Below are 54,004 nucleotides of genomic sequence, written 5' to 3'. Positions count from 1 at the left end.
CGATGTGGCCTCAAAATACAGAAGAAAAGGAAAGTTGAATTCTCCTTTGATGTTTGCAAGTGTAAACTGCAGACCTGAGCTGAACGCACTGTAAATAAGGATCATTAATCATCAGCTAAGCAGCGTATGGTTGCTGTTATTTGTTATAACAACATAAATCATCAGGAACTGCTATCATGTTAATTTGGGTTTGGTATGGATTAGTATATAAAAAAAGAATATCCTCACCCATTTGAAGAACTATATACCCTTACTTGTAAACACATATGGATGTGCTGGGGCTTTTGTTCCTTAGTTTCCTCCTGCTAGGAAGTGAGTCTGGAAAATGTTTTGGCAGCTCTGCAAGATGTGAGCCCTCTGCTCCTGCCTTTGGAAGGGAGGCTTAGCAGGGAAGGAACATTTTAATTTAAATTAAGGGAGCATTACCCACGCATTTCATATTCTCCAGAAATGCAGCTATACTCCTTGCTGCTGTATATTTTTCCCTTTCCTCCCCCCACTTATTCAAGCTAAAAGGTGTAGCAGAGCTACTCATGCACCAAAGCAAGGCCAGCAAAGACACCAGTATGACTGTACCTATTGTTTCAAGTGTGGAGCTCATGCTGGGACCAGAGAGGTGGCCCCATCCCTCTCTGCAGAGCATTTCTGAAGTTGGTGGGGATGGAGCTTCACCACACAGGGATCTCCATTGTGGTACTTGGACACAGCATCAGTTCCTGTGCTTGAGCACTCAGGCATAGCCAGGTGTTTTACTCAAGCCCCTCAACATAGCTTGAATTCTTCACAGTGAGGCAGGTTTGCTGTTAATAAGTCACAGCAAATTTCTTCCCCAGACAAGCCTAGTGCCTGCAGTTCTGGTAAGTTGTTTTATCCTGATGAAACCAGAGGTGCTGAGCCCTGACCAGTGGCATAGAGATCCCTGACTGACCCCGTGGAGCCCACAGCAACCAAAAGGTAAATTTAAAAGCAATGACTTCAAAGGGACACTCTGCTGTACAGCTTCAAAAGGAGATGCACAAAACAAAGGGAATTAAATCCTTACAGAAAGCAAATGACTGTGCTTTCCTCATTTGAAACAACAACCCACAAAACCCAAAATGCCAATGTTTTCAGTGGACTGTGTGCTGCCTTTGGCACTTTTCTCTATAGGATGGGATGGACATGGAGACTCCAAACAGGTGGAGTGTCCCATCGTGATGCATATGTCATGGCCCCATTATGCTTTTGGAACTGTGATCTGCTGTCCATTGCTCCCTCAGATCAACCAGGAACCCCCAAAGAAGCCTTTAATGTCACCAGTGCTATCCTAGCTGGGGGTTGGTCCTGGTTAAGCAATAGGCCTTGATATCTGGGAAGAAATCAGAAGAATTAAGGTTTAGGTCTTTAAAATGTATCTGAAAGGGAAATAAAAATGCCCAAGATTTCCTACAGGCTTGATGCTGCAATGAGACATGTAAGAACAGGCTCATAAGGCATGAATAAAGAGAAGGAAAGCACAGGTGCACCCGTACCTTGACTCTGCTATATCTGAAGACACAAGCAATTTCCTTTAGTTGTGTCTGCTGCTTTTAACCTGTATTTTGCTGTGTGCCAGATGAACAGCTAGAAAACCAGGGAAAATTTCTTGAAGCACTGAGCCAGAGCTGAGGCTCATGTTAATTAAAATTTGGTTAATAATAATAACTCTAGTACAAAAGGGATGGTATAGTAGGACTAATTAGAGTGAGACTAATAATGAGAGGGTTCAAGCCACAGCAGCCACTGTACAAAACCTGCACCAAAGTTCTTCAAAGGTTTCCTTGGACTTTGTATCTCACTCAACTCAAGGACTATCCAACATCTAAAAGCTGCTGCAAAACTTTGACTGTGTTTTCCCAAGCATTCGGGCTTGCATCTCACCGACCATATGTCTGCCTCTGCCTGCTAGCAGATTGCACCAAATATTTTCCTTTTTTATCGTGGGTGAGCAAACAAACACCATCTGTGGGGCTCGTCGAGGGAAATCCTGGCCCACTCTGTGCCAACAGGAAAGCAGCCACGTGCATCCATGGGGCCTGATGCTTCTGTCATCCATACCTGGAGATCAGGGCACTGGTGGGGAGCCCTGGGAGCAGGAGAGCATCAGCAGCCACTGAAAAAAAGGTGTGCATGTGGTCCCCACATTGCTGGGTGTAGAGCTTCCTCCCACTCTGCTTTTCTATTTTCCATGCCTTTCTGTTGGAAACCCCTCTTCCGGAAAAAAAAATTAACAGTAATCTTAATTTTGTAAAATTCCCCTCAGTTTTGACCGGCCAGGGATCCACAGAGTTCTCCCACTGAGTGATACGCCCAATGGATGCAGATGTAAATTACCTGTCACCTCTGCTGCTTTTCTACTTCTGCTTCTGCAGCGCTGGGTCCAGGGCACGTGCTCTGACCAAATCTTTTGTACAAGTGCCCTTTGGATTTAGCAATTCGCATGGTGAAGGCAGAACCAATGAACCAGAGGCTTCTCTGCTGCTGCCTTTAATTAAAAATGCCATGTCTAACACCAGCAGATGTTCCTGCTATCAAGACTTGACTAATAATTTAATGCCGTGTAATGCAATGCTGACTGTGCTGCTCAGTCTGAAAGTGTAATAGACTTTTAAAAATATTATTATTTCCTTTTGAGGATCAAATCCCTCAATATTGGAACTCTTAAAGCTTGCTAGCCTAATGGCCCTAACCAATTACTGTACTGAATAATTTTAGCAGCCCTGTGTCTTTCAAGTCAATGCTGCAGCTTATGCAGCCTTTGAGACCACGGTGAGCCCACAGGGCTTTGGGTACTTGGCAAAATTGACCCCAGAAGGGTGGCCTGAGGAGCAAACTAAGCCTGTTAAAGGCTTTGATTCAGACATTAGGGAAAGAGGGAATTCAAGGAGCAAGGCTGCTTCTCCTTCCACTTTTTTTTCCCCCAGTTTTCTGCTGAAGCAGATCCACTCTGTTATTTCCTGTGGGTGCTCAGCACACCAGAGCTCAACAACCTTTTCTGGTGGGGCACAGTACTTGTGGGATGCACTCTGTGTTTGGATGGATGAAAGGAGGGGGATCTTCTCTTCACAGGCTCTTGGGCTCTTTTAAACCCCAGGAAAACAACTGACTTGAGAGACTCGAGGGAACTGCCTCCCTCTGCATGCTCCTTCCTGTTAGATGAGGCATCAGGTAATAATTGTATATTTATTGAAAACCAGCTGAGGAACTTCGCTAATGAATAAAATATCAGGTACAGGTGTATTTACATAAAAGGATCTTTACCAGATGGGCAACATTTTGAAAGCAAGCAGGAGGTATCTAGAGGAGGATATTTTTTACCTTCCTCATCCGCCAGGGAGCCAAGTGCCATCCTTCAGCGTGGGTTTTTCTCCGAGCCCCCGCGTTGTTTGAAAACCACGTCATGAGTTTAAGCACAGTGAAGATGATCACTGCCTCAGCGGGATCTGGAGCGGCTGATTCATGCACGTACCCAACGCGACTGTCGCACTATATCACCCCGCTGCTGAAACCGCTTTACTGGCTTTCTGTCATGCAACATATTTATTTTAAAGTCTGTGGGCCCTCATACTGCCTGGAATGGCTTTACTTGTACTTTAAATACTGCATAAACCAAATTTAGAGATATATTTCTTGCTTCCCCCCTGTTCCCTGCATACTTTTTTTTTTTTTTTTTTTTTTTTTTTTGCTTCTGACTGCCCAATTGGTTGCAGTAATTCACTGCAGAGGAAAACGTTTCTTAGCTTTCCAAGAGCACTAACTCCCTAACCTTTATAAAATTAGGGAGAATGAATCACTTGTGACTTTTACATCTTCCTCCAACACGAGTATTTGTTAGATGCTGGCTGCCCTGGGCTGTGCTTTGCCTCAGTTTAACTTAGTTTCAAATGTTTGTAAATTCGCACATAATGTCTCAGCACAAAGCAGTCTATGTGTGCACATGGATTTATCGAGAGGGACACTAAACATATTTCAGCTGGAGGAAAGGAAGACGAGGTGTTTATCTGCTTTATTGTCCTATACAGTATATATTGGCATCTCATATTTCGTGAACATAAATGCCAGGTTGACTCAAGAGATCTATGGATCAATTGTTTGTAACCTGTGCTGAACGCTACAAATTGCGTTAAACTTTCATCTTGGCAGCAAGGTCTTTTAGCATCTTCAGTAACCCTGTTGCACAGAGAGGTGCTGGGTGCTGTTTTTTTGGAGCACAGGGTGAGCACACAACAGACAAGTGAGAGGGAGTGGGATGTTAAGGTTGCATATGGAGACTCTTCATTTTTTAACTATTTGAGCTTATTTTGCGAGTTTACCCTGGTTTTGGCAGCGTGAGGGAGCAGGCCCCTCTTCCAGCTCCATTCCCTGCAGCCTGAAGACATGAGCACGGGTGCCATGTGCAGTTGTGTCCCTTGCTGTCACCTGTCTCCTGCATCCAGATGTTTTCATTTGGGCACCCAGGATGGGAAGAAGCACCATGGGACATGCCAGTCCCCCATCTCACTGAGCTTTGGGATAACCTCCCCTTTGGGCATCTCTCCCTGCCCCTTTCTTTTTCCAAGATAGGCAAGGAAGATGCTGTGCTCTGAAGCAGCTCACCCACAGTCAGCTCCTGCCAGAAGCATGCCCAAGCTTGCCTGCTGCCCAGGAGCACCTGAAACCTACGTAAGTTTCTTAACAAGGTGTAGTTTGCATTTGATTTTGATTCACTTTCACACTTGCCTCCACAGCTGTTGTTTCTTTGCCCAGAGCTGTTTCCCTCCATGGCAGAGGGCCTACCAATCCCCAATGCCAGGGATGACAGACAGGCTGTTAGCACTGGGGACACCACTCTGTGTTATTAACGCAGCAGGGGCGTTTCCTGAGCAGCAGAAAACAACAGGCTATTGCAGAGATACAACTGCACTTATCACAGCTGGATCCAAGTGCACAGATGCAACTACTGCACTGTAGTCTGGATGACAACAGACAGTCTTCTCTCTGTGAAATTGAGATGACATTTGAGTGGGGACAGCTCCATCCATTCCTCTCCTTCAGGGATCTGGCCTTGACTCTGCAAGGACAGAGTCAGAGTCACCTTCAAAGGATGGGATGTTGTTTAGCCCTTTTGACTCTCCACACACGTCCACACCTTTCTCATGGATAAGGGTTAGGAGTTATCATGAATGCAGTGAAAGCCAAGACAGTGTTTTCTAGAGTCAAGCAGGTTGGGAAGTACAATAAGCAGCGGTGTAAGCAGGGGTGAATACATCACAGTTCCAATCAGCATGACAGTGTTTTACCCTATGACACATCTGCTTGTCCCAGATGACAGTAGCACATTTTCTTGGATCAATGGAGATGAAAGATTTCACAGTTCCCCGTCCTGTGTTGTGCTGCCCTCTTTGCACCTCTAGCTAACATTAACAGCCAAGATAAATATTTAAACTTCCATAAATAAATAAAGAAAAATAGATCCCAATTTAAACCATTTTCAGTCTTCAGGAGCTACAGAGGGAACAAACTACTGAAACAGAAGAATGTAAAACTTGAAAACTGAAGAACCTTCTTCTTGGAAGACAAGGATGATTTATTTTAAAATATTTTCAGCTCTGATTTAACAATTATTTGAGAAGAAAACCTTCTCTCTAGATGAGGTTAAAGTTGCAGAAAATGCCGCTGTTGACACCAGTGGTCACACAGTCTGAATCGTCAGGCTGCCGTCACTCAGCTGAGCACTGGTACTCGACATATCATTGTGTGTACTGTGCCTGATGAGTGGGGACGAAGAGAAACCATTCACCTGCAGGAAGCAAAAGGAGGGAAATGCAGGGCAAGAAATGCTACTGAAATTTTGGACAGGCTGCTGGGACACCACTCTGATGGCTGTTTCTTATGATCGTCGCCAACCAAATTTTGTGGCTCCATGCCATCGCATCCTTTTATGATGAAGTTCCCTCAAAGAATAACTTGCTTGCTTTAATCATGTTTGCTCCAAGATTTATGGCTTGATGCCTATTCACTGGTGGAGCTTCTCGATGTGAAATGTCAGTAAGCCTGTTATAAATCGCTCCTGGCATTCCTGCTCTATCTTTTATTTGGCCAGGAGTATTTCTACCTGAAAGTGATAAATTCCTGCTATAACTGCTTTATGTGCTTCAGTAATTACACTGTTCAGGGATGGTGGGGGCTGTGTCTATGGAGGTACCACCTCAAACCCAGAAAACCGTAAAAAGCAGGAGATTGGGCTGAACCCTGAGGTGCTACTGGGTGCACAGGCTATGGAAAAAACTGCTCTCAAACTCCTCTAAGTATCTCTGCCATACTGAATCTGCTGAATGAATAGAAGAGAGGGAAGAAAATTAAATTCTTGAAGTTGAGGTGCAAAGACACTGGCAGGAGGCGGACACATGGCCTGTGCTGGGCATTAGCGTGAGGGTTGGAGTCCCTCAGTACGAGAAGATCATGCCTGCCCACCTGAGGCCTTGTTTGGGTAGGAGGTGTTTGTGCTGCCTTAGACATCTTAGCTACTGGAAGCACAGGTACTGGAAGGATGTATAGAGATGCATAGTTTGGTTGTTTGACCAGTTTGGATGCTGTTGATGTATCTTGATTCCTCATACTCAGAACATGAGATAGCAGTGTGCCCAGATAGACAAGAAGGTCAACAGCATCCTTGTCTGTATCAGGAGTAATGTGGCCAGCAGGAGTAGGGAAGTGATTGTGCCTCTGCACTTGGCTCTGGGGAGGCGGCACCTCAAACACTGCACTCATTATGAGGATACTGGAGTGCAGTGAAGCTGGTGCAGTGAAGGTGGTAAAGGGTCTAGAGAACAGCTCTTCCTATGAGGAGCTAGGAACTGGGATTGTTTAGCCTGCTGAAAAGAAGGCTGATGGGAGACCTCATTGCTCTCCACAACTATGTGAAAGGAGATTGTAGTGAGGTGGGTCTCGTCTCCCAAGTAAGCAAAAGGGAATGCCTTCAAGTTGAACCAGGGGAGCTTTCAGTCGGACATTAGGAAAAATTTCTTTCTCAAAATAGTTGTCAAGCCCCGGAACAGGGATGTGGTGGAGTCACCATCCCTGGAGGTACTTAAAAGATGTGGTGATCAGGGACATGGTTTAGTGGTGGCTTGGCAGTGTTGCGTTAACGGTTGGATTCGATGATATTAAAGGTCTTCCCCAGCTCAAATGATTCCGTCATCCTATCCCAACCCTGAACTCCAGGATGCCAACCCGCCCTCTTGCTCGGCCCTCCTTCTACGAGTGCCCAGCCCCGACCCCGCCTCGCTCCCGAAGCGCGGGAAGCGCCGGCGGCGGCCAGTGCGGCTGTCCGTGTGCGTAGCTTCCGGCTCCTGCGCAGTGGCGGCGGGCGGGCAGTTTGAAGTAGGAGCAGCAGCAGTGGTGGGAAGCTGTGCGGGAGGTGCTGCGCGGCCGCTCCGGCAACCAGGCGGCCGGCCGCTCACCGCCGACCCCATGGCGCTGCCCGACCCCTTCTGGGCTCGCACCCGCGCGGCGTTAGGGCAGCTGGAGAGGGCTCTGAGCTGCTCCCGCTGGTAACGGGCACCCTCACACTCCCTTCCTCTTCCCGCTCGCTGCCGTTACGGCCTGGCTGCTGCTGGCGCTGTGCCCTCGACGCCGCGTGTGTTAAAGCCAGTGTTTCTCTTTCCTCTCTCCGCAGCGCCGGCATGCTGCGGGAGCCCGTGTCCCTGGGGCAGTGCGACCACGTCTTCTGCCTGTAAGTATCGTGGTGCGCCGGGGCATGGCCGCTCCACCTCCCTTCCCGGGCCCCGGCGCTTTGAAGGTGCCCACAGACCCCCACCCTCCTTGCCGTCACGCTTCGGGGAAGGGGCTGGTGCCTGAGGGAGGTGTGCTCCGATGGTGCTTTCTCGCCCCAGCGGCTGGATGGGAGAGGAAAGCGAGAGGTGCCCGTCCGCGGTAGGTTCCGGCTCTCTGCTCTAGGGCGGGGTTTGGCCTTGCCAAAGTGAAAGCTAAGCGTCCTGAGCGCCGCTTTAGGCTCGGCCGGATGTAAAGAGAATCCCCACCCTGACAGAAAAGGGAGCTCACGCATAGAAGCAAAACCAGCTTACAGTTCCTCTTGTCACTTCCAGTACCTCCCTCTTTCTCGCTTCCAAAGAAAGCAGGCAGGGAAGATGTTTCCTGTTTTGAAGGGCGTTTTGCTCAGCTTGAGAGGGTTGGGTGCTGCTTGTCATTGCTTTGGCCTTCTGCTGTGCTAATGGTTCTTCTACTTCAGATCTGTAACTGTTCTCATATTCGTGTCTAGCCAAACTTACTGAGGTAGCATCAATACCTGTGCCTATGGTTTGTCAAATAAACTGCTTAAAAAGGCAGTCAAGATACATCCTGCAGTTCTGAGGAGGTGGTAGTTAGCTGGCCTGTCTTAGGATAGCTCACTCCACCATGAGGACAGACAGAGCCTGAAATGTTCATGCCCCAAGACTTCACGTAAGGAATGTAGTGGAACCTTTTCACTGTCCTGTATGTCACTGCTCTTCATGACTTGCAAATGCAAATGCTGATGTGGGGAGTTAAAAGGTCAGTCATGTATCTGCAACACTTTCTCTAGACAGCACAGATGGGAGCTCTCTATTAAAATCTTGTTATTGTGGAGGATAGAGACTTTCTGACCTCTGCTGTAGGTTAATCTCTATCTGACTGTGACTGTAAGCCAGTTTAGATACTCAGTTTTGCCTCTTAACATTGTAGTTACTATATCAATAAAAGCAGAGGAAATACTCTGCCCCTGCTCCCCAGCTATGTATTCATTAGCTGTAGACAGCTGCATCTTTCTAATAGGAGTATTGAAGGCCTGAAGAGTAAAATCATAGAATCATTAAATGCTTTAGGCTGAAAGGGACTTTTAAAGGCCGTCTAGTCCAAGCTTCCCCTTGCAGTGAGCTGTCTTCAACTAGATCAGATTGTGCAGAGTCCTATCCAGCCTGACCTTGAATGTTTTCAGGGGTGAGGCTTCTCTGGGCAACCTGTTCCAGTGTTTCACTACCTGCATCGTAAAAAATTTCTTCACTGTGTCTAGTCTAAATTTTCCCTCTTTTGTTTTTAAACAATTACTCCTTGTCCTTTTGCAACAGGCCTTACTAAGACGATTATCCTTATCTTTCTTATGGTTCCCCTTTAAATACTGAAAGGCTAGAAATACTAGAAAAAGACTTTCTTGGTTTTTAGTGAATAACTGATTATGGGACAGATGCCCTTAGCATCTTCCCTCCAAATATGGTTACACACAAATGATTTATTTGTTTGCAGACTGGTTCTTCTCCTGCTTTGGCCATTAATTGCTGTAAAAGATTCTGCCTTCTAAAGCAAACTTTTGGTTGTTTATTCCATATGTATTGCCTGTCCCCAGGGAAATAACCCCTAGAAGCTTGAGCAAGTTATTTATAAATATGTTTGTATCTGTCTTCATAAAATGTTGGATTGTTCTTTTTCTCAGGTGTAGTGAGGATATGGAAGGGTAGGATAAGGGTGGCCTAATAAACATAGTTACTTAGTTGTTTGGTATCTAGCATCTAGTGGTTTTATTTTAGATGATCTCAGTGTATTCTAGGTGATAGATTTAAGGCATCTGCTGTTTGCTGAAGTATTTTAAGTTTTCTTTAAGAGCAGTTTTCAAGATGTCAGAAGATGATTCAGTTGGCATTGATCAGGCTGAAAAGGATAGCTAATAGGAGTCTTAAGCATTCATTAGCAGCTATGTCTTACTCCAGAAAAAGAGTTTATTTGCTGTTATCCAAGTTATTTGTATACTTGATCTATTCTCTTGTACGCCTGACCTTTGAGTCATAAATTTAATGTGTCCTTTGATGACTGAATCTTGGATAGGAGCTATTTTTTTAAATAAACCCAAGGAAATTTAGATTAATTTGTTTACCAGTGAATTTGATAGAGGAGGAATTGAATTTGCAGTATTCTGACATGAAATGATTCTGATCCATTGCTAAAGTCAGACATGTATCTGGGAAGGAGTAGGGTGAATGGCCAGAGCTGACTTCTGATATATGAAGTGAAATATGTGGAACTAATGAATTGCAATAGCCGTAGAAGCATAGAATAGTTAGGGTTGGAAACAGCTTTTAAGGTTCTAGTTTTAACCTCTCTGCTACTAGACCAGTGTTTCTCAACACCCCATCCAGCCTGGTCTTGATGCTTCCAGGGGCAAGGCATCAACAACTTCTTGGGGCAAGCTGTACCTGTGTCTGGCCTCTCGCAGAGTTTCTTCCTCATATCCTATCTAAATCTCCCCTCTTTTGAGTTTAAAGCCATTATACTGTGTCTTGTCACTACATGACCTTGTAAAAGGTCCCTCTCCATCTTGTGTGTAGGCCCCCAGGTCACACATAATGTAACTGGTTCTTCCTCAGCATGAGTTTTACTATGGGCAGGGATATTTATTAAGGTCAGTTTCTGCAGTTTTGTCTGAGTAACTATAAGTTAGTTATAGTCATTATCCATTAACTAGAAAAACCCAACAGCTAGAGATAATTAGGAAATGTCGTGGTATAAAAGTCATCCTGCGTTTCCTTTGTCCTGCCTTTTATAGATGTGGGAGACCTGAGGCCAGCTTTCCTTGAGAGGGAGACCTGGTTGGTTCTTATCTTTGCTCCAAGTGATTTGTCAATGTCATCTAGAATACGTCAGAGCCAAGAATTGCATTTCAGTCTCCTGATCATAGCAGTGTCTCAACTGTGCGGTCTTTGCCCGCTCAGATCAGGCTATTTAAAGCATAAAGCACACCCAGCAGCAGTTATTATATACCAAATTTCTCATCTTGGAATTAACTGGAGGTGTGATACTCTTGTGTTGTTTGAGAAAGGGATGCCAGTGCAGAGAACAGATCTGAAAATAACTCTCCTTTTAAGGGAAGTGGTGGTACTCATAATTCTGCTGTTAGTTTGGGGGTGTATGACTGTCAGCTTCCAAACTGACTATGTGCATCTAGCCTCTATAAACATAGACTTAGATCTTCCTCTCCAGGTAGCAGTGGCTTGATGTTACTTGCATTCTGTTCACCTGAGTGTTTTAACATGATCTGCTCACCTTTTATTTTGTACCTTTAGCAAGAACTGTGTGTGTTACGTGGTGGTAAGGTAACAGAGACTTTTGAAATTAATTTAGCCTTGGTTAGGTGAAATTATAATCTGTATTTAATAGGGTAGATTTGAGTTGAGAAGTAACAATGACCCTGAATGTTGCAGTTCAGATGGCAAATCAAAAGTTCCTCTCACTGGACTAATAAAAATGAATAAAAGAGTTTAGGCTTTTCATGGGGAGAGTAGTATTAATAAGAAGCTACAAGTGTTAAATGACCTTTATTGAGTACATCTGTTTCCCTACCCACCCCACTTTGATCATCTGACATAAATGCTCTGAAAGAAAAAAGTGATGGTGTGCTCTGAACATCTGCTGATCCTCTTAGGACTTGCAGAAAAGTGTTTGGACTAGTGAAACTCCACAATATCAAGGAAATTTTAAGGAGGAAAAAGTGGAGATGATAGTTTGCTATGGGTCAGCTCTCTTCTCACTTGTTTATGAATGGAAAGCTGCAGAAGAGTAGCCCTACCTTTAGCTGAGGTGTTAAATAATGTGTAGTTTTAACTGTTCGAGCCTAATTGCTACCTGGAGACAAACAGCAATGGAGCTTTAGCATACCTTGAAAATTTGGATCAGCTTGTGAGTCTGTGGGAGTCACAAGATATCAAGTCTTCTGTGACAGTGTCCTGACAAGGCTCTGGACTTGGCTTACTTAATTATGGCTTGTCACTTGCTGTGATAAAGATGTCCTCTCCTGCGTTTGTGGGCTTTACAGTAGCGGTGTCAATGCCAAAATAAGATATTCTAGCTGAACGTTCAGCTGTGAAAAGGCTGACAGTGACTACAATGGATAACTTACAGTGGATAATGGGTTTTTACGTTTGACATTTCAGATCTTGTGTGGGTGACTGTATTGGCACAGAATGCCCGGTGTGTTGCGTACCAGCCTGGGTGCAAGATGCACAGGTAAACCGGCAGCTGGATACCATGATTCAGCTTTGCAGCAAACTGCGGCATCTGCTGGGGGCAGACACCTTGGGTAAGAGCAAACCTGGGTCTCTGACAGCTGTCGAGTCCACACCACTCTCTTTTGTTTCACAGGCTTTGCAGAGAATGAGCAGTGCAGCCCTGTTTAAGATTCTGAGAGGCTGTTCCAAATCATGTTTGGAAAATTTGATTTGAAGAGAACTGTCTGTATGGATTGCTCGTTCTTTGAATCTGTTTTACTAAGAAATCTGCATGAGCAGGTTAGTCCATAATTCATTAGAATCTGCCTTCCAAAATTAGGTGAAAGTGGGGTAGATTACCAAGTCACGTGGCAGCTAGTTGCACAAACCAGGGGCACAAGTGGTCAAATCTTGTAATGTGTAATGTTCTGCAGTGTGCACTTCTTTAGGGGGTCCCTGTTAGAGGATTAATACATCTATTCTTTTGCCTCTTGTGTGTTTGTGCACCGAGATGTGCATGCTGTCCCAGTAATTTTCAGTTTAGGGTTTTTGCATACAGAAAAAATTGTGTTCCTTGCTTGAAAGGGGAAGAAGGCAAGTCTGAACTCATTTATTGTCTGTTTCCTAGCAGTCAGCTAGTCTGCTAGAATGAAATTTTGTCATTGCTGACTGTGCTGGATGATTACAGAGATCATACTCTGGGAATTCATCTCTATCAAATTTTAGGCTGATTGTCTAAGTAGGGAAAAAATGAAGTGAAATAAGCGTAGGTGAATGTATGTTTCTTCTGCAAGCTCAGAGAGGAGTGTTTTCTGTAATACCAAGTTTTAGAAAAATACTCATTTAGCTGTCAGGTACAGAAGAGGCAATTCCTACTTCATTGTTGCTTCCTAATCTGTTTGTCTACATTAAAGATCCTTTTTTCAAAGTCTAATCCCATCAGCACTTTTGTATTCATTTGTGGGGTAGCTCTTCATGGACATCAAAATGGATTTAAGTGAGGAGGCTGGAAGACCATGTCCAACTGTAAAGGGATACATGTTATACAGACAGAAAATCCTGTGGTGATTAAATTGTCTGGAACATATAAAATACAGGTGATGGCTCAAATAAGATTTTGGGGAAACATATTAAATGATGATAGCTTTTAAAAACAGAATTGGAAGAAAATCTCTGAGAGGAGCTATTTGTAACGAATATGTTATGAATAAAGCATTTAAAATACAAAATGTTAGTATAATTAATACATTTTAGAAATTGTGGACAACACTTAAAGATTAATCCTTAAAAATTGGTCTGATGTTTAACTGTAGTAGAAGTTCAATAATGCCATAGTTCTTCTAAAGTAAAATTTGCATGGTGTGGCTAAACCAATGAACAAAACGAGATTCTTTATATCTGTTGTTTGCTTTTAAGGCAGAACAAGGAAATGGAAGTTTGAGCATTTTATTTGGAGCTGAAGTTATGAACTGGCATGGGAGATTACTTTTGATCACTTGTATTCTTTACAGTGCACTAAGGATTAATGGCCTTTTAAATGTTTCATATTGAGATTAAAGGAAAAAACCTCCCAAGCTGGAGATAATTCCCTGTCAGAAAAAGTTTGGATATGTAAGTAAAAGAGCACACCTCTAAGAACAGCCAGTTATGTGTTGTAGTTTGGAAAAATCACAGAACGCTGCAGCTTTAGAGGTTTTGAGAACGATTCCTTTAGGAAGTTTTGTCGCTTGTCTCTGACAAATCTGTCACCTCCTGTAGACGTGTGTCTTGAACTTAATGTATTCAATGTGGAAGATGTTTGAGTTTGGAGAATCAGGGCCTGTCTTGTCCTTATGGCACTGAACTTCTGCCACATTCCTGTCAACAACATTTTCTTGAAGGTTTTTGTTAGAAGGTCAGAAATTGTATTTTTTGCTCCAGTAAAGGAAACATACTGGAAAAAAAAAATCAATCTTTCTGTGGAGGAAAGGAACAGAAGCAGTTGAAAAAGAAATAAGTAAATATTTGGTTTATATCCTTTTTGCATGTTTCTTTTATATGCCTTATTTTGAGACAAACATGGTTTGTCTCAGGGCTTCTGTTTGAGACCCTTGTTGACTGAATTTTCTAATGCATATGCACCATACTGCCCATCTTTTAGTCTTTCACAGACCTAGTGAGCACAGTAAATTGTGTGTCGTATTTAAAAGACCTGCAGAACTATGGTGACTGAAAAGCATAGGGTTAAACTCGTGTTGAATATTTCAAGTATAAAAATCCCTCTACCCTGAGGTTCCACAGTAGATGAGAAGGATCACACTTTGTACACCATTGGGATAAAAACAGCTTTTTTGCCAAACAGCATGTGCCTCCTAAGAAGCAGCAGCAAATAATTTGGGAAAGAGTGCACAAAAAAGCTTATACTTCCCTTTTAAATTAAAGGGAAGCAGAGCAAAGGACACTACAGAATAGTACTGGAGTGACTGAAGGGGAATTGACAAGCAACAAACTTGAAACTGTCTAGAAAATACAAAATAGGTAGACAAAGAGTTTCACAATTAGTTCATGTTAGAGACATTCTATCCTTAGTCTGTGGCAAGGTGAGTAGAGCTGCCTGATTTCTTTACTGCCTTTATGAGGCTAATGGAGAACTGACTGGCAAGTTTCATAGCTAGGATTCTATGAAAATCTTAAGATTTAATGTTACAGAGTCCAAGACATCTTGAACTTGAGCTGGTGGGTTGATAGGCTTCATAAGTTGGTAATTAGTAAGAACTTGAATCATGGCCATGGTGGATATAGTATACTAGAGCTGAAGAAGGTTGATTTGCAATAGTGAATTTGAAAGTGAATTTCTAAGTACTTCATCAGATTTTTCTGTGTGATGCTCTTTAAGAAAAGAGATTGTTGTAACTTTTCACAACCACCACTTATTTTACCTTATTCTTTGTAAAATCATCTGCTTTCCTCTAACACAGTCAAATAAAAAGCTTTCCCCTCCCTTTGTCATACAGAGCTAGACCCTGCAGGTGTTGGTCAAAGCTTCCAAAGCTCATGTTGATGCTGGTGGACAGTAGGAGAGATTAACGTTTGATTAGCTGTTATAGTATCATAATTTTGTTTCACATTTACTGATGTGGAAGAGAAGACGTTGAACTCCTATTACATTGCATTTCATGTATGCTATGACATTTTTCATAATAGCTAAAGATGAGGTTTTGAATAGCTGGAATTTCTCCCTTTTCCCCCCTGTGCAGAATACTTAACTTGCAAAATAATCATTCTTCAGTGAAGGCACTAATGTTGCACAGATGGTACCAAAGCACTTCCCTTTGATTTTTAATAAGGGACTAGTTTGTCAAAGAGATTTCTCAACTTCTGTTCTGAAACCCATAATAGAGAATAATTTGAAAGGCACACAATGTGCATCATTATATTCCTTTGATGCAGATTAATGATAGCTAAACCACATTTTCTAATTGCTCCTTTTTTGCTGCTCTAGCCTGTTATTGCACTGCAGCAGAACTTGAAGATGTAGCCCTCTAGCTCTCTAGTAGCAAGGCACTGCATATCCCCTAATACTTTTCTGTTCTCAATCCTTTTAAGAAATTCAACTCTATTAAATGTCAGCATTAAGAAGCTTGTGCTTATTATGAGCAAATAAGTCTAATTTAGAAAGGATTCCACTGATATACTGTGTATCTGAATGTTACTTTTAATAGGTAATGGAAACTAAATTTACTGCTTTTATTACAGGCTGATTCTAATACTGTTACTGTGGATAGTCTTTACACTTGTATATTCTTTGAAATCTAGAGCTAGTAAGGCATGCTTTACTGATTCACCTTGTCTTAATGCTTCTCTAAAAATTTTAGAGGGATGCTTCTTATTTATCAAAGACAATTCTTAATCATATATAGTTTTTTTTTTTTTTCATTCCTATTGAGGCATGGGCTCTGGCTTCCAACTTGAACACAACAAAGAATTCCTTTGGATCAATTTCTCTGTGAGCCATTTTCTGTGAAGGTAGTTTAACTGAATGCACTTAGCTACCAGTTAATACCCTCTTTATATAAATGGACATTTACATATTAAACCATAAGAACTTCCTTTCAGCTTCTTAGCACTGTGTCTGTTTGTTTTTTTTTTTTCTCTCTTCCTGTTACCCTTATGGGTCCATGAAAGGATTAGATCTTCAGGGAGGGTAGATTGGCCTCACAGAATTGTCAGGGTTGGAAAGGGCCTGAAGGATCATCTAGTTCCAACCCTGCTGCCATGGGTAGGGACACTTTGCACTAGATCAGGTTGCCCAGAGCCACATTCAGCCTGGCTTTAGAAGCACCCAGGGATGGGGCTTCTACCACCTCCTTGGGCAGCCTGTTCTAGTGTCTCACCACCCTTATGGTGAAGAACTTCTTCCTAACATCTAATCTCAATCTACCCTCCTCTAGCTTGGATCCATTCCCCCTAGTCCTATCACTACCTGGCACCCTAAAAAGTCCTTTACCAGCTTTCTTGTAGGCCCCCTTCAGATATTGGAAGGCCACAGTAAGGTCCTTATTACTTCTACTCCTTTACCTTGTCTGCTTTGGAAGTGGAGGAAAGGTGCAGCAGAGTCTAGGAGTAACATTTTTTTGCATATACTATGGAGAACTGATCAGGTAGAGTTGATGTTAGCTACAGAGCATTCTCAAGTGTGGAACTGTTGAAGAATGGCTGAGACACAGCACCCACCATGGCAGAAATTGCAGTTTCTTCCCCATTAGGCTGTGGAGATGCCCTGGGTGTTTGTGACTGGCCTCTCAATGTGATGGCTCTCTTTCATAGTGTGATAGCCTTTTAGTGGTGCTCCAAGAGTGCCTCCCTGTTCTAAAACATGCAGTGTACTCTTTACACCTCAAGTAGTTGCATGTGAGGAAGAATAATCCTGGCAAAGTATTTTTGTTGTATTTTCAGCAGATTTTAATAACCTGACTGGTTAAGTCCCTGCTGAGCAACCAGTAATGAACAGGTCAGTTGAAGAACCCTTGTGGTTTTCACAAGGTTTCTTGCTCCCAGAAGTGGTATATACATGGCTTCCAGTGTAAATACTTAATTCTGTTATGCTTAGATCATACTTCTGAAGGACAGTGCCTTTGATTGAATTTGTCACTTGGACTTTAAAGTCTTACTGTGCTGTACACATCAAAAAGAGTTCTGCCATCACAAAAGTGTTGCACAAATTACTTTTCCACGCCGATTTCATTCTCGTTCTTTACTTGGAGATGACTGAAAGTTCTAGCAAGGTAAATATTTTAGAAGGAAATCTGCTGGTTTTGTCAGCAGTGAAGGCAAGACAAGTAAATACTAGCTGATTTTATATTTTGCATCTGTTTGCAATCAAGCTCTTCCTGTGTTGTTCTTTTTCCTTTTTTTAGCTATAATTGTCAGAATGAAATTGGATATGGTATCCTTCTGAAGGCTAGAGAGTTATGAGATTTCAGTCTCAATTTCAGTGCTTTTTTTCCCCAATTGCACCAAGCTGAGCCCTACAGGAAGATCAAATAGCTGTGGTTCTGTACTTGATGATTCTCTTTAGATACCTAAATGATTGATTAGGTAGCCTACAGCTGTAATCTTAAAGACCCTTTTGGTGTGATGTCTTACATATTCCTCTAGCTAACTCTCCTAATATCTCCTATATTATAATTCAAAGGATAAGTAAGATAATTTAAAACAACATAGAGGAAAAATTTAACCGTGAAATACTGCTTTAAAAGAAAACTGCAAATATCTGTTTTGGTGTTGAATTACTAGCTACTCAGTGCTGGTTGAAGCAAAATTTCCAACTTTTTTTTTTCCTTTTTTTTTTTGTGGCTAAGGCGGTTTGGGTTAGTTTGTCTGCTACCTGTGAATTTATCACAGCTTGCTATGCAAAACAGGCTATGGTTACTAACACCCAAAATAGAAGAGAAGGTACGGAGAAGACAAATTATCCATAGAAAGTTAATGCACTGAAGTAAAAGTAATGCATTGTTGTCTGTCAGTTTTAAAAATCAAGACTCTGTATAGCTTATTCAAACATGTTAAAAAAAAAAAAAAACTAACAACAAAACAACAACAAAACACTATTATTGCTCTTAGTTCTGTTTAAAAATAATATCACCGAATCAACCAGGTTGGAGAAGACCTTTGAGATCAAGTCCAACCTACCACCCAACACCATCTAAGCAACTAAAGCATGGTACTAAGTGTCTCATCCAGTCTTTATGACTTGCCTCACTAGACAAAATTAATATTAGTTTTCCACTGATAGCTATAAATCACAAATACCTGAGGTTGGAGGCAACAGAAGGAATAAGCTGGATTTAGTTGGAGGACTTGTCCAGGTAACCTAGAATAACTTAGATTTCCATGAAGGGATCTGTGTTAAAAAAAAAAAAAAAATCTGTTCTATTTTTTTTCACTGAAGGAATTGTTGTCAACTTAAATTATTGTCTAACTTAGAGGTCACTTTATGCTCCTTAATTTATTCTTAAGCCATTGAGAAGCACTATTTATAGCCCTGACTCTCAACTGCTATTTCATGCACTGGGGGTACAGGCTATTCCTCCGTCATCTTGGTTATTGATTCGTAATGTGCTGTACGATGTGACTTACAAAACTGCTCCACTGCATAGTTTTAAAGAAACCATTGCAGAATGGTTGGGGTTGGAAGGGACCATTGGAGATCATCTAGTTCAACCCCTGAAATACAGGTACACCTAGATCAGGTGTTTGAGATCATCAAAATGTTTAGCTTCCTTGGAATTTTTTGCTACCAAGAAGTAAAGAATCAAATGACAGGACACAATTACGTGCAGATTTTCTATATATTTCTCTGGTTCATCTCCTTACATCTGTGGAGTTGGCATAATTTCTCAGGAATGTTCAACATTCAAGGATGTTATTTTTGCTTTCTTGCAGCTATTCTTCTCCTTTATCTTCAGGTGGACTGTAATATCTTTTTAGAAAATTGTTTTTGTGCTCTTTTGTGTATTCACAGATGATTTGGTTAAACCTATTTCCAAGGAAACCTCAGTGAGAGAACCAGCTTCTCTCTTCTGTAGTCAGAAATTTTCTGTGCATGTGCTGCGTTGTGACCTCAGACTGCTGAGGAAATGTCCCTACCAGGCTGCTTGCTTGCCTGGCAGATAGCTTTAGCTGCAATGAGATCCCTGAACTCCAGAGTGGTGTGTGGCCTTGCCAGTTGTTTTAAAGCAATTACACCTGTCCATTCAGAAGGAATGAAGGCACTCATAGGTTGTATTTAGACTTCATCAGTTACTACAGTTTTTATTCTGATCTTCTTTCTTTGTGATGTTCAGTTGAAGAGTGCTCTATAAATTATTTTTCCTCTTCCCTGATGCATGTAGATTCGACGGCAGATATGTCCACATCAGCTGACTCAGGCTTTGAAAAAAAGAGTAAGAAGGAACAGATAAAAATGTGGTTCAGCCCAAAGAGTAGGAAGATTCGATGTGTCCTGACCAAGAGACAGCCTGACATCAAAAGTGATGCCCTCTGCCAAGACACATCTTCAGTTTATGATTTCTTTCCTTCTCCTCCTCACAAAAAGCCCTCCAAAACAACAAAGAAGCTCATGCCGACACATAAGAAGAAGAAGAAGAAAATTCTAGCAGACATTAACAAAGTGTGGAGCTTAGAGAAGCCTGAGCAGAAAGGAGGAGTTGAGAAGACTCCCAAGGAAAAGCATGTTACCATCTGCAGTCAACCAGTAGTCCTGGACCCTCCAGAACCAAACAGCCCTGAAGAGACACTTCAGCAGGAGTCTGTAAAGGAAGCTGACTCCATAAAAAGTACAGAAAATGTGGAGATACCACCACAAGTAAAATCCTCAGAGAAGAAGGATGACAGTGAGGTGATGTGCCCTGCACAAAACAGCAAGGAAAAAAGCAATGCTACAGAAACTTCATTGTCAATAGAAAATGAGGCTACACCTTTAAAACGTGGAAGGGAGCAATCCAAACTTCCAGTTACGTCTCAGTCTAAAAGACAAAGACTAAGTGAGAGGAGCAGTATTAGGAAGTCAGTGAGGCAGGCAGATTGTGCAGAGGAGGTACCTCTGGGTTGTCCGAACTCCCCAGCAACAGAGCACAAAACACCAGTTCAGATTTCTTCCTCTACATTGAAACTTGCCAACACTGTAATGAAAACAAGAAGCTCTGCAGCTTCTTCACTTTCAGAATCTCCTTCTACCTCACCTACTTCTAAGACTTTTAATCAAATAGGAATATCACACATTCCTTCTGTGTTGAAGTCCCCTGGCAGTAACACAATTGCCAGAAGAAACTACAAAGGAGAGACTCTGCTCCATGTTGCCTCCATCAAGGTAGGACCATCAGCCTCTATTTCAACTTTAAACAAAGATATGTGAAACACTGTTGTATTGAAAATATCCTGGAAACCAGTTACTTCATCCTCTTTTGGGGGTGGGGGAATCTCATCATCATCTGGGTTTATTGAGGAGTTTCCAACCTGATTCTCTGATTTCATAACAAAATGATGGAATGATGCAAGATGATTATACTTGAAACTTGATGTGCTATGGTGTCAGTTATGAGTTCCAAGAAGTGATCAGCATTGAAACGTCTTTGCCTTATGTGCCAGAAAGCTGTGGTTTTTCATAAAGGGATTAGCTAAATATTTCAGATCTCACCAAGTGATCTTGATCCATTTAGCTTGTCCTGGTAACTCAGCCAGGGCAAGATCTGAATTATCTGCATTAAGGTAACTCTCTGCAACCTTAACTGAGGTTAACTATTTGATAATCTGAGAACCTCCATCTGGTGCAAGTGTTGGTTCGAGAGGAACAAAATGCTGCACCCTGGGATGCCCATGCTGAAACCTCTGCTCTTGAGCATGTTGTTCTCAGATAGTGGAGAAGGGAGAGTTAGAACCCACTTGAGATGTTCTCAGTGTGACTTTACTGTTATTCATGGAATGGCAGTTATCACTCATTTTGCTGTTATTATCTTAGCCAGTTCCTGCTGCGGTAGAACTTCGTGGCTTTGCTTCCCTATTACTGTGTAAGTGCTACCTGCAGGTAGGGTAGGTGGAATGCTTACAGTCAAACTCATTGGGCGCACTAACAGAGCAGTTCTCTTCTGAGAGGTCATTTCAAAGAGTTTGTAGTCTGGCAATTTAAATGTACTTTGTGCTAAATCATAATAAAGAAATACTGTGCAGTTCATAAACTACTGGAGTTGATTCACCTGTAAGCATCCTGACATTTATACAGCTCTTCTATCTGTTGTGACAGAGGCTGTTCTTGATAAGGAACTGTGTCCTCTTTCAAAGGCATTCTAATAAGCCACTCCTGCTGCATGAGGTCTTTTTAAATGGAAGTGGCAGCTCAGCTGAGTTGGGTTCAGATATCGTACTTGATACTATGAATATGGAAGTAGGGTGGAGAAAATGAAACATTGTCCTCATAGGACTCAAGAGCTCTAAGGAGAAATCTCTTCTTACTTCTCATCCTAAGTCTTATATATTCCTCTTTATTGAAGCACTGTTTATAAATTATCCTTCCATGAATTTCAGGGAATTTGTAAGGACTACTACTATGACTGGTCAAAAAAATATTTGTCTACCTTGGCAAATTTTCACCTACATATGGCTTCTGTCAATGTGTCTGATACTTATTGGGAGATTTGGATTAAACAGTGATGTGCCAATACTGTGGGTTTTCACTGTAAAAAAAAAAAAAAATTGGAGATGAATGAGTAAAAACTGATCCTGTAGACCCAAAGAATAAACAAGTTTTGATTATCCAGGTTTTGTGGTGTAGCTGGCCTTGCTTGTTGGCATTGGTACAGCCCCCTCTGAAAAAGGGATAGGGCTGTTGCAGTGGGCTGAAAAGTGTAGGCTGCAAGGTCAACAAGCACAGGAATGCTTTTCTCAGCCTTGTGTGTGAATTCGTTGTGGTGCTCTCTTTTAATGTGTATTGATCTAAAATGGGAAGTTGCTTCTGTTCCTCGTTAGTTCTGCTGTGGATTTAATCTGTCAATTCCATTTGCATTGAGGTGCTCATTAATAAAGGCTTGTTTAACTAGGTAGGGCTTCAGGGTGATCCCAAAATTACCACTAGCTTTTAAAGGTCACTAAAATAAGACAAGGAGAGTGGTCTTTTTGGCTTTGGTCATAGTTGCACCTACCTTTGTTTCCTGCTACTAAATTTCCAGTGCAACTCTAACAAAGTTGTCACGCTGTCTCTGAACCTCAGATCCTCATTTGTAGAATGAGATGATACAGGTTATCTGCTTTCATTTGTAATGTTCTTTGTTCTTGTTACATAATTGTGGGCATTATGATGCCATTCTGAGAAGTTGCTGCATCCCCTGGTAAATAGTGAATGTAGGCATAGTTACTAGTCCATATCAAAGTGAAGACTGAGAGAGAGGAGAGGAGTTGGTCTTTCCAGAAAACTATTGGTCATGGGTTTTGCTAACGTTTTACTTTGTGAAACAGTAAACAAGAAACAGCAGCAATTAATTGCCGTGAATCTGCTGGGGATGTGTGGCAATTGCAAGTATATTTCATACAACCTGTGTGTTTTTAGATCACTCTTCTAGAGTGTAGGAACTCTGCTATGGAACTGTATTTTCTCAGAAAAATACTTCATGCTCTATGTATATTCTCATTGTGGTTTTGTTTGTGTTTTTTTCTTTTTTTCTTTTTTTCTTTTTTTTTTGGGTTTTTTTTTGGTGGTGGTGGTGGGTTTTGATGGTTTCGTTTGTTTGGTGGTCGTTGGTTTTGGTTTTGGTTTTTTTTTTTTTTTTGTCCAAAATAATCTTGTCATTTTTTGTTTCTGGAAGAAGTATTTCACTTCCAGTTTTGTTTTGGAGGTGATTTTTTTTTTTTTCCGCTTGTTCTTTCCACAGCCAATAATGTTTTCCCATGTGTGTAATGGGAAAAACTTGTAGCTGCCACCTTCCTCCCCAAAGTGAAATAAAGTCTGATTTTCCAGGAATTCATTAATTATAAAAAGAAATCTGTATTATTTTCATTAACTGTTAGGGTCTAATACCCCAAATTTAATTAAAGCTAATTGATTTTTCCCTTTTCTTTGTTATTTAAAAGAGATAATAAAAATTATCAGACATTAAAATTAAGTGCATTGTGCTCTTTCAAATAATTTTGAGGGATTCTCCCCATTTGCTACCATTAGTTGATTAACTTACTGAAATCGAAATGATTCCAAGAAAGGTTCTAGCGTGGATGAATTTAATGCTAAGGTACACTAATAAATGGGAATAAATGTGGCTCTTCCCATAGCAAACAACAGTCATGTTTGTCCTTTTCTTATAACTATTAAAGGTAAAACTTCCAATTAGTTAAAATACAAAACGTGAGTTGTTGTGCTCCTGATATTCTAAATGGTGGGAAATTGCCTAATCAACAGCTCTTATGCAAGATTTTTTTACAGCAAAATAATGAGTTGTTCACAGGACAGGCTCTAATGTGACAATTAAAAATGCTTCACTGTATTACTGAACTAGTTAGTACAGAATCTTCAGTCTGTGGAGAGAAAAAAAGCATGGTTTCTTGGTGCAGTGTTTCAGGTCTTGCTTGTGTTTCTTCTGTGTTGATAAGAGAGATGATGGAGCAGTTCACAGTGTGGAATTGCTGCCACTGTGGATTCCAGGAAGAGGAATAGCAAAGCACAGTGCAAACAGAACAACAGAGGACCAGAGCAATAGTCATACTGTTACAAATCAGTAAATGGGATGCAGCTCAGAGAAAGTTTTTCTTTTTATGCTTCAAATTGGAATCAATTGAAGAGTCCTGAGGATTTTTTGTGAGGAGGAGGAGAAGGAAAAAAATCATAAACTGAAGATGTCTTGGCAGAGGACATCACTTTTGATGTCAGGCTGTCTCTTGTTCAGGACACATTGAATGTCCTGTCCTGAGGAAAGAACATCTACTTAGGCTGAGGAGAGAGAGAAGGAGCACTGGGACCAGTTTTGGTTACCTTCTGTTTGGGGAACCCTTTAGTTTTGACAGTTAACCGGGAGTCAAAGCAATCCATCTTCCCCAGTGCTGATGTGAAAGCTTAGAAACAAATTGCTCTTTCTTCTTGGATAGTGCTTAGTCCTTACTCCTCTTGTTTCTGAGGTGGTTTAAACTTAACTTTTGAATGTTTATGTTAAAGGCTAAGCACAGCTAGCTGTGTGCTTGTTGGTTAATAAATGGGCTGCTGGGTAGGGAATTAATTTGGACAAATCTGAGGTGAGAAATTTACTAATTCCTGGTAATAGTTGATTGGAGCACTCAGTTACAGTAATCTCTCTAATTTATATTTAGCCTCTTTATAGGCCTCCTTATTGTGGCCTTTAGTATCTGAAGGGGGCCTACAAGAAAGCTGGGGAGGGACTTTTTAGGATATAGGTGGTGATAGGACTAGGGGGAATGGAATAAAGCGGGAAGTGGAGAGATTCAGACTGGACGTGAGGAAGAAGTTCTTCACCATAAGAGTGATGAGAGCCTGGAATGGGTTGTCCAGGGAGGTGGTTGAGGCCCCATCCCTGGAGGTGTTTAAGGTCAGGCTGGATGAGGCTCTGGCCAGCCTGATGTAGTGTGAGGTGTCCCTGCCCATGGCAGAGGGGTTGGAACTAGATGATCCTTGTGGTCCCTTCCAACCCTGACTGATTCTGTGATGATTTGACCACTTATGAGTTGTAAATAACCTAGTTCTCCTTCCCCAACTCCCTGCTGTCAGTACTGTATTAGGGTTTGAAAGGGGATTTTATTCATGTTTGACCTAATGATTGGATACCTTTGCAAATAAAGGGAGAAGTGATTGGTTGAAGTGGTACAGGTTTTTAGCATCATCTTCATGTACTGCCCTAATTCTTTCGATCTCTCTTTGAACTGGTAGAATACTTTTTCATTAACTTAATTAAAATGTGACTTTTGCATGGAAAATATTGATGGTTAATGGAACTAGTAAAGGGCAAAATGGGGGAAAAAAACCCCACCTATAAAATAGGGCTGAAAGGACACTTACAGTTCTTCTTAACCACCTGTCTTCATGAAAATCATAACACAATTGACTTGGGAAAAAAACCAACACAAAACCTTCTCAAAGCCAAGTGAGGATGGTTTTCTGGTCTTACGCCATCAGTATCTGCAGGAATTAAATTCTCATTGGGAGGGAAGTGTTTGTAATCTGTGTAAATGCCCTCCTCCATGTAAGCTAATGCTGTCTTCTAGATCTGCCAACAGATGGCCCCAATGCCTTTCTTGCTTCTGTGGTTTTCAGAGCTCCCTTAATCTGTAGTAGAGGAAGAGCAGCCCCATTGCATTATTGTGTTGTCAATATACATAAGCTTTGTTACGAGCTTAAAATGTCCTTTGCTTTGCATCTTCCAAATGGATAATTTTACATTCTGTAGTAGTTTCTGCCTTTTCAGAAGTCGGTTGTAATCCTTCACTGATAATGAGATTTAAAAATAAACGCTTCCCTGTGATTTGTTAATGTTAGCAGTTTTCTACCTGGTGTTTGTCCTGTTCTCTGTTTCTGAACAAGTAGTATCTCCAGTTACATTTCCACTCCGCTGCTGTTGCAGACTGCTAAGACAAGCAGTGAGGACCCCTCCTTGTATCATTTGACATGGTTACAACACTCTATTTGAGACTGGTGATTTTATGCTAGCATTGCTAGATCAAGTAAACTCCAGGGACTAAATGTGCAAAGTGAATTTTAATACTGGTTAAAGCACAAATTCATGAAGTACATTTGAATTGGTGATTCCAATGTAATAGATGTAGTCTCTTCTGCTTTCTTACTTGTGGAAGAAATATGGTGTATAGATGTTTGTGGCTAGTAGTTACCCCTACAGGATGCTTAACCTTTCTTGGTTAGAGCTGGGCAAAACATTTATTAACTTCTAAATGTGTGAGTAATTCCATCAACTCTGGTAAAACTGGTCAAGGTGTTAGATGCACCTTTTTTACTTCTGGATCACTAGCAGATGACAGTGGTCCTCTTTGCAGGAGGGACCCTAACACAAGCCTTCTAAGGTTTTGCATCTTGAAATTTTGTCTTCCTTAATCCAAATAGTCATCATGAAATAAGTGACTAAAGAGTCTCTGAGGAGATGGAAGGCATGTTCTAGCAATCAGCAACTTTGACTGCACCTACCCAGTAACTGCACAATACAACTGCTGTGACAGCTTCCTCTCCCTTCCCATCACTCTCATTGCTAGGTGCTGTTTTTCCTTTTTATTGCTTTAGTACAGTATATGACACATTAGAAAAGAGGTGGAAAGAGAGCAGCTCAGAGGACACTAGGAGGGTCCAGCTGTGCAGCACAATTCCCCTCTTGCACCTAAAGGCTCAAGAGAAAAGGCAAGAGGGCAGATGTGCATCCCAGGTACTTATGACCCAACACTCAACTAAGGCTAGATGTTTGAAAAAAGATTTAGAAGGTGTTCTTATGTTGGCCATCACATGCTTGCAAACCACAGAAAGAGAGAGGAAGCTGTCATGCTAGTTGTACTGTGCAGTTACTGGATAGGTGGTGTCAATCCAGGATTACAAGGGAGATGTTAACAAAGTTGTTGATTGCTGGAACATGCCTTCCATCTCCTCAGAGGCTCTTCAGTCACTAATCCAAATATTCGTCATAAAATAAAAGAAGGAAGACAAAATTTCAAGATGCAGAACCTTAGAAGGCTTGTGTTAGGGTCCCTCCTGCAAAGAGGACCACTGTCATCTGCTAGCGATCCAGAAGTAAAAAAGGTGCTCTCCCTTCCCATCACTCTCATTGCTAGGTGCTGGCTGCAGGGAGCAGGCTCCCATTTACACCTGAGGTTATGACAATATTTGTCTTCTGTAAACAGCAAAACACCAATTTTCTAATGTTTACTTGGACCTGGATTTCATTCTGTGCATGTTGTCAGTACTGGTGTCCACACCAGCAAGGTTTCCTTTGGTAAAGCTGCAGCAATGTTTTACCAATCAATGTTCACATAATTGTTCTGAAAAACTGTGATAGTACCTAATGCCCACACAAATTATTAGCTATGCTTGTTGTGCTAAAGGATTACTCTTAAAGTGTCAAACCCTTGCTGTATGTGTTTGCAAACTTAACTTTAAATGATAAGCTCAGATCTCACTCATTATAGATAATTGTATATCTTCTCTGTAGGAAAAGATGTAATGCAGAACACTGTCTATTACCTTGCAACCATAAAGTATTCTAACAGCAGTATATCCTTTAATTGCTTTGAAAGGTAACATTTTGCTGGGCCAGCTAGGTTGTGAATATAACACATGAGATTTATCTCTGATGTGTTAATTTGCTTGTCTGTTGTAAAGACAGTGATTCTCAGCATTTTTTGGGTGAATTTTGAGTTTCCAGTTGTTGCTTGCTGGATTTATTTCTGCTGAGCAGTCTGCCTTAATAGTTTATCTAACTAAAATGTAAAGATTAAAGCTATTTTGCTTTCCCAAATTGTTCCTTGGTAGCAAAAAATGGGATTAAGTCTATTTTTGTTGTACTTAAATCTTAATTTAATAGTCTCTCAACCTTTGCTAAGGTACATTGTGAAGTAACAGGTAGGAATTTCTTGTCACTATGTAAGGGCATGGAAAATACTGCATATCATGAATTAAACCTCACTTCTGTCTGCCCACATCCTAATATTTACATATTGGCCAAGGACAAGAGCTAAGTATCAATTAGTACATTAGTCTCTTCATTTCAGATTGCAGTACCCTGATCAAGGGAAAGTGGTGGTTGTCTTGAAGTGCCTGGTTTGGATGGATCCTCTGATTCATGAATTCTGTCCAGTTGCTTCCTTTGCCTTGCCCTCTACTCAGCATCTTCCTTCTCTGCATCAGTTTACATCCATTTTCCACATACATTTCTTTGCTTATAGTGAAAACTGAGCAAATGAAAACTATTTTGGTAGAATAACTGTCAGAGAAAGTGTCAGTGAGGTTCACCAGGAGTTGTGATTGCAGTGGTAAATGAAACTTTCCCTTTTCCTTTTGACTTATGGGAAAACAATTTATAGAAACTTGTCAGGCTTATTAATCTATTTCACCTATGCATGTTTCTAGCTAGTTATTTAGATTAGTTTTTGGGGAAAAAAGTCCAGTCTGAAGGACAAGGAAATTTTGAATAATGTTCTTGATTTTAATCTTTTCAATTGACTCTAGTGGGCAGATTGCAACCAGCACAAATGTGTCCATTTATTCTAAGTTGCGTGTTATGTGCATCATCTTTTATCTCAAAATATGTATTTTTGTAAAACGTGTAGGTGCTTCTAAACGAACAATAATAGTAAACTGTGGTCTGCAAACCAGTTGAATTTTACTATCCTGACAATATCTAAATGGAAGTTTTGTATCATTAGATTTTTATTGTGGTTAAACTGATAAATCTGCACCTCTTAAATTTTTGTTATCTTCTTAATTACTTTTTAATATTTTTTGTTTTTTCGTTTTTTTCCTATGTAGGGTGACTTAGCAGCTGTTGAACAGTTGCTGAAAAATGGGGCAGATCCTAATGTTAAAGATAATGCTGGCTGGACACCACTGGTGAGCATCAAAGACTTCTGTCATCGTTACCCTGATCAGATTTCATTTCACCCCTGCTTTCACACATTCGAGTTGCTTTTACATCCATTTAGGTGACACAATTATGCAAAGTGAAGAAGTGATGATAAGGAAGCTTAACTTATTGGCAACTACTGATCTGCCCAAGTCTAACTCCTTTGTGGAGTAGGGCATGTCAAGAAATCTATGAGCCTGCCATCTGCAAATGCAGAAAATATAGCCATGAATGCTGGAGAATAATCAGTTGCAGATGAGGTGTATATTTTATGTGTTCTTAATTCCTTCATGTTCTTTATCATTTTGGAAATTTATCAAGTAGTTGAATGAAAAACTTGCTCACTTGAATTACAGAAAATAAGCAAAAGGTTATTTTGACCCATGACTACTTCCTCTCTTGTCAGAACCTGTAATCTGGGAGGCCTCCTTCCCCGTAGTCTAATTTGCACACAACTGGCCTTTTGTAGTTCTTCTCTGTGCTTTTTCTTACTGTTAGGTTCCAAGGTTAATTCATGTCAGGAACGTGGTGGTGGTGTATCCTTGGATTGTCTTCCCCAACCATCTACTGAGAGGTGTTTGAAAATCAATGTGCTAACTGTTGTGACACAAGTCCTTTCTCTGACTTCTTTTTCACTTGAGTTTCCTCTCTTACGTATTTACCCAACCAGCATGAGGCATGTAATCACGGGCACACAGAAGTGGTAGAGCTGTTGCTACAACACAAGGCGCTGGTGAACACTACAGGGTACCAGAACGAATCGCCGCTTCACGACGCTGCCAAGAACGGGCACGTGAGCATTGCTGAGCTCCTGCTTCTCCATGGTGCTTCCTGTGATGCGGTGTAAGTAGATGTGGGATGCTATTTAACTGTGGCTTTAGCTACAGCTACAACTTCCAGGGTGTGTGTTAAGTAAATATGAAGCAAAGCTGGTAATAAATGGGATGTATTTGAAGTGAGGAGGTGGATGTTAAATGTATACTCCACTGTACTTGCATTCCCCTTTCCCAGGTAGGTCTTTCCTTTCCATTTCCCTTGTCCTTAGCTTTTCTGGTGGCAATCATAGACAGCTGGAGTATTGTACTGGGAAAGTAACAAAATGTGCTAACCCTAATTTTACACTGCTCTGTTGGCATCTTGTTACATCTACTGTCAGCACTAAGATGCTGAGCTAGATGAGTTTTGAACTGCTACAGTTGTTTATTGTCTCTACTTTTACTACACTGCTTGCATTTTCATCCAGGCTTTTCTGCATGCACAAATGGCATAAACACAGGTTGGGATTTGGGGGATGTTTGTTGGTTTGTTGTTGTTTTTCCATTCTGGATCAAAGCACTAATCCTTAGTACACTTTTTAATTAAAAAATAAATCTTAGAAATATTTTCAGCTGAATCTTCTATACAGTTATGCCTCCTGAAGCTTTTGGCATTTGTGTATAGGAAGTGCTAAAGAATCAGTTAGGCTATGGCTAACCCTGCAAGCTATAAGTATTTAGACACTAAATGTGGTTTTAAGTGTTGTAGATTTGTGGTTGTGGCAGGGCCTGTGTGTATGAAATTTGAGGGCAATGCATGTTGTCAGTAAGTGTGTGTATATAGTAACACGATAGGATGAAGTCTTGCATGACATGATTTCCTTTCCAGCTGCATCAAGAAGCATAAACAAGTTCAGCTTGATCACCTCAGCTTTCAATATTCACTCTTGAAGCTTACAGAATTAAGGTATTTTGTGGAAGAGCACAAGGTTTTCAAAACCAGTCCTAATCTTGAATATACTGATGTTTAAAAACAACAAAACAACACAGCCCACAAAACTTTAGCATGAAAAAGTAAACCAAGGATCAATTGTTCATTTTCACTTTGTTTTTGAACAACATAGGCCAGGACATCACACCTTGAGAAGCTGACAACTTCAGAAACTAATTTTCAAGCCACTTGAATATCAAGAACTGGTTGTGTGGCACTTATCACTTGTCTATCTAGTATTTGAAAGTGTAGTACAGCCAACGGCTTTAATGCATGGTTTTGACATGATTTAGGCACTGGAAGATTTGGATTCAAGACTCCAAATGCCAGCAGTGGAGTCTTTAGGTCTCTTAGCCTTAGTTTCTGCCCCATATGTTCATGCGAACTGAGACGAATCTGAACCTCTTTCAGTTCATTCTGCCTGAGCAAACGTGACCTTCTATTGAAACAAAAGCCTTTTAATCAGGGAGGGAGAGATTTATGTAAACTTTAAACTTTGCACTAGCTTTTCACTGAATACAGGTAAGCAACCAGCTACCACTTGCAGTACCTCTAAATATAAAAAATGGCTTCTTATCCACTTCTGAGTATGTAATGTGCTTAAATTAATTTCCAGGGTGCTTGGAATCTCTAGTGTATAGTGGTAATAAATTTCTTTTTATTTTTACTTAAAATCTTCTTGGAAAGAAATTTAGCTGCCTTTAACATTTGTTTCATTTGTCTGGCAAAAGCAGCCACAAGTGCTTTGGCAAAAATCCAGTGCTGTACATCCCTCCCTGGAAAAACTGAGGCTTCCAAATCTTCTGTAGGTTGTCCTGTCTCTGGCTGAAATGCTACTGTGCATGTAACTATTGCCTTCACGATGGGAAGGGGTTAGAGGTTTTCCCCTAATTTTTACAGAGTACTAGAGACAGTGAAAGGGATATGCAAGCAAAGTGTTCAGGCTTGAATATTAAGATTTTACTGACATCTTCCAAGAAACAACGGAAACATGAACTGCATGTCTGAGACTTCAGAAAACCTGTCCTGTGTCTCCATTCCTTCCTGTGCCCTGCTAGTTTCCCCCAATGAGGAGTGTTTTCTTGGATCATGACTTTGCAAATCTTGCAGGTTTCTGTCATAGTTGTAGTCCTAATTAAACAGTGGTTGGATTTGTTTAGGTGAGTGAGCGTGAACTTGCTTTAATGTAGAAGGCTTAATTTTTTTTCCCCCTAGTGAATGCATGCATACTTATAATGAAGTCATAATCTGACAAGAAGCTTCGGGTTTTTTTTTTTTCAGGGATATTTTTCCTAGATCATTGAGACCTGCAGAATGCAGCTTTAAAAACAGGAGGCAAGCACAGGGTGGTCGCTTCAGATGGTGCAAGTATAAATCTTTTCAGATAACAAGTGATAATTCTTATCACTAGTTATAACTGGCCTCTTTGTACTTGATGCAGGATCTACTCACCTTCACATTATTACTGTAGGATCTTTAAAGCAGAAATAGAGCTGTGATGAGTTGAACTTGCATCTCTTCTCAAATGTTTATTTTATTTAGGGATATGCCAGAGGAGTGCATTAACTCTTTAGAGGTATGCAGTGAGTAAGCTAAGACCAAACCCACTTTGCCGAACTGATACATTTGTCTAATTTTAGTTTGCCTCTTTTTTTTTATGTATGTGTGTAGTCCTTTGCCTCTTTAGGACCTCGGTGAACTAATTTTCAGGGTAGGAAAGGGCTCTCTTTATCCTAGTGTATTAAAGTGATTCTTCATTACCTCTCTGGGGTGGGGAGCAAAGTTTGATTACTTCACTATGGTTACTTAAAGTATTTTCCTTTAGCTAAGCTAAGTAAAATGTGAACATGATGAATGTATTCAAATGTTACTTGGGACATTATCAAATATAGAGCATAAAGCCATAGAATTAACTTGGGTTTGTGTCTCGATGTCCATTGTGTGTTGGAGAGTTAATCCACTGGAATAAAAACAGTGCTTGTGTTGAATGGCCTGCTTAGAGGAGAAGCTTTGAAATTTAGTATGGTAGTCAATCGTGCAAGATGAAAATATTTTAAAGATATGCAATATTTACTGACTGCAGGCTCAAAGGCAGGTGAGATCCACTGGCCTGTAGAAGGACGTAAGATCAAGGAGCAGATACAGACTCCTTGTAAGGGACCTCAGTTCATGAAGTGTGCAGATATTAGCATAACCCTTGCTATCAGAGAGCTGAGACTTTACCATTTCAGATTTAGATCATCAGGTTTATGGACCCATCAAGTACGTTTCATTCCAAGTGTCTCTCAGGCTAGTTTTTTTTTTTTTCTTGCATGTTAATAGAGAGTGCATTAAGAAGTAACTGTATGTAATAAGAAGCAGCTACATGTCTTCTGGACCAAGCACATACAGGTAGAACTACCTCCTCTGCCAGAAAGCAATCTTTGGATTTTGGTATTCCTTGGCTAAATTTTTATATTTAAATCTGTAACATTTAATAGTTGTGGCACTTCATTTGGCAGTTGAGGCTTTCAGTGACTGGGAAAGATATGAACTACAAATGAAAAATATTATATGGACCAGTGGACCTATTAATTGTCCCCCTGGTCTAGTTAATTTTTTTAAGTTAATCTCCTGCACATAGCTAATTTTTATTTTTATAGCTTTTTTTTTCTCATGTGCTCGCTCTCTTGAATTCTTTCGTCCTTGCTTCACAGCAAGCCAAGTGATTTGAAAAATTAGATCTGTGCATTTGCAATTTCACAGTACTTCCTAAATGCTTTAACTCAAATGGGCTATCTTGCCAGTTCTTCATGCACAGTAAGTTTAGCATTAGTAAAAATGGTCATGTTGTCTTTTTTTTTTTTTTTTTGATGCTTGCTCTCTTCAAGTAGTAGAGTCTGATTCTCATCAAGACCTTGGTAATGAATAGAGATAGATAGAATGTGGTCCTCAATTATGAATGGCATGTGGACAAAAACTATAACTTGCAGTTAATTCCAGGAGGCATTTGACCATGGCACTGACATAATTTTGTCTCCTTTTACTATGTTGAGTTTGTGCAGGAGTTTAGGTTCAAACAGTGTGCAAACAACCTGCTGACTGCAAGTTAATTAAAACCCTGGCCCTGTTTGGATATCAAGGATGGTCTTTCTGGCTACACAGACTATTTAGGTTTGGGTTTTTTTTGTTTGTTTTACACCTGTGAAGTTAAAAAAAAAAAAGGATTGCAGCTTCCCACATTCTAGTAATACAAGTACTGACTGGGAAGCCCCAACCTTGTCATTTCCATATTGGAATTAGTGGTTACAGTAATGCACTGGGGCCTGGTCGCAGGATTTCCATTCAATACTGAATTCATTTTGTGGAGCTGGGGTACAACTGGGTTTGTGTAACTTCTAATGTGAAAATGGTGCAGCTTAAAACTCCTGATTACAAAGTATTTTGCTTTGTAAACAAAGTCATTGTTTGCTTGTATCAAAAGCTGTGAAAGTTTGAGGCTTTTGAAGAATTGACAAGGCCATGTCTCCCTGTTTATCATCTCTCTTTTGGTAGCTTATTTGCTGAAAGTTTACTGAAACATTTTAGAAGGTAACTGTTACGTTTCTTTTTGACTACAGCAGTAACCTCTGTTTCTTTGTACCTAAGACTTGAGCAATGTTGCTCCATAAACTGAAATCCCATTTCTACAGCTTTTCATAAGAAGTTCTTTGATCTGTCAGTCCTTAAGATATCACTTGTCATTTCATGTAAAATCATACTCAGCAGATTACATGGAGTTGCTCTTCATTGGGCTCATCTTTGTTCTCAGCACAGACATCCTACTCTTTGACTGGAATTTATTCCATCTGTAAGAGCCCTCTGCTTGACTATTCAGTACCTTGATGACTGAATAGTAGGAAACTGCTTGCATCAAAGTGTACATCTGACTCTTGAATGTTTAAAGCAACTTGCAAAAAGCCTCCTTGCATTCTGGTAAAACGAAGTGTGCCTTAGAGACCTGCTCTTCTAACTTAAGCACCGGAGACACTTACTCCTCTCGTGTAGAAACAATTGTCTGTCTTCTTTGTGAGTGGGAAACTTGTCCTGTTAAGCAGTCATGTGCACCAGACACATTTTGAACAGGAGGGTTGTGGAGTCTCCCTCTCTGGAGATACTCACTCTGGATGCAATCCAGTGTGATCTGGTATTAGGTGATCCTGCTCTGGCAGGGAGGTTGGACTAGATAATCTTTTGAGGTCCCTTGCAGCCTTTAACATTCTGTGGTTCTGTGAAACCCAGACCTATAGTAGGAACACACAAGCATAATTACTGATATTTCTAAAAATGCTGGATTTAGGTCTTAGGATGGACCTAACTTAATTTTGTTTTGCAAAGTGGATCAAAATTGATGATATTTTTTTAATGTTTTTTTTTCTTTTTACACTGTGAACCAGGTGGATCGTTTCTCATGCTCATCTTGCCTGAATGATGACAGATTTGAGCACACTTTTGACAAAGTTTCTTTTTGCTGTTCTGATGGTCTTGTGGCTGCGTTTGTCTGGTCCTTGATAACTAATCATAGGGCTAAAAATATTATGCATTCCTAATATATTAAAAATGGTTCTTTAAGTGACTGCACTGATAATTGTACCAGCCTGAGAGGACCAGACAAGATCTCTTTTCATGATTATTTGCTTCTTGGATGGTTAGTGCTTAACTAAAAGGAACAAACCTGGGTTTTATCCTTTTTCTTTGAAAAGGATATGTAAAATAAAGCAACACTACACTTGAAATCTGCCATCTGGGTCTGTTCCTTAGTTTCCCTTGGGTTGGTGTTCCTTTTTTCAGACCTGAGCTCCCAAGTTTGTTTTACTTTAACTATGCCACCTTAACATCCTATGAGTGGCCATTAATTCTTTAGTGCTTCATAATGATGGGATGGTGTTTTGCAACACTGGTAAGAAGTGATTGAGATGACCTTAAAAATAGAGAGGAATAAAAGAGTGGAGTACAGAGGGGTTGGCTGGAGCTCTTATTTGTCTAGTTTAATTGGCAAAATAAATTTCTATATTTAACTGTGTTGGCCTGCATAGCTATGGTAAACATTCATGAGGATTTTTTCCAAGACAAAGATCTTACTGTGACTGGACAGGGACAGAAAGACACTCCCAAACCTCTGCTGCTGACATGCAGTCCTATCCTCCCCCTGCTTAGTTCACAGTAAAAGGTCAGCCATTTAGTCTAAAGGTGATTTTTAGTGAATGTGCTAATATTTTAAATTGTTTTTTCTCCCTCTCTGGATGTATTGTTCAAAGGAACTGTCCTGCGGTAGTTTGAATTGCACCTGGCCTTTATTTAAAGAAAGGGCAAGAGCTACCCTGATGATGCATGACAAAGCAGGAACAGCATGACAATATTTAATGGGCTTGCAACTCCCAGGACTGGGCTGAGATTTAACCAATTATCTTTTAGTCTGCAGAATGTGTATTATGCCAGCTCTTCGCTCATTAGCAACACAGAAAAGCTTGGGGTTAGTAATACTGTAGGATTAGCAATTTTAAAATACCATCCCAGAACCTCCTGTGTGGGATTTTTGTGGATTGTTGTTTTCCCAAGAGCCTGTGTTAGTGAGCAGTGCTCAGTCAGGAGCACAGAAAGCTGCTAAGGTCAGATGTTACTTTCAGCTTCGCACTGGCCAAAGCCCCCCCGGTTAAGTCAGAATGAAGACATAATGATTTGAGCCTCTCTTTGGGCTGGATTGGGTCATGGACTTATGAGGAATTCCCTATAAAGCTTTCTAGATGCCTACTCTGCAGAGGAACGTGTGGCTAACTAGGAGACAGCACTTCAAAGCTGCAGTGGTTTTTGACCTCTTTAAATGGTTCATTGTTTGGTGACTAAACTTACCGGATTTCAGATACTGAGTCAGGGCTTTGTTCTCGGTGACAAGCTTCCCCTTCATAACGAGCTCCTATTCATGCTTTTTGAGAGCTGGAGCTACGTGAGGTGGGGAGAAGAGGATCAGCTGGAATAGCCATTATTCGAAGAAAGGGCAAAGCAAGCAGAATTCTTCCTAAGAGTACTGGCAGAGGATCATGCTTGTTAACAGCAATTATACCTGTTGTGGTTTCAAACTGTTCTCTACAAATTGCTATTCAGTATCTGCAAAGTTGTGTGAGGACCTAGAAGCCATGGTTGTGCTTGATGTTGTGTTTATAGCAAATCATATCTGTCTGAGTAATGGTAAAAGAATGGGGGAGGAAATTTGTTTTGAAGCGTGTCTTAACTACAGGATGCCAGGTAGGATGAATAGCGGTCAACAAAATTGGCAAACCAACTAAAATCTGAATGAATTGTTGTGTTCTGTGGAACAGCATGCTGAGGGAAATTGAGATGCATACTCAAATTTTGGAAGTAAGGGAACCACAGTTCCCGAGTAGGAAGCAGATAGCTTTTCCCATAAAAGCGTAACCACGTTGAGCTCCAATGTTTCAACACAGTGTGCAGAGCCTTCTGGCTTGTCTTTTTATGGCAAATGGGTAAAGCCAGAAATGCGTTTCTTGGTTATATGATTGCATTGAAAGATTAAAGCTGAAAGTTCTCGGAGTTGTGAATGATCTATACCAAAGTGCACCCTGAAACAGTTTTAAAAGACTGGTTTATTGAACTGAACATCCTGCTCTGAACATCCCTTGCTCCTCAGCTGGGTGTAGCAGCTTCAGTATGCAGTTCTTACTTGAAGATTTGTGGGCTTTTAGCAGAAATTACATATTAATAAGAAAGTGGGAGGGAATGCCATCCAGCTAATGTGCCTGGTTAGTTAAGAATCAAGTCACATTTTATTTACTTAAAACCATCTGTGCTTGTTTTGCCAGTAACAAATTTGGTCTGCGGCCTGTGGACTATGCACAAAGTGAAAAGATGAAGTCTGTGCTAATGTTAGCAGTGAAGAATGAATCATTTTCACTTAAACAACCCTCTGATGAGGTAAGTGTGTGTGGTGGATTTTTCACTTTGTTTTGCTTTTTAAAAAAACATAAGCTTCATTCTGTAAGCGTTGAAGGCTTGGACTGAAGTACAGTATATCATCTGCCTGTAAGGATTACAGGGAGATTTGAAATAGGCTGGGAAACTGACTTGGACAACATCTCTAGAATGTATGTGGGACAGATACATGTTATGATTTCCTGTTATAGCTTTGCCTGGGAAAACAAAAGATGTTTCTTGTAGTGTGGCTTTATCATAGGAGGATGAATGCTGTGTTGTTCTTGAAATATCAGTGATCGAACTTTGCTCTTGTTGTTGTTTTTCTTCCTATTTGAATTTGTTCCACTTGCCAAACTGGCTGAAAGCAGCAGCAGTCTTTGTTCCAGGTTCTTTTTGTGTGCCTTTAAAAGGCTGTTGCAATATCATCCTTTGTCCAGCAATGAAGATACCAGCTCAGCAGTTGAAAATTTTAGTAGATTGTTTTGGACTTCTCATTTTTGTTCTCTCTTCTTGCCAAAGATTTTTCAAGACCAAAATCAGGTTATTCAGACTTGGTAAGTCACTGCATTATTAAATGCTTTGTGCTTCCTAAGGAATGGTGATTAAACTGACCTGGTTGATCCAAGCAATTCTAGTCGACTCCAGAGCATACACCCCGTTATGATCTCTCCTCATTGATGCCTATCGGCCAAAAGTAAAACATTGCAGCTAAATTGGCAAAGATACAACTGTTCTCTCACCTGCAGAAAATGTAAGATGCAGCTCTTTTGCCACAAAGAAACCATTTGATATTTACATTTGCTTTGGGATGAGTGTGTGCCGATGGATGGTCACCAGCTCATACGAGTGACTTGATCCAAAGCCTAAGGCTTTAGGGTAACTGGGTCTCAAAGGTGTATCTGTATATGGAATCTGGAAAGACCCAGGAGCTGAAGCATCACATCCTTGTCAGGATGAAACTTGAGTAAGCAGCTCCTGTTACTTTGTACTGGTTAGTATCTGCATAACACACACAAACAAACAAAAAACCCCAGCCAAAAATAAAATAAGAAAAACAACCCACAAAAACAATCAAAAAACCAAACCAACTTGAGCATTCATTACTTAGAGGGTAATGTATTATGGACTCTTTGGTAAAAGGAAAGACAGGTGCTAATTATATAGGTTACTCAACATATTGGTAGCATATCTGTTGGTGATCTCATGAAAAGTAGGAGGCTTTACTGAGAAATGTTTCTTTTTTCTCCTTCAATACTGCTGTTAGTCAGGCTGTTTGCACACAGCTCAACCACCTGTAGGTGTGCACACTACTGCCTTCTTATTCTTAAACAAACAATCACAAAACACCCCAGCCAAACCAAACCCACAAAAAAAAAAAAAAAAAGCCCAAAACAACCCCAGCGCCAAAACCAAAGAAAGCAAGAAAGAGAAATCTGATGCACAAGCTGGTTCTGTACCTTGCATAAGCTAAAACAAGCACCTCTAATGCTGAGCTTATGGACCCTGTCCACTCAGCTTACAATGAATTGTTTTTCAATGTGTTTACTCTTATTAAACAAAGCTGTCAAACAAATTAACTGGTTGCTTTACGTACCCAAACGTTTATCTTGTTTATGCAGTCACTGAGCCCCAGCCAGCCAAGAGATGGACCAGTTGGTATACTGGGTAGCAATCTTAGCTTGAAGCAACAGAAATTGCTGAACAAACTTGCCATAGTTCTGAAGGCTCAAAGGCATACTGAATTTAACAGCAGAGGTATGTATTCTTGGTGAAATGTCTTTGTCCAAATATAACTACAGTCCTGCACTTTAAGATACTAGCTGCAGCATGGTTTTTCTTTCCTGTGAAGTGCAGTTTCTGAAATCTCTGCCTATGTAGCCATAGTAGAATGATGGTGTGTTGTTGCATCAGAACACATAGGAATCTTGCTTGGTTACTTGAGGCAGGAGACTTCTAGGGAAGCCACAGTTTGGTCTTTTAATTAAAATCTCTATGTCCTTCTCAAAGATCTTTTTTCCCACTTCTTTTACCAACTTGAAGGTCTCTGCTTCACTTCCTTAAGATGATAAAGCCAAATTATGGGGCTTGGGATCTTATTTTTTGTTGCCTTTTGAGGGGATCATTTTTTTAATCTTCCCTACTAGTGTTGCTTTTCTTGCCTGTGAGAGAAATGCTAAGGTGATTTTCCCCTACCATCTTTCACACCCTGATTACTACTCCAGAATTGAGTCCTGCTAGCTTCGTGTCTAAAGCAGTGAGATTCCATAGTAAGATTCCTGTCAGAGTTGAATGTAACTTTAAAAGCATTAGAAAAAAAGTAGCATCCTGCAACCCAGAGCTGCCTCTGAAGATGTTATCTTAGAACTGTAAAAACGTGACTTCCCTTTTTCAGAGTGAGTATATGCTGAAGCTCACAATTCCTAATAGCCCTCCTACTTACTTGTGCCCTAGTCTGAAAAATCACAGACTTCTGCTGGAAAGAGTGGTTGATAAATTATCATAGTCTGTTTATTCTTTAAATAGTGATTGATGCTTTTCAGCCAGGCAGAGTTCTGGTTTTTTTATGTGCTTGTAGTTTGACTGATGTAATCTTTCTCCTAGTAACTCATCTTGTTATCCCTGATGTTCCCATGCCAAGTACTGTCAAATGCATGATGGCTGTTCTAACTGGATGTTGGGTCCTCAAGTTTGAATGTAAGTAGTAAATATATGGGATTCTTTGGGCTTTCTAACTGAAAATTGTGAGGGTTTGGGTTTTTAATCTCCTAAATAACAAGAAATTTAATGAAAATAAAACTACTCCTTCCTTGGCAAATGTGTGCATTTCATTCTTAAGATTGGGTAGGGAGGGAATTTTTTCATTGCTACATTGAGTGACTATGAAAAATATCCTGGGAGAAGAGGAAGGAGTTTAGTAAGTTCTTGGGTTTCTAGTAAGCAGCTTCTATTGAAATTGATGGGAAACTTACTTTTGTATGTGATTGAGGCCTGTAGGAAGGGAAGGTGCTGCCTTTTCATGTGTAAGCTGAGATCTGTTGAAAGTTGTAACTTCTAACCAAAGTTAGACTGTCAGCTGATCATAACTCCTGTTTGTACTTTCCACTGAAGTTCTCTGTTGAGAGAACTCTCTGTGCAATCACAGGCTCGGGCAGGTCAAACATACAAGTGAGTTTCAATACCCATTTACACACAAGCCCTGAGTGCTCTTCAACTGAAATAGTACCCTTCCAGTGAAGATGACTTGCATAGTGTCCCCTTAGCATGCAAGTAGTTATTTTGATGTCACCTTTCATGCAGTGTGTAATCTGGTTTTGTACAGTGCAAGCTTTTTTGTACAGCTGTTCTGTGGACTTACACCCCAAATTCTGCTTCATAATGTTTCTTTCTGATGTACTTCTTACTATCTCTTTTCACAGATGGCTTTTCAGGCTGCCTTTCCCCCCCCTTGACCTTTATGACAAAGTCTTTTTAGATAATGAATACACTATAAATGAGTTAATTATCCATGGAAAACTGACAGGCACATTTCATTCCAGTTTTCTACTGTGTGACTAAACATCAGAATCTAAGGATTCTTTAATGGTCTGAATTTTTTAGTCAGGAGTGTTTATGAAGACACTGCTTATAGTTTGAAATGAAGCAGAATAGGTTTTCAAATAAGACACATCATCAGGCACTTTGAACACTGGACTCTTTTTCAAAAGAGTGTTCATTTGGCTTCCAGATAGTCAGTGGATGTGTTCCAGGCTTTTTTGAGGGGACAAATTCAACAGACGCTCTTTAATATTTTGTGCAGCAGCTGCAGAGTGGCTTCTGTTTGTGGCCTTATAAGAGTGTGCAAAAGGAAAACATTGTGTCCTCTTTGTACTGTGATTCTTACAAAAAGGAGTAGCTCCTTGTTGAATGGGTAGCATGAAGAAAGACTGTCTGTGCTTAAGCAAGCAGATGGATTTAATAACCTCCAGACACTATGCTGATAAGCAGAAGGGAAATTGTTTCCTCTTTGGAGGTAGGGATGCAGCAGGAAACTCAGAAGTCCTAGAAGCAATGTTTAGGTTGTAGAGGCTGGAAAGGGTGTGTGCAGGTGCTCTGCAATGGTATCCTGTTTAACTCAGACTAATCTGTTTCTGTGATGAATCCCTTGCAGGTCCCTGGCTTCACTCCATTCAGGAGGCCTGCATACCTTTTGGTGTGTGCTGGGGTGGTTTTTCTTTATTTCATTATCTTTTTTGCTAGTCAGATGCTTAGAAAAATTCAGCTTAGTGGTAGGGAGATTTAATTAGTAAGACCTGAGTTTAAATCTTTGTGGAAGAACTTTTTCCAATCACTTCTATGTTTAAATAAAATAGAGGGGGAGTTATTGATGGAATATCTTCATTTTTTTTTGTTTGCAGCTGAGTTGTATTTATGTTGTTAGTACTGATTAGTACAGTCCTGGCTGCTAATGCTCCCAGCTTAGTAAGCAACATACTACTTAAAAGCAAGTGATTCTCCTCCCTAGTGAGAAATGTTAGTAATAACTCATGGGGTCTGATGCAGCTAAGTGCCTATAATTAACAGCACCACTCCATCTGTTCTCACCAGTCTGTTATTAGTCTTCTTCAGAGTTATTACAAGTTAAAGATTGTATAACAAATAATTGGACTCCTACTGATGGAACATTTGTCTAGGAAAAAGATATTTGCTTTTATGTTCCATCATTTTCTCTTTATCATGGATTTTGATTTTTATTTTTATTTGGATAAGTTTCCTTAAATGTGATACAAATAAACTTCTAAAAGTGTGTGCCTGTTCTGGCTTACTTCTCACAAAGTCATGGCAAATAAATTGAAAGAGCTGCTTATAGTTCAGTGTTCTAAACTGTTTACTTACAAAGTAAATTCATGTTCAAAAACTTCACTGAAATATATGAAAAAACAAAGCTTGGTGTGGCAGTTAATGAAATGCTGACTATGTATAAGTGAGTATTTGAATAATTTTTTTAAAGGTAAGCTGCATTTGACTTATTTCTCAAGTTATATTTATAGCTTGCACATAATTATACCACTTCCCAAAAAACATTGCATCCTTGCAAAACCCAGTATTTCATTTGACTGTATTTCTTCTGTTAACTCTTCCATTATAGCAGGCTTTCAAGCTGTATTTCTCTAACAAAAAGCCATTTCCCTCTCATGCATAATTCTATGGTGTTTCCGTTTACGTGTGTCTATGCACGCAGATACAGCATCCCCTACTATCAGCAGAGAGGTAATGTGGCATTTTCCAGCAGAGTTTGAGCTAAGTGTAAGGCCTCTTTGTACTGGAGAGCCGGGATTTAAATATGTCCCTTCAGTTTTGGGGTTCCCTTTTGCCTTCAGGTAGAAGAGGAGGGTGAAAGGATGTCAGCCTGTAATCTTCACAGAAGAAAAATGTCACCTTATCAGCTGCAGTTCCATATTTTCTATATATAATACACTCTCAGCAATATATCCACTTTCAAAGCAGCATAGAATTCAATTGAGACTGTGTTGTTACTTTGCTCCTTGCCCTTGGCCATATCTTTCATTGATTTCATTATTTTATTACTTTCATTATTTCTGGGATGGTAATAGGGCACAAAGTAGCATATCATTATCCATCTGCAAGTAGGCTGAGACAAAGATTCAAGTATCACTGTATTTCCTCTGTCCTTTTTGTAGAGCATAGAATAGCATAATTAAAACCAGCAGAAGTCTTTAAGAGCTTTTCAGCTTGTTTTTTCTTGAACTGATTGTCATCTGGTAAAGCAGGGAAGGAAAAATGATCTGGGCAAGGCTATGCCTTGAAACAAGCTTGTGTCAGTCTTTGCAACAAAGTATCTGGCAGAATTCTAAGCATCTGCATGCTTATTCCTTCATTTATTTTGCTTACCTGGAGCAGCAGCAATGATTCAGCTCAGATTGTTAAAAAAATCTGCAAAAAAACCACCTCTTGTTTTTCTTGTAAGGACTCAGAACAACTGGGAGTTGACTGGAAGAGTGAGGAGATTGCTCCAAGAAATTCAGAAAGATGTTTTTGCCTTGGAATGTCAGTCATGCAATGTGTCCATCCTTGTTTAAGCTATTAGCCAAGGGAAGTGCAAAGCTGTCTCAGCAGTCTCCTGCTTAGGCCGGGCTGTCTCTCTTCCATGCATAAACATCCCTTAGATAACAGGCTGATGCTCAGCAAAGCCCTCCCTCCTTAGAAGTTTTCATCACTGGTGTTTCATGCTTGTTTTGTAGTTGGAGACTTACTTCAAGAGCCTCCTTCTACAAAGGGACTCACAGCTCTGTGAGAAGTGGTGGAAATACCTGGTGTGCATATGTGTGTTCTAGGTAGTTGTTGGGTGTACAGCTGAGGGGAATGTTTCACATCAGTGGAATCTGAACTTCTGCACTCCCACCACATCCACACCTCCTGGAAAGGAGAAGGGAAACATTTTGCTTCGAAGTCAGCACAAATTTAACCTCTGAAGCTGTTGGGTTTGCAGAAAAGAATACGGGAGTGAGAATATCTGAAAGGAGGGGTGTGTTTTTGTCTGCATAGCTAGGAAGTGGACTGGTTTGAAACAGGATCCGGAGGGAAAGGAAACTGTGTTTCCACTGCTCCCTCCATTATACTCAGCTTTTCATATTTAAAGAGTCTTTTTGCTCTAATTTTGCTTTTGGTTTGATGAAAACATTGAGTTAAGGAAGCCCATTATAAGGAAGAGGATGGCAAATACTGCCTCATTCATTTAAAAGCAAGTGATGGGATCCAGAGGATGAGTGGTCTCAGTGGGATTTTACCTCACCTTTACACCCTAGGAATGGATGCCTCCAGTCACTTTGATCAGTCTTGGAGAACAGCTGCAGCAAACAGTGGTTTCTTAAAGAGAACAGGGCACTTGGGGGTTTCAGTGAAGTGATGATTTTCATATTACATGTTCCTAGCTTCTGGGAAGTGATGTTTAAGGACTTCCTAAGCATCTGCTCCATCATATTTAATAAACATCACCTGGATTAACTTGTTAACTCCCATTCTTAAACAGATTCATTATAGTCTCTGTAGCATCTTGTCATTTCCATGTCTTGGAAAAATAGACTGCTTTTGTTTCACCAGATGAGATCTCTGCCTCACTCCATGAAAATCTGTGATTTTTAGTTACTTTATAAGCAGATTAAGAGACAGTATAAGAATTATTCGGTGTAGCAGAGAGCAGTAATGCTGTCATGAAAGCAAAGTGAAGCTAGCCATACCAAATTCCCCCAAGGCTTTCTTTCAGTCTGGATTTTTTCCTGTTGTAGGAAAATAATCCCAACAAGCTTTAGTCAATCTGCATATAAGTCTTAAGATCCTAAGATGAGGAAGTTTCATCTGCCATCTCTACTAGATCTTGGATGTGTAATGTTTTGTCTTTGTTGCTGTCATGTGTTTCTAAATTACTTTTAGCTGTTCTGAGAGATTTTTGGGACTAACCCGTTCTTTGCTTTATTAATGCAAATCCAACCAAACTCCACTAAGGCTAATTGAGTTACTGAGAGCTACCCCTGGGCATCTGTGGGTGATTACAGTTTGTTCTTGGCAACCAGTTCTTTTTGTTCTTCATCCTGTTCAAATTGGTTTTGCTGATGCAGTTAGCTTTGTTATAAACCAATAAGGATTACACGAATAAGGATTGTAGGGCTCTGATCTTAAATTTTGCAAATAATGATTTCTTTATTTCCACTACTGGTGGCTACAGTTGTATCAAAGGTCAATTAAAGATACTGTTGGAGCACATGCCCTGTTAACCTGCTTGCTCCTTACATGCTAGAAGGTGAGGAGGGGAGGGCAGCTGCTCAGTGAGGTAATAAGGATCAGTGTAAGTCGTGATGATTTACTGATCTTGCTAATGAGGGGAAAAGAAATAAGCAGTATTCTTCTTGCCAAATGTGGTGGCATCAAGCTAAAATGTGGCTCTATTAAGATAAAACCTTTTTCTGCAATATTTTCTAGGGACTTCAATACAGGCTCTGTTTTTGCTAGAATTTGGTGTGAATGATGTTGCTTATCTCTACAAATTGAAAGTGTAAAATCAGCTATTTAAGAGGCTTTTAGACTTCTAATGTTTTGTATTTCTAGGAAAAACCTTGCATGACCTCTCTGCACATGCCATCTTTCTCCAGTATGGTCTTCTGTCAGGCAAGCTTTATTATTGAGCACTTGCAGACTTGAACTGGGCATTGCAAAACAGCACTGGTCCATGAGAGATGGAAAAATGCCACCTGCCTTGGTACAAGTCTTACCCTTTTTGTGGGTAATTGATCCAACTACTGTGATTAAACTAGAGGGCCATTAAAGTATAATTGCAATAGTCACCCTCATCTCTTTAGGGAAGAGAACATGTTAAATGAGTAAACTGGATCAACCTCAAACCTAGAACGTCCACAGCACTCACTGGCAATAGCATGGAGGAATAAACCAAGGTTGGCTGAGATTCTGAGTAATTGGATGGTGTTATTTTATTTTATATCAGAACACTAGACTTTTGTTTTTTAGTTAAATTTGCCTGCAAATAACACACAGACTGCAAATGGGGGAAGGGAAACCATGTAACCCTGATTCCTACCCCCTCCTAAAATTGCAGGTTTCCTCTCAAAAGTGAGTTCACTTTCCTCTCAGAGAAGAGCTTCTTTAAAGACGTCTCTGTTATTTTGAGATTTAGGCCTGGGGGTTTTTTGTTTGTTTGTTGGGTTGTTTTTTTTTTTTTTTAATAAGTACTTAAGATGGCCATCTCCATTTCAGAAGGGACTTGACATAGTATTCATGGTATCCTGATCACTTTTTAATTAGGGTAATAATTTTTTCAGTCTTTTCATCTGACCAGTGCCTTGGCATAAGGTTCTCACTGATGCTGGACAGTGCCAATCAAATGAGAGTCTAATCTCAGGAGTTCTGAGAACCCATTTAACACAGCTCCTATCTGAAGTCAAAGGGTGCTTGCTATACCTTAGACTTAAATAGGTGCTGTAAGGTCAATAGAGCTTCTGGAAAAGTCCTTTTCAAAGTAGCAGAGTGATATACCTTTGAGTAGAGCATGGAATTTTATTTCTTTTTTTATACGTTCTCTTAATCAGGTTGACAGTCAATTGGATAGAGAGACTATTAAAAAGGAATTACGATGTTATCCAGCTACTTACACACATTAGCAGCATTAAAACTGATAATCCATACTCAAGAAAAAATCCTGGGCTTTACTGAGTGAACTCAGCTTATCACTCAGTGGTCAAAATAAAATCACCTGCTGTACGAAAAAAACCCAAAAATATTGGGAGGACCTACAGTATGCTCTAATCTTCTGCTTGTACCTCTACTCTTAGGCATGAAATTGAGAGGTGCTAGTATAAGGTCATCTTGTGCTGTGTTATCTTGTAGAAAAGTGGTAAGTCTTGGGCATGCCTCCAAATCAGAGCATAAAGCACCCAAAGCTGATTATACTGTTTTTGAGAAACCCCACTGTTGTATCCAGCTGGTGTCACTGTATCTGAACATGATAATGCAAAATCAGCGATTTCAAAGCAAGTGACTTGACACTAGGTTTTGTGTGACTAGGGAGAAGAGTGGGCAAATAAAAACCTTTTGTTTAAACAAATGTGTAATAAATTAGGTAGAAACACAGTTTGAATCTGTTGTCATTTTATCTCAAATGTAAGAATATGGAATATTTTTTTTACCTGCTGATTTTTTTACTTTTTTTTTTTTTTTTTAGTATGGGGTGAGAATCCTTTAATTCTTTAAATCAAAATCTCTTTCTGCTATGTAGGGCTTGAAAAGAAATTAGCAACTCAAGAAGAAATCAATCTGAACATAGTCTGCAGTGAAAGGACAGACTGGTGTCTGTCACCTAAATTATTTTCACTTCCTTCTAGTTGGGAAGCCTTTCCCCACTGATAGACACGCTTTGACTGTTCACTAAAGGTTGCAAGCACCTCCCTCACACATTGGTTGACAACTGCTCCAGTTTTCTGAATGTATAGCTAGCCCATGACTGATGACATGTGACATGCTGTTTGCTTAATTTCCTTGTGCCTTGTGGTGGTTTGAAACTGTCTTTTTAATTTTTCCTTGCAAAGTTCAGAACAGAGAAAGTGAAAGAATGTAAATAAGTCACTATTGGGTGTAAGAAAGCAAAATAACGATTGTTCTAAACACTTCCATTGGATAGATAGAAATGTTTAAGAACTATTACCCAAAACAAAGTAGGCACTCTGCACATTCTGCGTTCGGCAGTGGGGGCAGTTGCTGGGCTGTCTGGTTGCTGTTTCTTCTTCTCTTCTGGCTGAAGATAACACACTGACCTTGGCAGCTAAGTTAACAACTTTCTGCTCTAACTAAACTCTGCTTCTCTGTCCAGGGGGGTCTGGGGGGGAAGCTCCTGGGAGAGGGAGGCCCCTTTGGGAGGGTCCCCTTGCGGGGAAGCAAAGGGAGATCGGTTGTGCTTTTCTGTTGATTGTATATATTTGTAAATGTTGTGAATTTTGTATATTTGTACATATTCATTGCATTTCATCTGCTTGTAAATATAGCTTTTCATTTGCTTCCAGACTGATCTAGCCTGGTTATTGTCGGTGGGGGGGGAATTTCAGCTCACACCGACACACTTTTTATTTTGTGTAACTATGTCTGCCTGTGTACCCGAGTCTGTTATCTCAGATTCTGGCAAAGGTCCTGCAGCTACTGCTGCTGGCTCTGAGTCAAAACTATCGGCAGCTTTCTCACAAACCTGAACTGTGATTTCCTGGTCACCGTAATCAGAATCAGAAACCAATTCCGAACCTCTCTGAGCTTTTCTATGTTTCCCCTTACATCTACGCAGGTCGGAAGAGTGAGTAGCCTTACGTCTTTCTTGACACAGTGCTATCAGCAGCCATATGATTATTCCAAGAAACAACAAAATTAAGGCTAGCACAAGATATCTAGGGTACCACTGGTTCCAAAGACCCTCTGTAGTTGTAAGAGGAGTAACAAACTCAAATGTGTCTGCCAGCAGATTCATAGTTGAGTTACCATATCTTCTAAGCCCAATAAGACCACAACAGAATTCAACAGCATTCAGTAACTTGTTCTTAACCCAAAGAAATGACTTATATGCCACATATCTCACAATCTTGTCTATCATGCAGGAAACAGCCCAGCTGTAGACAATCACACTGATAACAGAGGAAATAAAATTACTCAAAATCCAAAACAGCTGAATTTTGCTTCCTAATCTGAGCAGGAATAAATCATACAAGCAATCGAGCCCCACGTTGGGCGCCAAAAATAAAAAGTGTGTCGGTGTGAGCTGAAATTCCCCCCCCACCGACAATAACCAGGCTAGCTCAGTCTGGAAGCAAATGAAAAGCTATATTTACAAGCAGATGAAATGCAATGAATATGTACAAATATACAAAATTCACAACATTTACAAATATATACAATCAACAGAAAAGCACAACCGATCTCCCTTTGCTTCCCCGCAAGGGGACCCTCCCAAAGGGGCCTCCCTCTCCCAGGAGCTTCCCCCCCAGACTCCCCTGGACAGAGAAGCAGAGTTTAGTTAGAGCAGAAAGTTGTTAACTTAGCTGCCAAGGTCAGTGTGTTATCTTCAGCCAGAAGAGAAGAAGAAACAGCAACCAGACAGCCCAGCAACTGCCCCCACTGCCGAACGCAGAATGTGCCGAATGCCTACTTTGTTTTGGGTAATAGTTCTTAAACATTTCTATCTATCCAATGGAAGTGTTTAGAACAATTGTTATTTTGCTTTCTTACACCCAATAGTGACTTATTTACATTCTTTCACTTTCTCTGTTCTGAACTTTGCAAGGAAAAATTAAAAAGACAGTTTCAAACCACCACATGCCTAAAGGTTCTCCTTTCACTGTTACCCTGGTAGTGTTGTCCTGTCTCTCTTCAACTGATATTATTACCATCAACAGCACAACTAATCCATAGAAAGACTGCCATGAAGCATGCTGAAACCTAAAGCACCACCTGAGGATTCCAGCGACTGACTTTCCTGTTTGGCAGACAAAGTGTTAGATGAGACTGCTTGAAATGTCCCTGAACACAATGGTTCCAAAAAGCATTTGTTCTTATCTATCAAATATAACAAGACCCAGGAGTCAGAGCAAATTCTGCTTCTATGGTTTGAACAAAAAACGGGAATTGAAATGTATTATTTTTCTATCACCAAAAACCAGGGAGTCTGCTCCAAAAAGGGTTGTGTGCATATAGGCCTGACAGTGTTGCCTTCAGCGTATTTCTGTTAAAGGAAAGCATCTACACACTGAGAACTTTATGCTTCTGGGTTTTTGTCCTATCTGCAATGCATAGCTTTTGTGCCATAAATCTGATCTGACACAGACCTGTTCCAGTTCTAGCTGGCTAAGAAAAGTGGCAATTAAGGAGAATGCTGATCATGCAGACCCTGGCTAGGGAAATGGTCTGTTTGCATATTTCCAGTTTTTCAAGGAAACATGTTTATCTTGTGGTTCTTGTAGATACAGTGAAAACAGGACCCTTGCAGATGAGTCTCTCGCTCTCTTGATGGGTTGTCACTGTGTGTGACAAGGAGCCCTGTATCAGGTGTACAGATCCTTTGTAGGACTTGGCAGTGTGAAATGGACAGGCATATATGCAAAACAGAACCTATTTTCTTGTTCTAACATAGACATCATTCCACTAACATTAATCACTTTCATCACTTCAGGTTTTTTTTTTCCCCCAGGCAAGTAACAGTACAGAAAGACATTGCAGTCTTTTGTATTCGTTCAACCTTTTATTACTTTAGTAGCACATTTTGCTCCATTTACTGATGCTGCCACTGGATGCTCAATTTATGAGGTACTCACCATATAAAAGCCTCATCTCTGCAGTGAAAGTCCTTGAAATTGAGCTTTTGATGGTAGATTGAAATAAAACATGCTCTTAATGAGTGGATGGTTCTGTTTTTAAGACTAGATGAGATGATTTTTCCCTTATTGTAAGTGGCACTGGTTGGCATCTCACTTGTCATGGAAGGAAAGAATATTTGTGTAAGTGGAGAGGCAAATCGACACAGGAAGTCTTGTTGAGTTGTGATGAGAAAAGTAGAATGGAAACATTTTTAAATTTATTTTTGAGTTATGAGTGCTTTGAAAATAAGTTACTATTATTCATTGCAGTTTTTGAGAATGAGTAAGTAAGCAGCTTTTCTGGAAAACACATGACCAGGTTACCTTCTGGTTTTGTACACATTCATTCCTTCAAGAAAAATTATCATGAATAAGTGCAAGTTATTGACCCAAACCTTGTACATGGAGGGAGATACATATTGTTGTTGGCTTCAGCCAGTGGTGGTTTTCTGTATAGGTTTTGCTTTGTTTTGGTTTGGGGTGTGCGTGGGTTTGGTTTTGGTTGGTTTGTTTGTTTGTTTTAAATGAAAGTAAATTGGAGGACTTCTGGTAACTAAAATTATGAATTCCTGTTGCATTTTGTAAGTCTATGAACTGGTAGTAAGTTACTAAGATCTCACTTTCAGAATCTCTCTAGATTACATATTCCTATCTCTTGGCTGCCATGGTATCCAAGTACTTCTGTCAGTGATGCTTCTCTTCATAGTTTTGGGGTTTCTTCCTTTTTAGACTCAGATTTCAGCATTTTTATAGCAGCCTCCCAATACCTGAAGGGGGCTACAAGAAAGCCAGGAAGGGATTTTTTTTTTTTTTTTTGAAGGCTTCTTGTGGTAGGATGAAAGATAATGGATTAAAGCTTGAGGAGGGAAGATTTAGATTAGATATTAGGAAGATATTTTTTTACAGTAAGGGTGGTGAGATACTGGAACAGGTTGCCCAGGGCGATTGTGGATGCCTCTCCCCAGAGGTGTTCAAGTCCAGGTTGGATGAGGCCTTGAGCAACCTGGCCTAGTGGAAGGTGTCCCTGCCCATGGTAGTTGGGTTGGAACTAGATGATCTTTAAGGCCCCTTCCAACTCAAGCCATTCTATGATTTTTCTTCTGATTTTGTTTAGTTTGGGTTTTTTTGAATACTGTGGGTTTCATATTTGCACAGTAGATCAAGAAACACTCTGTGAGGTATAAAATACTACTGTAAAAGTTACAACCTTGGCAACACTGCAAATCCTCGTGGAACAGTTTTCAAAACCAGCTTTGCAAACTAACTTTCTTGGGTAATTTTTATTAATGAGTGCAGGCAAAATGTTCCACCCTTGAATGGGTGGCTACAGCAATTTCTCTCTTCGAAGTGAGGTCAGGTAGTAGGTTTAACTGATGGTAGTGATATGTTAGCATCAGCGCATTCTGTGTTGGAAAAAACAAGGTAAAAACGTGTGGACTCTAAAAGACAACCTCATTATGTGCCAGTGGTAACAAAAACAAATGCCACTGTTCAACCCTAGCATAAATCTCCAGTTTGTGCTGATCTTGGAGACCTTGAAATCCCATCTGATTTGTTATTTGAGGCTATGGCTGTTTGGAAACAGCTTTGTGCTTGCTTTGTAATTGCTCTTTATAAGGCAATTGCTTCCATTTCATGACCGCAGAGTTGGTTCTACATGCTGGCTCTAAGCTTCCAAATGATCAGCAATTTGGCATTTGACATTAAGTGGTTGACCTTTAGTGGGTATGAGGAAAAGCTAATAATTCCTAGAGTTTACAGCACCGATTTTACTGTGATACTGCTTCTCTCTGCCTAACTTTCATCTTCAACCACTGTTGTACATTTTTTCAAGTTTAAAAGCAAATTGCTGAAGCACACAAGCTTTGATGCCGTTTTGCATCGTGGGTGATCCTTTTACTTTTACAGTGCAGCTCTTCAGTCCCCAAAATGTCATTCAAGCCTCTGTTAAAGCATGAGATCTGTCATCTTTGACTTCCTTATTGTGTGGCTGTTTTGTTTTTGCAGGGGTACAAGCCTGCCTACAAACCACAGTACGAGAACAAGAAGAGAAGTACGAAATCCAAGGCGGCCCACAAAGAGGCCGGCTCAACAGAGAACAGCTGGTGAGTTTTTTTTATTGCTTGAGACAGGTTATCTTAATGACCTTTGGTTTGTGCATGTCTGCCCTTTGCCACAGGTGCAGTAGGTGTAAAATTTTAATGTGGTCTTGTACAGAAATTTGATTATGTGCAAGGTGATGGAAAGAACCACGAACACCCATAAAGCTGTCATTATCCTCTATTAGTGGATATGTTGCTATAACCTTGTTAGAGGGAAGGCTGTAGTACACCCATGGAAGAAGCTGGGTAGGACAGGAAGTAATGCTGCTTTGACCTTTCCTGCTCAGCTTTAGAATCTAGCTGAAATTATCTTTTGTTTTTATTACTCCTTGGTTTCCACCTAAGGCTACTTTTATAGCTAACTGGGTTAATTTTGGGTTATTTTCTGGATTATGCTGGAGAAGTGTTGTAACAGTAGCTATAAATATTCCTAGCTCCTGGTTAAACCTTGTTGCACTGGAAAATACTTAAACATAAGTAAGAACTTACCATGTAAGCAAGCTTTCTTGATTGCATACTTAGACTGAGGACCTTGTACATAAAGTTGCTCTTGTAACTTTCAGTCTTCGTTTAACTTCCAATCTTGGTTACTTTAAATTGTGGGGGTTTTTTTCTGTAGGCTCTGCTTGTTTTTTTCCCCACTATTTTCCTGTGTACTCAATAATGAAGTCCTATTTTTATCTTTTTTCCCTTTAGCTGCCAAAGTTGTTTGATGGATGCTACTTCTATTTTTTGGGATCTTTCAGCCGTCACCAGAAGAGTGATCTTGTGGAGCTGGTCAAAGCAGCAGGAGGACAAATTCTGGTTAGGCAGCCAAAACCAGACAGTGATGTGACACAGACAATCAACACTGTGGCTTACCATGCAGAATCCACTTCTGACCAGAGATTTTGCACTCAGTATGTAATCTATGATGTGGCTTCTAAATTCAAGCCAGAGAAAATTCGTCAAGGCAAAGTCTGGATGGCCCCCTCCAGCTGGCTTATAGACTGTGTGATGTCATTTCAGCTCTTGCCTGTAAAATGAGTATTGCTGTCTCAAGGTTTTAAATGTGGTGAATCTTGAGCAGTTGGAATGAACACTCTGGTGATCACTGGTCTGAAGATGATGATTTGTGTTTTATGCTTTAGGAGTATGGGAGAGCTTTTGACTACTTCGGTAAGTTACTAAGATCATCACAGATACGCTGGGATGAATGAACATTCAGTGGAGGAGAGAGGCAAATACACCACCTTGGGTTATTCAGTATGCTTTATTTTTGCATTTGACTGCAATAATCACTGGCAGTTTGCAACTGAGATTTTTGCAAAATTAAGCTTTTTGCATTCTTGGTGTAAAGCAGCCCTTCCTAGGTGATAGAGCATTACCTGCTTGCTTGTGTTGTTGAATATCCATTGGCAAGGATCTGCTGTGTCTTGTGTCAAGATTTCTCAGCCTTAAAAACCCAAAAGGACCATGCGTTTGAACATGCATTTGCCTGCATTGACATCTTTTCTGTCAGGCACACATGATGTTTCCTCCTACTTCTTGCAACTCGATTTTGCAGGAAATTGTTGGCATGGGATAAGCCTTGCAGAAATTAGAGTGGAGCTAATGGGCCAATTTCATTTGAAGACAATTTTGAGAACACTAAAAATGTTGGTCTGAAATTCTTTATCTATAGCAGGAGAGATGCTTTACTTCTGTCCTCTTTGATCCTTGAAAATCCATAACTCCAACTC

General features: G+C 40.4%; 1 protein-coding gene across 1 annotated transcript; it reads left to right on the top strand.

Moving 5' to 3' along the window:
* The first annotated feature begins 7,414 nt into the window (after positions 1 to 7,414).
* On the top strand, positions 7,415 to 53,309 carry BARD1 (BRCA1 associated RING domain 1). The gene is made up of 11 exons (XM_054381209.1): positions 7,415 to 7,550; positions 7,676 to 7,732; positions 11,958 to 12,103; positions 19,385 to 20,361; positions 28,501 to 28,581; positions 29,265 to 29,437; positions 37,177 to 37,288; positions 38,908 to 39,043; positions 39,890 to 39,982; positions 52,189 to 52,286; positions 52,980 to 53,309. The coding sequence occupies exons 1-11, from the start codon at positions 7,471 to 7,473 to the stop codon at positions 53,307 to 53,309; spliced, it is 2,283 nt and encodes a 760-aa protein (XP_054237184.1). The 5' UTR covers positions 7,415 to 7,470.
* The last annotated feature ends 695 nt before the right edge of the window (positions 53,310 to 54,004 follow it).

The sequence above is a fragment of the Indicator indicator genome, chromosome 5 (genome assembly GCF_027791375.1).
Source record: "Indicator indicator isolate 239-I01 chromosome 5, UM_Iind_1.1, whole genome shotgun sequence".
NCBI lineage: Eukaryota > Metazoa > Chordata > Aves > Piciformes > Indicatoridae > Indicator > Indicator indicator.
This window is presented reverse-complemented; position numbering and strand designations above follow the sequence as displayed.

What these genes read in the sequence shown, in the direction of transcription:
- BARD1 (XM_054381209.1), top strand. Translation starts at nt 7,471, where the DNA reads ATGGCGCTGCCCGACCCCTTCTGGGCTCGCACCCGCGCGGCGTTAGGG. An exon ending in TACTGAATTTAACAGCAGAG is followed by an intron (nt 39,044 to 39,889) that starts GTATGTATTCTT and finishes TCTTTCTCCTAG; the next exon opens with TAACTCATCTTGTTATCCCT. An exon ending in GGCTCAACAGAGAACAGCTG is followed by an intron (nt 52,287 to 52,979) that starts GTGAGTTTTTTT and finishes TTTTCCCTTTAG; the next exon opens with CTGCCAAAGTTGTTTGATGG.